The 72,089-nt window shown below is 44.0% G+C and overlaps 1 protein-coding gene across 1 annotated transcript; it reads left to right on the top strand.

The window, feature by feature from the left end:
* The first annotated feature begins 17,436 nt into the window (after positions 1-17,436).
* Positions 17,437-71,633, top strand: LOC115006177 (bromodomain-containing protein 4-like). The gene is given in 22 exon segments (XM_029428269.1): positions 17,437-17,640; positions 18,242-18,334; positions 20,536-20,673; positions 20,758-20,890; positions 21,456-21,793; positions 25,024-25,404; positions 25,568-25,696; positions 26,474-26,695; positions 26,872-27,119; positions 27,800-27,897; positions 31,583-31,840; positions 32,516-32,614; positions 33,031-33,178; positions 33,180-33,406; positions 45,383-45,970; positions 50,160-50,257; positions 50,343-50,463; positions 60,230-60,351; positions 64,000-64,190; positions 64,297-64,485; positions 64,487-64,532; positions 70,177-71,633. Coding segments are annotated over 22 exon segments (4,065 nt in total). The 5' UTR covers positions 17,437-17,511; the 3' UTR covers positions 70,246-71,633.
* The last annotated feature ends 456 nt before the right edge of the window (positions 71,634-72,089 follow it).

The following is a 72,089-nucleotide window of genomic DNA, read 5'->3' as shown; positions in this document are numbered from 1 at the left end:
AACTCCGCGCTGTCAGTGTGCTGGTTAGCGCCAGGTCGGTATCATGCTAACGAGCTAGCTGCTAGGCTGTTTGTTTGTAGCCCCGTAGGCCGTATTCGTGACATAAGTTACGTCCTCTCGGCAGCGTAGTTTACGCTCGATGGCGCAGGAGCTCATGTAATGTGCGACGCACGTCACGTCGGCTCGTATTCTGAAAGGCCGTTTACGTGCGGAGCTGTCAGTGGACATGGCGGCACACAGACATGGAAGGTTAGCAATGCGAAGGTGCACAACCGACTTATTGTTCCCTAAACACGTGTGCGACTTGACTGGTAGTCATAATAAGTGATGGCTCTCCCCAGAGAAGGTTACCGGCACCAAATAGTAGCAAAATGGCTGATAAATGTAGTAGAATAATGTATTTACTGGTTCAAAGTGCGTTTGGTCTTTTATTAATATCATCTGCTACACTTCTACATTGTATGAACAGCATCTTGTATCAAAGCACCAGTTAAAGTACTCAAAGTAGTGATTGTACTGTAAAATATTGGATTAATATTCCTGCTGCATGTATGTTAGGGTTGTAACTGTTTGAGGTTATAATTACTGTCCAGTTATAAACCTGATAACAAATAGCATGTGTCTATAATATGTTGCATAACTGATGTTAGTTCACGTGCTAAATTAACTTCTAAATGAAAAGTAACATCAGCTGAGAGCTTTTAAAATAATATCACACACACACACACACTCATTTATGTTAGTTTTTTTAAAAAATGGTAGAAAATGAAATGTACATGATAATCTACCAAGATAGATGCACGATATGGATTTTTCTTCAGCCGACATGATAACCGATAATGATCTGCTTCTCATGACCGATTTTATTTTTATTTTGTATTTTAAAAGATGTATCGAGCAAAGATGGAAGGTTTAATATTCCAACCGAATCTGAAGCAAAACAATCATTTATTTTTTTCTACGATCGTGTTTGTCTTCTATCGATGTTTAGAGATGCTATAATTTCATTATTGGAACAATACACAACATTATGATTTTCCCATTATAAATACCCTTTTAAAACGTACATCCATAATTAATGTGTGTGTTACATGTTCCTGTTAGATTAATGTGTGTGTTACATGTTCCTGTTAGATTAATGTGTGTGTTACATGTTCCTGTTACATTAATGTGTGTGTTACATGTTCCTGCTACATTAATGTGTGTGTTACATGTTCCTGTTGCATTAATGTCTGTGTTACATGTTCCTGCTACATTAATGTGTGTGTTACATGTTCCTGTTGCATTAATGTGTGTGTTACATGTTCCTGTTGCATTAATGTGTGTGTTACATGTTCCTGCTGCATTAATGTGTGTGTTACATGTTCCTGTTACATTAATTGTGTGTGTTACATGTTCCTGTTACATTAATGTGTGTGTTACATGTTCCTGTTACATTAATGTGTGTGTTACATGTTCCTGTTGCATTAACGTGTGTGTTACATGTTCCTGTTACATTAATGTGTGTGTTACATGTTCCTGTTGCATTAATGTGTGTGTTACATGTTCCTGTTACATTAATGTGTGTGTTACATGTTTACATTAATGTGTGTGTTACATGTTCCTGTTGCATTAATGTGTGTGTTACATGTTCCTGCTGCATTAATGTGTGTGTTACATGTTCCTGTTACATTAATGTGTGTGTTACATGTTCCTGCTGCATTAATGTGTGTGTTACATGTTCCTGTTACATTAATGTGTGTGTTACATGTTCCTGCTACATTAATGTGTGTGTTACATGTTCCTGTTACATTAATGTGTGTGTTAATGTGTGTGTTACATGTTCCTGCTACATTAATGTGTGTGTTACATGTTCCTGTTACATTAATGTGTGTGTTACATGTTCCTGTTACATTAATGTGTGTGTTACATGTTCCTGCTACATTAATGTGTGTGTTACATGTTCCTGTTACATTAATGTGTGTGTTACATGTTCCTGTTACATTAATGTGTGTGTTACATGTTCCTGTTACATTAATGTGTGTTACATGTTCCTGTTACATTAATGTGTGTGTTACATGTTCCTGTTACATTAATGTGTGTGTTACATGTTCCTGCTACATTAATGTGTGTGTTACATGTTCCTGTTACATTAATGTGTGTGTTACATGTTCCTGCTACATTAATGTGTGTGTTACATGTTCCTGTTAGATTAATGTGTGTGTTACATGTTCCTGTTACATTAATGTGTGTGTTACATGTTCCTGCTACATTAATGTGTGTGTTACATGTTCCTGTTGCATTAATGTCTGTGTTACATGTTCCTGCTACATTAATGTGTGTGTTACATGTTCCTGTTGCATTAATGTGTGTGTTACATGTTCCTGTTGCATTAATGTGTGTGTTACATGTTCCTGCTGCATTAATGTGTGTGTTACATGTTCCTGTTACATTAATTGTGTGTGTTACATGTTCCTGTTACATTAATGTGTGTGTTACATGTTCCTGTTACATTAATGTGTGTGTTACATGTTCCTGTTACATTAATGTGTGTGTTACATGTTCCTGTTGCATTAACGTGTGTGTTACATGTTCCTGTTACATTAATGTGTGTGTTACATGTTCCTGTTGCATTAATGTGTGTGTTACATGTTCCTGTTACATTAATGTGTGTGTTACATGTTTACATTAATGTGTGTGTTACATGTTCCTGTTGCATTAATGTGTGTGTTACATGTTCCTGTTACATTAATGTGTGTGTTACATGTTCCTGTTACATTAATGTGTGTGTTACATGTTCCTGCTGCATTAATGTGTGTGTTACATGTTCCTGTTACATTAATGTGTGTGTTACATGTTCCTGCTACATTAATGTGTGTGTTACATGTTCCTGTTACATTAATGTGTGTGTTAATGTGTGTGTTACATGTTCCTGCTACATTAATGTGTGTGTTACATGTTCCTGTTACATTAATGTGTGTGTTACATGTTCCTGTTACATTAATGTGTGTGTTACATGTTCCTGCTACATTAATGTGTGTGTTACATGTTCCTGTTACATTAATGTGTGTGTTACATGTTCCTGTTACATTAATGTGTGTGTTACATGTTCCTGTTACATTAATGTGTGTTACATGTTCCTGTTACATTAATGTGTGTGTTACATGTTCCTGCTACATTAATGTGTGTGTTACATGTTCCTGTTACATTAATGTGTGTGTTACATGTTCCTGCTACATTAATGTGTGTGTTACATGTTCCTGTTACATTAATGTGTGTGTTACATGTTCCTGTTACATTAATGTGTGTGTTACATGTTCCTGTTACATTAATGTGTGTGTTACATGTTCCTGTTACATTAATGTGTGTGTTACATGTTCCTGTTACATTAATGTGTGTTACATGTTCCTGTTACATTCATGTGTGTGTTACATGTTCCTGTTACATTCATGTGTGTGTTACATGTTCCTGTTACATTCATGTGTGTGTTACATGTTCCTGCTACATTCATGTGTGTGTTACATGTTCCTGCTACATTCATGTGTGTGTTACATGTTCCTGTTACATTAATGTGTGTTACATGTTCCTGTTACATTAATGTGTGTTACATGTTCCTGCTACATTAATGTGTGTGTTACATGTTCCTGTTACATTAATGTGTGTTACATGTTCCTGTTACATTAATGTGTGTGTTACATGTTCCTGTTACATTAATGTGTGTGTGTTACATGTTCCTGTTACATTAATGTGTGTTACATGTTCCTGTTACATTAATGTGTGTTACATGTTCCTGTTACATTAATGTGTGTGTTACATGTTCCTGATTAAATGCTCAGGTAAATTAGCATCTCAGAACATCACAATATTGGTTTAGGGGTTAAGAGGGTTTTTTGCTCACCGAAGATGCTTCTTCTTCATGCTCGTGTTATAGATTGATGTGTGGAAGCTTGTGGACAACAAGCGTGTAGAAGAGACGAACCTCTGACATGATGCAAAGTATAGAATAATGAAAAGCTGCAGCACATTATGTTCTCATTAATGCTCAAACTAATCGTGAAAAATGTCTTGATCTGAAGGTCTTCACTTTAATATGATATTAATCTCCATGAAACAGCATCTCAAGACATTTCTGCAGGATTAATGGATTATTTAAATATTTTTACTTATCGTAACATCTCCAGTATTTAACATGCACACGTTTTATGTCTTAATCATTCTTAACATCAAGATTTAGGTGTTTGGTGGAAGGAAGTCGTCTTGACTAAAAACAATCTGTCGTCTTTGTTTGCTGATGGACAGATTGTCTCAAAGAAAAACTGGAAAAAAGGAGTTTTGAGCACCGAGACGTAAACGATCAGAAGGCTTCTGGATATTGTGATGGTTCACAGTATTCATCCATAAAACCTAAATCTATAAAATAGCAACTCATTATTTCCATGCACGTGATGAAAGATGACTCGTATGAATAATGAAAGGAGTCACTGGGAATCTGAGGAACGTTCTTACAAACCGCTCTGTGTTGTGTAATTCCTCTGGGAATAAAGAACATACCAATATATTCTATATACGTCGTCCACGCTGTGCGCATGTGGTCCCGTTGGTCCTCACGTTCGAAGAACAGAATCCTGGAGACATCGACTGTCAGCAGAATCAAAAGACGCGTTTTTTAAGAGGCGATGATGTCGCTGCATGGGCGTAAAAACTTAGACAGGAAGTGAATATTAGCTCATGACCTTCATTAACGCATCAACGCTGGGTCCAGAGTGTCTGATCCCCCGGTGCCCCCCCTTGAGTATTTCTTTATATACATTTGTACGGATACCCCCCCATGACTCACTTTACTGCTTCCTTCTACTGAAATTTTCTCACACAGAACTTTTAGCAGAATGTTTGATTAGTCACAATCAAACATTCAAAAGGAAATGTTAAACTGCTAAGTTAAAGTATTTAGAACAACATAGAAATTGTAATTCTGTTATTACACGGAATACTCGATTCTGATCTGTTCTAAACCGTTGCTATGGACACAGTTCAGATCATCGACCACAGCGAGCCGGAGCAATAATGTATATAATCTATAGTAGGTAGTCGTGTAAGAGGCAAGAATTTATATTATGTAATATAATATTCACGTTGGGGTTCATCTCTCAATAATGAACCGCTCGCTGTACGTTAGCTGGTAGCTGTTAGCTGGTAGCCGGTAGATGTTAGCTGGTAGCCGGTAGATGTTAGCTGGTAGCCGGTAGATGCTAGCTGCTAGCCTGTAGATGTTAGCTGGTAGATGTTAGCTGGTAGCCGGTAGATGTTAGCTGTTAGCCGGTAGATGTTAGATGTTAACTGGTAGCTGTTAGCTGTTAGCCGGTAGATGTTAGCTGGTAGATGTTAGCCGGTAGCGTTTAGCCGGTAGATGTTAGCCGGAAGATGTTAGTTGTTAGCTGGTGGATGTTAGCTGGTAGATGTTAGCTGGTGGATGTTAGCTGATGGATGTTAGCTGGTGGATGTTAGCTGGTAGATGTTAGATATTAGCTGGTAGATGTTAGCTGGTGGATGCTAGATGTTAGCTGGTAGATGTTAGCTGGTGGATGTTAGCTGATGGATGTTAGCTGGTGGATGTTAGCTGGTAGATGTTAGATATTAGCTGGTAGATGTTAGCTGGTGGATGCTAGATGTTAGCTGGTAGATGTTAGCTGGTGGATGTTAGCTGGTAGATGTTAGCTGGTGGATGTTAGCTGGTGGCTGTTAGCTGGTGGATGTTAGCCGTGGCCATTAGCCGGTAGATGTTAGCTGGTGGCCGTTAGCTGGTGGATGTTAGCCGGTAGATGTTAGCTGGTGGATGTTAGCCTGTAGATGTTAGCTGGTGGCTGTTAGCCGGTAGATGTTAGCTGGTGACCGTTGATGAATCTATCTTAAGGATCAGTTAGAACACAGAAGAAACTGCCGAATGTGGAATATTTACTTCAGACCATTTATTATTGTAACTACTGGCTGTTGGTAACTCACTTTTATTATGCTGCTACTTATTTCTATCATGTTTGTTTTCTTATTTTCTTACATATGTTATGTAGTTGCGTCTTACCTCTGCTCTGTCCCTTTGCTGTTAATGTCTCCGCTGTGGGACGAATAAGGATTCGTGATTAACTGTTGCCAGTAAATCCTTTGGAAACATTGTCCAGGAGGAATGGTGCAGCCTGTAATGACCTTGTTAGAATAGGTGCAGATGACACAACGGGACGTTATGAAGGAATGCACCTGTTGATGATGCAAACAACCTGTTCATTAGTAATCATCGAGCCTCTTCTCTCCCTCAGGTGTGACACTCGGCTTTCTCTGTGTGTCGTGGTTGCCTTGCCCCCCCCCCCCCCCCCACAGCCCGTCACTGGCAAGCCTCGTGTTACGTCAGGAAGTCGCCGCCTCATCAGCTGAGATATGATCACACAACTGGATTAGATCACGGCTGCACAGCAACAAACATGTGAGTCGTGTGTGTGTGTGTGTGTGTGTGTGTGTGTGTGTGTGTGTGTGTGTGTGTGTGTGTGTGTGTGTGTGTGTGTGTGTGTGTGTGTGTGTGTGTGAGAGAGAATGATTGAAGTTTTGATTGACACTGACAACCGGCAGTACAGGGTCAAATGAATTTATATAGCCCAATATCACAAATGACAGATTTGTCTCAGTGTGCTTTACAGACTGTACATACGACACCCTCTGTCTTTAAACCCTCTGTCTTTAGACCCTCTGTCTTTAAACCCTCTGTCTTTACACCCTCTGTCCTTAGATCCTCTGTCATTAGACCCTCTTTCTTTACACCCTCTGTCTTTAGATCCTCTGTACTTACACCCTCTGTCTTTACACCCTCTCTCATTAGACCCTCTGTCCTTAGACCCTCTGTCCTTAGACCCTCTGTCTTTAGACACTCTGTCTTTAGACCCTCTGTCCTTACACCCTCTGTCTTTAGCTCTCTATCCTTAGACCCTCTGTCTTTAGACCCTCTGTCCTTACACCCTCTCTCATTAGACCATCTGTCTTTAGACCCTCTGTCTTTAGACCCTCTGTCATCAGACCCTCTGTCCTTACACCCTCTCTCATTAAAACCTCTGTCTTTACACCCTCTGTCTTTAGACCCTCTGTCCTTACACCCTCTCTCATTACACCCTCTGTCTTTAGACCCTCTGTCCTTACACCCTCTGTCTTTAGACCCTCTGTCCTTACACCCTCTGGCCTTAGACCCTCTGTCATTCCTTACACTCTCTGCCATTAGACCCTCTGTCTTTAGATCCTCTGTCATTAGACCCTCTGTCTTTAGACCCTCTGTCCTTAGACCCTCTGTCATCAGACCCTCTGTCTTTACACCCTCTGTCTTTAGACCCTCTGTCATTCCTTACACCCTCTGCCATTAGACCCTCTGGCCTTACACCCTCTGTCATTAGACCCTCTGTCATTAGACCCTCTGTCCTTAGACCCTCTGTCATTCCTTATACCCTCTGTCTTTAGATCCTCTGTCCTTACACCCTCTGTCTTTAGACTCTCTGTCCTTACACCCTCTCTCATTAGACCCTCTGGCCTTACACCCTCTGTCATTAGACCCTCTGTCATTAGACCCTCTGTCCTTAGACCCTCTGTCATTCCTTATACCCTCTGTCTTTAGATCCTCTGTCCTTACACCCTCTGTCTTTACACCCTCTCTCATTAGACCCTCTTTCTTTAGACCCTCTGTGCTTAGACCATCTGTCTTTAGACCCTCTGTCCTTACACCCTCTGTCATTAGATCCTCTGTCATTAGACCCTCTTTCTTTACACCCTCTGTCTTTAGATCCTCTGTACTTACACCCTCTGTCTTTACACCCTCTCTCATTAGACCCTCTGTCCTTAGACCCTCTGTCCTTAGACCCTCTGTCTTTAGACACTCTGTCTTTAGACCCTCTGTCCTTACACCCTCTGTCTTTAGCTCTCTATCCTTAGACCCTCTGTCTTTAGACCCTCTGTCCTTACACCCTCTCTCATTAGACCATCTGTCTTTAGACCCTCTGTCTTTAGACCCTCTGTCATCAGACCCTCTGTCCTTACACCCTCTCTCATTAAAACCTCTGTCTTTACACCCTCTGTCTTTAGACCCTCTGTCCTTACACCCTCTCTCATTACACCCTCTGTCTTTAGACCCTCTGTCCTTACACCCTCTGTCTTTAGACCCTCTGTCCTTACACCCTCTGGCCTTAGACCCTCTGTCATTCCTTACACTCTCTGCCATTAGACCCTCTGTCTTTAGATCCTCTGTCATTAGACCCTCTGTCTTTAGACCCTCTGTCCTTAGACCCTCTGTCATCAGACCCTCTGTCTTTACACCCTCTGTCTTTAGACCCTCTGTCATTCCTTACACCCTCTGCCATTAGACCCTCTGGCCTTACACCCTCTGTCATTAGACCCTCTGTCATTAGACCCTCTGTCCTTAGACCCTCTGTCATTCCTTATACCCTCTGTCTTTAGATCCTCTGTCCTTACACCCTCTGTCTTTAGACTCTCTGTCCTTACACCCTCTCTCATTAGACCCTCTGGCCTTACACCCTCTGTCATTAGACCCTCTGTCATTAGACCCTCTGTCCTTAGACCCTCTGTCATTCCTTATACCCTCTGTCTTTAGATCCTCTGTCCTTACACCCTCTGTCTTTACACCCTCTCTCATTAGACCCTCTTTCTTTAGACCCTCTGTGCTTAGACCATCTGTCTTTAGACCCTCTGTCCTTACACCCTCTGTCATTAGACCCTCTGTCTTTAGCTCTATCCTTACACCCTCTGTCATTACACCCTCTGTCATTAGACCGTCTGTCTTTAGACCCTCTGTCATTAGACCTTTTGTCTAAAGATCCTCTGTCCTTACAGCCTCTCTCATTAGACCCTCTGTCTTTAGACCCTCTTTCCTTACACCCTCTCTCATTAGACCCTCTGTCCTTAGACCCTCTGTCTTTAGACCCTCTGGCCTTACACCCTCTGTCATTAGACCCTCTGTCTTTACACCCTCTCTCATTAGACCCTCTTTCTTTAGACCCTCTGTCCTTAGACCCTCTGTCTTTAGACCCTCTGTCAATACACCCTCTGTCATTAGACCCTATGTCCTTACACCCTCTGTCTTTAGACCCTATGTCCTTACACCCTCTGTCTTTAGACCCTCTGTCCTTACATCCTCTGTCCTTACACCCTCTGTCTTTAGACCCTCTGTTCTTACACCCTCTGTCATTAGACCCTCCTTCTTTACACCCTCTCTCATTAGACCCTCTTTCTTTAAACCCTCTGCCCTTAGACCCTCTTTCTTTAAACCCTCTGCCCTTAGACCCTCTGTCTTTAGACCCTCTGTCCTTACAACCTCTGTCATTAGACCCTATGTCCTTACACCCTCTGTCTTTAGACCCTATGTCCTTACACCCTCTGTCTTTAGACCCTATGTCCTTACACCCTCTGTCTTTAGACCCTCTGTCCTTACATCCTCTGTCCTTACATCCTCTGTCTTTAGACCCTCTGTTCTTACACCCTCTGTCATTAGACCCTCCTTCTTTCGTCCCTCTCACTTTAGACCCTCTGTCTTTAGACCCTATCTCATTACACCCTCTCTCATTAGACCATCTGTCTTTACACCCTCTGTCTTTAGACCCTCTGTCCTTACACCCTCTGTCATTAGACCCTCTGTCTTTAGACCCTCTGTCCTTACACCCTCTGTCATTAGACCTTCTGTTTTTACACCCTCTGTCTTTAGACCCTCTGTCCTTAGACCCTCTGTCTTTAGACCCTCTTGCCTTACACCCTCTGTCATTAGACCCTCTGTCATTAGACCCTCCGTCATTAGACCCTCCGTCCTTAGACCCTCTGTCATTCCTTACACCCTCTGTCATTAGACCCTCTGTCTTTAGATCCTCTGTCATTAGACTCTCTTTCTTTACACCCTCTGTCTTTAGATCCTCTGTCCTTACACCCTCTGTCTTTACACCCTCTCTCATTAGACCCTCTTTCATTAGACCCTCTGTCTTTAGACCCTCTGTCCTTACACCCTCTCTCATTACACCCTCTATCATTAGACCCTCTGTCCTTACACCCTCTGTCCTTACACCCTCTGTCTTTAGACCCTCTGTCTTTAGACCTTCTGTCCTTAGACCCTCTGTCTTTAGACCTTCTGTCCTTACATCCTCTGTCTTTAGACCCTCTGTCCTTACACCCTCTGTCTTTAGACCCTCTGTCCTTACACCCTCTCTCATTAGACCCTCTGTCTTCACACCCTCTGTCTTCACACACTCTGTCTTCAGACCCTCTGTCCATAGACCCTCTGTCCTTACACCCTCTCTCATTAGACCCTCTGTCCTCACACCCTCTCTCATTAGACCTTCTCTCTTTAGACCCTCTGTCCTTACACCCTCTGTCATTAGACCCTCCTTATTTAGACCCTCTGTCTTTAGACCCTCTGTCCTTACACCCTCTCTCATTACACTCTCTGTCCTTACACCCTCTGGCTTTAGACACTCTGTCCTTAGACCCTCTGTCTTTAGACCCTCTGTCCTTACACCCTCTCTCATTAGACCCTCTGTCTTTAGACCCTCTGTCCTTACACCCTCTGTCATTAGACCTGTCTTTACACCCTCTGTCTTTAGACCCTCTGTCCTTACACCCTCTCTCATTAGACCCTCTGTCCTTAGACCCTCTGTCCTTAGACCCTCTGTCCTTACACCCTCTGTCCTTACACCCTCTGTCTTTAGACCCTCTGTCTTTAGACCTTCTGTCCTTAGACCCTCTGTCTTTAGACCTTCTGTCCTTACATCCTCTGTCTTTAGACCCTCTGTCCTTACACCCTCTGTCTTTAGACCCTCTGTCCTTACACCCTCTCTCATTAGACCCTCTGTCTTCACACCCTCTGTCTTCACACCCTCTGTCTTCAGACCCTCTGTCCATAGACCCTCTGTCCTTACACCCTCTCTCATTAGACCCTCTGTCCTCACACCCTCTCTCATTAGACCTTCTCTCTTTAGACCCTCTGTCCTTACACCCTCTGTCATTAGACCCTCCTTATTTAGACCCTCTGTCTTTAGACCCTCTGTCCTTACACCCTCTCTCATTACACCCTCTGTCCTTACACCCTCTGGCTTTAGACACTCTGTCCTTACACCCTCTGTCATTAGACCCTCTGTCTTCAGATCCTCTGTCCTTACAGCCTCTGTCATTAGACCCTCTGTCTTTAGCTCTATCCTTATACCCTCTGTCATTACACCCTCTGTCTTTAGACCCTCTGTCCTTACACCCTCTGTCATTAGACCTGTCTTTACACCCTCTGTCTTTAGACCCTCTGTCCTTACACCCTCTCTCATTAGACCCTCTGTCCTTAGACCCTCTGTCTTTAGACCTTCTGTCCTTACACCCTCTGTCTTTAGACCCTCTGTCCTTACACCCTCTCTCATTAGACCCTCTGTCTTCACACCCTCTGTCTTCACACCCTCTGTCTTCACACCCTCTCTCATTAGACCTTTTCTCTTTAGACCCTCTGTCCTTACACCCTCTGTCATTAGACCCTCCTTATTTAGGCCCTCTGTCTTTAGACCCTCTGTCTTCACACCCTCTGTCTTCACACCCTCTCTCATTAGACCTTCTCTCTTTAGACCCTCTGTCCTTACACCCTCTGTCATTAGACCCTCCTTATTTAGACCCTCTGTCTTTAGACCCTCTGTCCTTAGACCCTCTCTCATTACACCCTCTGTCCTTACACCCTCTGGCTTTAGACACTCTGTCCTTAGACCCTCTGTCCTTACACCCTCTGTCATTAGACCCTCTGTCTTTAGCTCTATCCTTATATCCTCTGTCATTACACCCTCTGTCATTAGACCCTCTGTCATTAGACCCTCTGTCTTCAGATCCTCTGTCCTTACAGCCTCTGTCATTAGACCCTCTGTCTTTAGCTCTATCCTTATACCCTCTGTCATTACACCCTCTGTCTTTAGACCCTCTGTCCTTACACCCTCTGTCATTAGACCTGTCTTTACACCCTCTGTCTTCACACCCTCTGTCTTCAGACCCTCTGTCCATAGACCCTCTGTCCTTACACCCTCTCTCATTAGACCCTCTGTCCTCACACCCTCTCTCATTAGACCTTCTCTCTTTAGACCCTCTGTCCTTACACCCTCTGTCATTAGACCCTCCTTATTTAGACCCTCTGTCTTTAGACCCTCTGTCCTTACACCCTCTCTCATTACACCCTCTGTCCTTACACCCTCTGGCTTTAGACACTCTGTCCTTAGACCCTCTGTCCTTACACCCTCTGTCATTAGACCCTCTGTCTTTAGCTCTATCCTTATACCCTCTGTCATTACACCCTCTGTCATTAGACCCTCTGTCATTAGACCCTCTGTCTTCAGATCCTCTGTCCTTACAGCCTCTGTCATTAGACCCTCTCTCTTTAGCTCTATCTTTATACCCTCTGTCATTACACCCTCTGTCTTTAGACCCTCTGTCCTTACACCCTCTGTCATTAGACCTGTCTTTACACCCTCTGTCTTTAGACTCTCTGTCCTTACACCCTCTCTCATTAGACCCTCTGTCCTTAGACCCTCTGTCCTTAGACCCTCTGTCCTTACACCCTCTGTCCTTACACCCTCTGTCTTTAGACCTTCTGTCCTTAGACCCTCTGTCTTTAGACCTTCTGTCCTTACATCCTCTGTCTTTAGACCCTCTGTCCTTACACCCTCTGTCTTTAGACCCTCTGTCCTTACACCCTCTCTCATTAGACCCTCTGTCTTCACACCCTCTGTCTTCACACCCTCTGTCTTCAGACCCTCTGTCCATAGACCCCCTGTCCTTACACCCTCTCTCATTAGACCCTCTGTCCTCACACCCTCTCTCATTAGACCTTCTCTCTTTAGACCCTCTGTCCTTACACCCTCTGTCATTAGACCCTCCTTATTTAGACCCTCTGTCTTTAGACCCTCTGTCCTTACACCCTCTCTCATTACACCCTCTGTCCTTACACCCTCTGGCTTTAGACACTCTGTCCTTAGACCCTCTCTCATTACACCCTCTGTCCTTACACCCTCTGGCTTTAGACACTCTGTCCTTAGACCCTCTGTCCTTACACCCTCTGTCATTAGACCCTCTGTCTTCAGATCCTCTGTCCTTACAGCCTCTGTCATTAGACCCTCTGTCTTTAGCTCTATCCTTATACCCTCTGTCATTACACCCTCTGTCTTTAGACCCTCTGTCCTTACACCCTCTGTCATTAGACCTGTCTTTACACCCTCTGTCTTTAGACCCTCTGTCCTTACACCCTCTCTCATTAGACCCTCTGTCCTTAGACCCTCTGTCCTTACACCCTCTGTCCTTACACCCTCTGTCTTTAGACCCTCTGTCTTTAGACCTTCTGTCATTAGACCCTCTGTCTTTAGACCTTCTGTCCTTATACCCTCTGTCTTTAGACCCTCTGTCCTTACACCCTCTCTCATTAGACCCTCTGTCTTCACACCCTCTGTCTTCACACCCTCTGTCTTCACACCCTCTGTCTTCAGACCCTCTGTCCATAGACCCTCTGTCCTTACACCCTCTCTCATTAGACCCTCTGTCCTCACACCCTCTCTCATTAGACCTTCTCTCTTTAGACCCTCTGTCCTTACACCCTCTGTCATTAGACCCTCCTTATTTAGACCCTCTGTCTTTAGACCCTCTGTCCTTAGACCCTCTCTCATTACACCCTCTGTCCTTACACCCTCTGGCTTTAGACACTCTGTCCTTAGACCCTCTGTCCTTACACCCTCTGTCATTAGACCCTCTGTCTTTAGCTCTATCCTTATACCCTCTGTCATTACACCCTCTGTCATTAGACCCTCTGTCATTAGACCCTCTGTCTTCAGATCCTCTGTCCTTACAGCCTCTGTCATTAGACCCTCTGTCTTTAGCTCTATCCTTATACCCTCTGTCATTACACCCTCTGTCTTTAGACCCTCTGTCCTTACACCCTCTGTCATTAGACCTGTCTTTACACCCTCTGTCTTTAGACCCTCTGTCCTTACACCCTTTCTCATTAGACCCTCTGTCCTTAGACCCTCTGTCCTTAGACCCTCTGGCCTTACACCCTCTGTCATTAGATCCTCTGTCATTAGACCCTCTTTCTTTACACCCTCTCTCATTAGACCCTCTGTCATTAGACCCTCTGTCATTCCTTACACCCTCTGTCATTAGACCCTCTGTCTTTAGATCCTCTGTCATTAGACCTTCTTTCTTTACACCCTCTGTCTTTAGATCCTCTGTCCTTACACCCTCTGTCTTTACACCCTCTCTCATTAGACCCTCTTTCTTTAGACCCTCTGTGCTTAGACCCTCTGTCTTTAGAACCTCTGTCCTTACACCCTCTGTCATTAGACCCTCTGTCTTTAGCTCTATCCTTACACCCTCTGTCATTACACCCTCTGTCATTAGACCGTCTGTCTTTAGACCCTCTGTCATTAGACCTTTTGTCTAAAGATCCTCTGTCCTTACAGCCTCTCTCATTAGACCCTCTGTCTTTAGACCCTCTTTCCTTACACCCTCTGTCATTAGACCTATCTTTACACCCTCTGTCTTTAGACCCTCTGTCCTTACACCCTCTCTCATTAGACCCTCTGTCCTTAGACCCTCTGTCTTTAGACCCTCTGGCCTTACACCCTCTGTCTTTACACCCTCTCTCATTAGACCCTCTTTTTTTTTAGACCCTCTGTCCTTAGACCCTCTGTCTTTAGACCCTCTGTCAATACACCCTCTGTCATTAGACCCTATGTCCTTACACCCTCTGTCTTTAGACCCTATGTCCTTACACCCTCTGTCTTTAGACCCTCTGTCCTTACATCCTCTGTTCTTACACCCTCTGTCATTAGACCCTCTGTCTTTAGCTCTATTCCTACACCCTCTGTCATTAGACCGTCTGTCTTTACACCCTCTGTCCTTACACCCTCTGTATTTAGACTCTCTGTCCTTACACCCTATGTCCTTACACCTTCTGTCCTTAGACCCTCTGTCCTTAGACCCTTTGTCTTTTGACCCTCTGTCCTTACACCCTCTGTCTTTAGACCCTCTGTCTTTAGACTCTCTGTCATTAAACCCTCTGTCTTTAGACCCTCTGTCATTAGACCCTCCTTCTTTTGACTCTCTGTCTTTACATCCTCTGTCTTTAGACCCTCTGTCTTTAGACCCTCTGTCCTTAGACCCTCTGTCTTTAGACCCTCTATCCTTACACCCTCTGTCTTTAGACCCTCTGTCCTTATACCCTCTGTCTTTAGACCCTCTGTCCTTAGACCCTCTGTCTTTAGACCCTCTGTCCTTACACCCTCTGTCATTAGACCCTCCTCCTTTAGACATTCTGTCTTTATAGCCTCTGTCTTTAGACCCTCTGTCATTAGACCCTCCTTCTTTAGACCCTCTGTCTTTACATCCTCTATCTTTAGACCCTCTGGCCTTACACCCTCTGCCATTAGACCCTCTGTCTTTAGACCCTCTGTCCTTAGACCCTCTGTCCTTAGACCCTCTGTCTTTAGACCCTCTGTCCTTAGACCCTCTGTCTTTAGACCCTCTGTCCTTAGACCCTCTGTCCTTAGACCCTCTGTCCTTAGACCCTCTGTCTTTAGACCCTCTGTCCTTAGACCCTCTGTCCTTAGACCTTCGCATCGCATGAAAAACTTCCTAAAAGAAACCAACAATTAAAGGGGAAAAAATGTTTGAAATCTCAGGGAGGAGGGATCCCTCTCCAGGACGGACAGACTGTGATAGATGTTGTGTGTACAGAATAAACAACGTAGTACAAATACAACATCCATGTGACAGAAATGATGTTGTGTGTTGTGATGATGAAATGAGTTGTTTTTTGTGTGTGCCTTGTGTGATTTAAGATCAAATCAAGGACAACATATTTTCTTTTGCTCTTTCAAATTTAAATAAAGGGAGCTCTGCTTCCACTTCCATTTTGTGCTACATTCCTGCTAATGTACAAATATTTGTATGAAAATAAGACTGTAAATAAAGTTTTTCTTCACCTGAACTCTGCTGTTTATGACTCGTATGCTCTGGACTGCAGAGCAAAATTCAGGAACATTAACCTGTGTTTCCCTCCTTCCTCAGGCTGCATCAGTTAGCTCAGCGTCTTCAGCGCAGATCCTTTTTAAGACTAGGGAGAGAATGTCGACTACGCTGTTTATTTAAACTCTGAAATGTATTCTATATATTCAATATATTATGTATATTAAATATATTATATATGGAATATATTATATATATTCTCTACATTATATATATTCTATCTATTCTATATATTATGTATATTCTATATATTATGTATATTCTATATATTCAATACGTTCTATCCATTATGTATTATATATATTTTATATATTCTATACATTATATATATATAATATATAATATATATTCTATACATTATATATAATATATATTCTATACATTATATATATAATATATTATATATATTCAATACATTCTATACATTATGTATTATATATATTCTATACATTATATGTATAATATATTAAATATATTATATATATTATATATATTCTATACATTATATATATAATATATATTATATATATTCTATACATTATATATATAATATATTATATATATTCAATACATTATATGTATAATATATTAAATATATTATATATATTATATATATTCTATACATTATATATATTCTATATATTATATATATTCTATACATTATATATATAATATATATTATATATATTATATACATTATATATATAATATATATTCTATACATTATATATATTATATATTATATATATTCAATACATTCTATACATTATGTATTATATATATTCTATACATTATATGTATAATATATTAAATATATTCTATATATTCTATATATTCTATACATTATATATATAATATATTATATATATTCAATACATTATATACATTATGTATTATATATATTCTATACATTATATGTATAATATATTAAATATATTCTATACATTATATATTTTCTATATATTCTATACATTATATAATATATTTTATATATTCTATACATTATATATTCAATATATTCTATACATTATATAATATATTTTATATATTCTATACATTATATATTCAATATATTCTATACATTATATCATATATTTTATATATTCTATACATTATATATTCTATATATTCTATACATTATGTATTATATTTGATATATTCTATACATTATGTATTATATTTGATATATTCTATACATTATATATTCAATATATTCCAAATATTCTATACATTATATATTCTATACATTATAAATATTCTATATGTTATGTTGCTATCGGAGGAGTTTCTTGTGAAGCCTCCCTCACGTTGAGTCTCAGGATCTCTGTGATGACAGCAGTGGTGATGATGCTTGTGTTGCTGTTCCCTCCAGAGAGTCGAGTGAGGAGTGTAATGGCCTGAGGGGGCCCCCCCCCGGCCCCTGCCAGGTCCTATCTGCTCAAACTGTCTGCTCAGTCCCTGCAACCCACCTCCGCCATGGGAGACGGTCTGGAGGCTGGCAGCAGCCAGAACCCTCCCTCTGCCCCGCCGCCTCTCTCCTTCAACCCCCCAGCCCCGGAAATATGGAACCCCTCCAGACCCAAACGACAGACCAACCAGCTGCAGGTACGAACATTAAACTGTCTGGTGTTTAGAGCTGCAGGTTTCCTTTGTATCAGATGCAGATGAAGCTGCAACATTATTATTATTATTATTATTATTATTATTATTATTATTATTATTATTATTATTATTATTAATCTGTCAGTCGAATCAGACTCCAGTTTCAGACTCTGATCCAACAGTTCCAATAACTGCAACGTTTAAAGTCCATAAGTCAACATTTATAATGAACAATAATTAATCTGCTTCACAACAGATTTGTTCATTAAACTTTGCTGTAAATATTTTGCTGCACACACAGTGATGCTTCTGTAGCAGCATAAATCACATTTATACAATAACAGAAAATGTAATTTGACTTAAATCTGATCATGTTCTGTATCTGCATCCGTCGTCACTTTCAACCAACGGCTGAGAAAGATGTCAAAGAAATCTGCAGTTTTAATCATTTCAAGTTGATTTAATAAAAGAAGACTTAAAAAATAAAATTCAAGTTGAAGCTTGATTGAAAACTTTGGGAGCAGCTGAGTGTTAAAGAAGGTTCGGGTTACGCAGCACTTCTGAACATTTCTATTGATATTTCTATGATTTTGCTCTTTTTCAGTTCCTGCTTAAAGAGGTGTTGAAGACTTTGTGGAAACATAACTTTGCGTGGCCCTTCCAGGCTCCTGTAGATGCCATCAAACTCGGTTTACCTGTGAGTTGTGTGTGTGTGCCTGTAAACACTCTGATAGCATGTATATACACATATCTATATATTCATTGATTCTCCAGAAAAAGCTGCATTTGTTAAAAAACGTTTTGGAGAATCACACCAGACATCAGAGTAAATTATTACACGCATGCAAACATAAGCCTGAGATGTGAAAAAATAAAACCAAAGAATAACCATGTGAAGAGCTACAGAATGTTTTCACAACACTTTCTCCTCCTGACAGACAGGATGTGAAACACTGCACTTATAATTCACTTTATATGCTCGCCACTCTGCGTGCTCCTTCGACAGGATACTTTAATATTGTCTGTCAACAAATCCCAAAATAAATGTGTCTTCTCACAATACTTTCCCGTTTGTCCAGCATGTGTGTTGCTCTCAGCCCAAAACTAAAACATTGTTCAATGTTTATTTCAGTTTCTGTGTCTAAGTGACAGTTTGGTCCAGTGTTGAGAGAGAGTGCTGCAGTGTGATCCTGCATCAGTGTTGAGAGAGAGCGCTGCAGTGTGATCCTGCATCAGTGTTGAGAGAGAGCGCTGCAGTGTGATCCTGCATCAGTGTTGAGAGAGAGCGCTGCAGTGTGATCCTGCATCAGTGTTGAGAGAGAGCGCTGCAGTGTGATCCTGCATCAGTGTTGAGAGAGAGCGCTGCAGTGGGATCCTGCATCAGTGTTGAGAGAGAGCGCTGCAGTGGGATCCTGCATCAGTGTTGAGAGAGAGCGCTGCAGTATGATCCTGCATCAGTGTTGAGAGAGAGCGCTGCAGTATGATCCTGCATCAGTGTTGAGAGAGAGAGAGAGAGTGCTGCAGTGTGATCCTGCATCAGTGTGATCCTGCATCAGTGTTGAGAGAGAGCGCTGCAGTGTGATCCTGCATCAGTGTTGAGAGAGAGCGCTGCGGTGTGATCCTGTGTCAGTGTTGAGAGAGAGCGCTGCAGTGTGATCCTGCATCAGTGCGATCCTGCATTAGTGTTGAGAGAGAGCGCTGCAGTGTGATCCTGCATCAGTGTTGAGAGAGAGCGCTGCGGTGTGATCCTGTGTCAGTGTTGAGAGAGAGCGCTGCAGTGTGATCCTGCATCAGTGCGATCCTGCATCAGTGTTGAGAGAGAGCGCTGCAGTGTGATCCTGCATCAGTGTGATCCTGCATCAGTGTTGAGAGAGAGCGCAGCATTGTGATCCTGCGTCAGTGTGATCCTGCATCACTGTGATCCTGCATCAGTGTTGAGAGAGAGCGCTGCATTGTGATCCTGCATCAGTGTGATCCTGCATCAGTGTTGAGAGAGAGCGCTGCAGTGTGATCCTGCGTCACTGTGATCCTGCATCAGTGTTGAGAGAGAGCGTTGCATTGTGATCCTGCATCAGTGTGATCCTGCATCAGTGTTGAGAGAGAGCGCTGCAGTGTGATCCTGCATCAGTGTGATCCTGCATCAGTGTTGAGAGAGAGCGCTGCAGTGTGATCCTGCGTCAGTGTTGAGAGAGAGTGCTGCAGTGTGATCCTGCATCAGTGTTGAGAGAGAGCGCTGCATTGTGATCCTGCGTCAGTGTTGAGAGAGAGCGCTGCATTGTGATCCTGCGTCAGTGTGATCCTGCATCAGTGTGATCCAACATCAGTGTTGAGAGAGAGCGCTGCAGTGTGATTCTGCATCAGTGTCTGTGCTTTGACTGTATTAGAAGTTCTGACAACTCGATGGAACTCCAGAGAACCTCGACCCGCTCTGTGTGGTGCTGATGTGACTTGTTGTTGAAGACAGCGGTGGAAACGTGAGAGAGAGTTGGAGAGAGGAGCCGCTGTGTTTGTTGTGTTGGAGAACAGAAAGTCTCTCACAAACTTCACCTGAACATTCAGCTTTACACTCGCTGGATGTGACGTCACATCAGCACCACACAGAGCGGGTCGAGGTTCTCTGCAGCTCCATCAAACTGTCAGAACTTCTAATAACGGTCAGAAACACTGATGCAGGATCACACTGCAGCGCTCTCTCTCAACACTGACGCAGGATCACACTGCAGCGCTCTCTCTCAACACTGAAGTTACCCTTCAAAGTGCTGACGCTCCTCTAATGTGCTACATGCTTCATATGAATCGTGTTTTGAGACATTTTGTCTCTCTGTTCTCACGTTCTTCTCTTCTTTACTTAAGACTTAGTAATCTGAGACTTTCTCTCTGCTCTGCTTCTTCCTGAAGGACTACTACAAGATCATCAAGATCCCGATGGACATGGGCACAATAAAGAAACGTCTGGAGAACAACTACTACTGGAACGCCCAGGACTGCATCCAAGACTTCAACACGATGTTCACAAACTGCTACATCTACAACAAGGTCAGCCGCCGGCCGCAGGACGTTCAGGTGCTCGTGGATCTGCACGAAGAGCTTCTAAACATGTGCGTGTGTTTGTGTGTTTAGCCTGGGGACGATATTGTCCTAATGGCGGAGGCCTTGGAAAAAGTCTTTCTGCACAAGATCACGGAGATGCCGCAGGAGGAGTCGGAGATGGCTGTGGTCACCAAGGGACGCCGCGGGGGCAGACGGGAGCCAGGTATGACCGTGATGGACTTATTCACACACATGTTTATCAAAGACTCGGCGAGTTACCTCGAGCTACACAAAGCAACAACACGATTCAGCAACATGTACGTCTCTGTTCTGAAGGCTTCTTCAGTCTTATGTGTGTGAAAGGAAAGTAAGTTTATATAATGTCACGCAGGCTTCACTTAAGTCGAAGACACAGGATCAGTTGTTGTTCTGACACGTCCGGCTGTGAGCGAACCAGCCGAGCTGGTGTGTGCAGTTCTTGTGTTTCCTGAACTGGTTTCAGCTCCTCGTCATCTGCAGTGAGGAACATGTGTTGAATAAAACCTAAAGCGCTGTCGGCTCGTTGTTCCTTTGTGAACATTCATAACACCCAGAAACAGGTTTATAGTGGGGCGACATTTGTGGAGTCTGTCGGGCGATGCATATCTCCACATTCTCTTCTAACCCCAACCCCATGATTATGGTCGCTTTTATTTTGAAGGCTGTTCTTGGTCTCTTTTATTTTGGAATCCCAGCCCTGGCTTGAAGTTGTCCTGGATACAAACTGTTGTTTTTATTGTTTCTTGCAGGTCTGATCACAAAGTCCGACTCGGGCCAGGACTCCTCGTCGCCCTCCACCTCCCCCCACACACGGGGCTTCTCACCCCCCTCCACCACCCCGCAGACTCGTACAGTGCCCATCCTTCAGGGCCCCCCCGCCCTGTCCCTAGCCCAACCTCTGGCCCAGCCTCAGCCCCCCCGCGTGCCTCCTACACCCACCTCCCACGCGCCTCACCTGGGACCCCCGTTTCCCCTCTCAACACCTGAAGTCCTGTCCCAGTGCATGACCTCTGTTCCCCCCTCAGCTCCGACGCACCCTGGCCTCCATCCCGCCCCGATGCTGCAGAGCGCCCCCTCCCTCATCAAGGTATGGAAATGTTAGCAGTCGATTAAAAACATGAACTCTTTATTGATCAAATCAAATCAAATGTATTTATACAGCCCAATATCACAAATTATACATTTGTCTCAGTGTTTACAGACTGTACAGGATACGACACCCTCTGTCCTCAGACCCTCTGTCCTCAGACCCTCTGTCCTTAGACCCTCTGTCCTTAGACCCTCTGTCCTCAGACCCTCTGTCCTTAGACCCTCTGTCCTTAGACCCTCTGTCCTCAGACCCTCTGTCTTTAGACCCTCTGTTCTCAGACCCTCTGTCCTTAGACCCTCTGTCCTTAGACCCTCTGTCCTCAGACCCTCTGTCCTCAGACCCTCTGTCCTTAGACCCTCTGTCCTCAGACCCTCTGTCCTTAGACCCTCTGTCCTTAGACCCTCTGTCCTTAGACCCTCTGTCCTCAGACCCTCTGTCCTTAGACCCTCTGTCCTCAGACCCTCTGTCTTTAGACCCTCTGTCCTCAGACCCTCTGTCCTTAGACCCTCTGTCCTTAGACCCTCTGTCCTCAGACCCTCTGTCCTCAGACCCTCTGTCCTTAGACCCTCTGTCCTCAGACCCTCTGTCCTTAGACCCTCTGTCCTTAGACCCTCTGTCCTTAGACCCTCTGTCCTTAGACACTCTGTCCTCAGACTCTCTGTCCTTAGACCCTCTGTCCTCAGACCCTCTGTCCTCAGACCCTCTGTCTTTAGACCCTCTGTCCTCAGACCCTCTGTCCTCAGACCCTCTGTCCTTAGACCCTCTGTCCTCAGACCCTCTGTCCTCAGACCCTCTGTCCTTAGACCCTCTGTCCTTAGACCCTCTGTCCTCAGACCCTCTGTCCTCAGACCCTCTGTCCTTAGACCCTCTGTCCTTAGACCCTCTGTCCTTAGACACTCTGTCCTCAGACTCTCTGTCCTTAGACCCTCTGTCCTCAGACCCTCTGTCCTCAGACCCTCTGTCTTTAGACCCTCTGTCCTCAGACCCTCTGTCCTCAGACCCTCTGTCCTTAGACCCTCTGTCCTTAGACACTCTGTCCTCAGACTCTCTGTCCTTAGACCCTCTGTCCTCAGACCCTCTGTCCTCAGACCCTCTGTCCTTAGACCCTCTGTCCTTAGACCCTCTGTCCTCAGACCCTCTGTCCTTAGACCCTCTGTCCTTAGACCCTCTGTCCTCAGACCCTCTGTCTTTAGACCCTCTGTCCTCAGACCCTCTGTCCTTAGACCCTCTGTCCTTAGACCCTCTGTCCTCAGACCCTCTGTCCTCAGACCCTCTGTCCTTAGACCCTCTGTCCTCAGACCCTCTGTCCTTAGACCCTCTGTCCTTAGACCCTCTGTCCTTAGACCCTTTGTCCTTAGACACTCTGTCCTCAGACTCTCTGTCCTTAGACCCTCTGTCCTCAGACCCTCTGTCCTCAGACCCTCTGTCTTTAGACCCTCTGTCCTCAGACCCTCTGTCCTCAGACCCTCTGTCCTTAGACCCTCTGTCCTCAGACCCTCTGTCCTCAGACCCTCTGTCCTTAGACCCTCTGTCCTTAGACCCTCTGTCCTCAGACCCTCTGTCCTTAGACCCTCTGTCCTTAGACCCTCTGTCCTTAGACACTCTGTCCTCAGACTCTCTGTCCTTAGACCCTCTGTCCTCAGACCCTCTGTCCTCAGACCCTCTGTCTTTAGACCCTCTGTCCTCAGACCCTCTGTCCTCAGACCCTCTGTCCTTAGACCCTCTGTCCTTAGACACTCTGTCCTCAGACTCTCTGTCCTTAGACCCTCTGTCCTCAGACCCTCTGTCCTCAGACCCTCTGTCCTTAGACCCTCTGTCCTTAGACCCTCTGTCCTCAGACCCTCTGTCCTTAGACCCTCTGTCCTTAGACCCTCTGTCCTCAGACCCTCTGTCTTTAGACCCTCTGTCCTCAGACCCTCTGTCCTCAGACCCTCTGTCCTTAGACCCTCTGTCCTCAGACCCTCTGTCCTTAGACCCTCTGTCCTCAGACCCTCTGTCCTTAGACCCTCTGTCCTCAGACCCTCTGTCCTTAGACCCTCTGTCCTTAGACCCTCTGTCCTCAGACCCTCTGTCTTTAGACCCTCTGTCCTCAGACCCTCTGGTCTCTCAGGACCCTCTGTCCTTAGACCCTCTGTCCTCAGACCCTCTGTCCTTAGACCCTCTGTCCTCAGACCCTCTGTCCTTAGACCCTCTGTCCTCAGACCCTCTGTCCTTAGACCCTCTGTCCTTAGACCCTCTGTCCTCAGACCCTCTGTCCTTAGACCCTCTGTCCTTAGACCCTCTGTCCTTAGACCCTCTGTCCTCAGACCCTCTGTCCTTAGACCCTCTGTCCTTAGACCCTCTGTCCTCAGACCCTCTGTCCTTTAGACCCTCTGTCCTTAGACCCTCTGTCCTTAGACCCTCTGTCCTCAGACCCTCTGTCCTTAGACCCTCTGTCCTTAGACCCTCTGTCCTCAGACCCTCTGTCTTTAGACCCTCTGTCCTCAGACCCTCTGTCCTTAGACCCTCTGTCCTTAGACCCTCTGTCCTCAGACCCTCTGTCCTCAGACCCTCTGTCCTCAGACCCTCTGTCCTTAGACCCTCTGTCCTCAGACCCTCTGTCCTTCAGACCCTCTGTCCTTAGACCCTCTGTCCTTAGACCCTCTGTCCTTAGACCCTCTGTCCTTAGACACTCTGTCCTCAGACTCTCTGTCCTTAGACCCTCGCATCGCACAAGGAAAGACTTCCTAAAAGAAACCCCATAATTAAAGGGGAAAATGTTAGAAACCTCAGGGAGAGACTGAGGAGGGATCCCTCTCCCAGGACGGACAGACGTGCAATAGATGTCGTGTGTACAGTGTATTGAGGCTGATTAAATTAAACATCAGAAGACGCATCGCAGACGTTATATTTGTGTAACCTTCCTTTAACTGTGATTATATTATATATTCATATAAAACAAAGTGTTTCACATGATTTACTTTGTTTCACTGAACTTCACGCTTCAGTTTTGTAATATAAAGTGATTTTGTTGAAATGTGTTTCCTGAACACACGACCCTCTGAAAGACGAACATTTGTCTTTTATAAATGATTTATTTATTAATTTAAAGAAGACATAACTTTCAAACCCTCAAAGATTCATAAAGTTAGAGTCTTTATAATCATCTGCACAAAGCTACACGGGAGTTAAAATACTGTGACATTAAACATGAATGTGTAATAAATGCTCCTCTGACGCTCCCACAGCAGAGGAAGAGCCAGAAGAGGAAAGCAGACACCACCACGCCCACCGCCAACGACCAGCTCAGTGAATCTTCTCCCGTCTCTGCGGAGACTCGTCTGCGGCGAGAGAGCGGTCGGCCTTCGAAGACGCCCAAAAAAGAGACGTCTCAGCCGGACTCTCAGCATCACCCGGGGGGCGGTTTGGAGACGGCGGGGGGGGCGGTGACGCAGACGCAGACTCGGCAGGAGCAGCTGCGTTCCTGCTCGCGCGTCCTTAAAGAGTTGTTGTCCAAGAAGCACAACGGCTACGCCTGGCCCTTCTACAAGCCCGTCGACGCCAAAGCACTCGGCCTGCACGACTACCACGACATCATCAAGCACCCCATGGACCTCAGCAACATCAAGGTGTGTGTGTGTGTGTGTGTGTGTGTGTGTGTGTGTGTGTGTGTGTGTGTGTGTGTGTGTGTGTGTGTGTGTGTGTGTGTGTGTGTGTGTGTGTGTGTGTGTGTGTGTGAGTGAGTGAGTGAGTGAATGATTAAAGTTTTGATCTTCTGTTTGTCTCCTGCAGAAGAAGCTTGACAACCGGCAGTACAGAGACGCTCAGGAGTTTGCAGCAGACGTCCGGATGATGTTCTCCAACTGTTACAAGTACAACCCCCCCGACCATGATGTGGTTGGCATGGCGCGCAAATTACAGGTAATTAACAGGAATGTTGTATATACACTGTTATTTATATAAATATATATTTACATAAATAAATATTTATTTATATATATATTTTTTATTTATAAATATATATTTATATATATATATAAATATATTTATATATATTTATATATATATATATATATATATATATATATATATATAAATCTATATTTATTTATATATATTATATAATATTTGGATGAAACCTTCAGTTCAGTGGAACATGGAGCCACATGAATCTGTTTCTTTATTGTGAACGTAAAGACACAAAACCTCCTGAGGGCTGAATATGTATTTTATAAAACACGGAGAACACTGTTCTCTTTCCCACAATGCAACAGGTCACATCTATAACACTAAACAGCACTGAGTTTATTATCTACAAAGAAATCCTTGATTTGCATTAAACACAGGAAGTTATATATAAAATAATATTTCTGACGTTTCTTTGTAAAATCACAAAATAATTGGTAACGTCTATTTTCTTAAAGATAATTCACTCCGTCATTAAGGTCACGCAGAAATGTACTTCAATTTCCTTCCGAGTGACATTTAAAAAGTATTAATTTGATGCCGTTGCATGACTCAGCACAATTCTATTTAAGGAAAATATAAACGGCATTCTGAAATCGAGCCTTACGGCTGATGTAGAGACACACACACGTGGACGTCGGTGATGTGGTTTCAGATCCAGGTGTTTATTAAGCGCTTCCAGCTGCTGTTGTTCATGGTGCAGGTAAAGTTACCGTTTCTCCATCCCAACAGGACGTGTTTGAGATGCGTTTTGCCAAAATGCCAGATGAGCCAGAGGAGCCCGCCCCTGTTCCCACCCCGTCGTCGGCCCTCCACCCCACCCCCTCCGCTCGACAAGCCCCGCCTCCTCTCGCCGTCTCGGAAGACGACGGCTCCAGTTCCTCCGAGTCGGAGTCCTCGGGAGCAGACTCGGAGCACGAAAGGCAACACCGATTGGCTGAGTTACAGGAACAGGTTAGAGGATGGAAAATGAAGGGGGAGGGAGGCTTATGAGACACGCCAGGTGGGTGGGCCACGCAGAACAGCTTTACCGAACGTGGGTGAATGCTGAGACACGGAGCAGCGAATGTGCAGGATGCTGTGTGTTTCCGTCTCTTAAGAGCGCCGCTGTGTGTGTTTGTGTCCTGCAGCTGAAGGCTGTGCACGAGCAGCTGGCAGCGCTCGCCCAGCCCCCCGTCTGCAAGCCCAAGAAGAAGGAGAAGGAGAAGGAGAAGGAGAGGGAGAGGAAGGAGAAAGAGAAGGAGAAGAAGAAGCACAAGAGGAAGATGGGAGCGGAGGAACCTGTGGAGGCCCCTCCCTCAGTGATGCTGCAGACGTCTAAGAAGAACAAGAGCAGCAAGGAGCCGATCGTTGTGAAGAAGGACAGGAAGAAGCCCGGGTAGGTGTTGCAGGGACGTCACGGCAGGTCACAATAAATCAATTACAGAGCCGGGGGTGGGGGGGTATATTCAGAGAAGACCCAGATAACTGAGATTAAAAACACCACAAGTTTATGAGACAGAATTTGAATGTTGAACATTATAAAGTATATATATATATATATATATATATATATATATATATATATATATATATTATATATATAATATATTATATATATATTATATATATTATATATATATATATATATATATATATATATATATATATATATATATATATATATATATATATATATATATATATATATATAATATATAATATATATTATATATATATAATATATATTATATATATATATATTATATATATATATATATATATATATATATATTATATATATATATATTATATATATATATATATATTATATATATATATATATAATATATATATATATATATATAAAATATATATTATATATATATATATATATAATATATATTATATATATATCTATATATATTATATATTATATATAATATATTATATATATATTATATATATATATATATTACTACGTAGTTGTTTTAGTTTTCCCTGCATGGCCCTAACTGTTGTAATCCACAGAGATGAAGTTAATTAACTGGATTATTCTAATCGTTTGATCACAGTAAGAAAGAAGGAGTTTAAAAACAGTCGCCCAGTCGTGGCTTCCCAACCGGGGCCGACCCCCCTCGTGCCCTCAGCCTCTCTCGAAGCAGAAGATGAACTGGGTATGTATCTGAGTGTGTGTGTGTGTGTGAGAGTGTGTGTGTATAATATATATATATAGATATATATTATATAATATAGATATTATATATTATATATATATATAATATATATTATATATTATATATCTATAATATATATATATATTATAGATATATAATATATATATATATATTGTATATCTATAATATATATATATATAATATATATTATATAATATAATATATATATAATATATATTATATATATATATATTATATATCTATAATATATATATATATATATAATTATAGATATATAATATATATATATATATATAATATATATTATATAATATAATATATATATAATATATATTATATTATATATATATATTATATATATTAATATATTATATATATTAATACAAAGTTACCTGTTAACCTTCATATTCGCAAATTACATGAAAACCATTCCTCTCTTTAAAAACAAAATAATAAAAAAATAAACCTTGCTACACGACTTATACACTATCCATACTAGTTACAAGGAGATATGACCACTGCTGTCATACCATGTTCACTTGGAAAGGTGTGTTTTACCATATAAGACATCATTTCATACCAAACATTGCCTTTCAAACTTATGGGGTAGCAGGAAGTCGTCATCTTCTTTAGGATTTTCAACATTGAAAAAGTTATGCTTTTATTGTTCAGTGTCCGTAGTTTACTCTTTAAATAGCTTCCCCATACAGTCCTTGTATGGGGTGCATGATGTCATGTCTCCTTTTTTCCATATCGTCATATATATTATTATATAATATATATATATATTATAATATATATTATATTATAATATATTATATGTTATATATAATATATATTATTATTATAATATATATATATATAATATATATATTATAATATAATATATATTATATATATAATATATATTATATGTTATATATAATATATATTATATAATATATAATATATTACATTAATATATATATTATATATATATATTATATATAATATTATATATATATATATGTATATGCCACGGAGCCCGGTCGGACACAGCCCGAAGAAGCTACGTGGTGCCTCCCATCCCAGACCCGGGCAGCAGAGGCTGGCTCTGGGGACGTGGAACGTCACCTCTCTGTGGGGGAAGGAGCCGGAACTAGTGCGGGAGGTGGATCGCTACCAGTTGGATCTGGTGGGGCTTACCTCCACGCACAGTCTTGGCTCTGGAACCGTACTCCTGGATAGGGGTTGGACTCTATTCTTCTCCGGAGTTGTCGGGCCGGGGTGGGGATACTCACTAGCCCCCGGCTGAGCGCCGCTACGTTGGAGTTTACCCCGGTAGACGAGAGGGTCGCCTCCCTACGCCTTCGGGTTATGGGGGGGAAAACTCTGACTGTTGTTTGTGCCTATGCCCCAAACCGCAGTTCTGAGTATTCGGCCTTCTTGGAGACCCTGAATGGAGCCCTGCAGGGGGCTCCAGTAGGGGACTCCTTAGTCTTGGAGACTTCAACGCACACGTGGGAAACGATGGAGACACCTGGAGAGGCGTGATTGGGAGGAAGGGCCTCCCTGATCTAAACCCGAACGGTCGTTTGTTGTTGGACTTCTGTGCTAGTCATGGAATGGCCATAACAAACACCATGTTCGAACATAAGGATGCTCATAAGTGCACGTGGTACCAGAGCACCCTAGGCCAAAGGTCAATGATCGATTTTGTAATCGTATCATCTGATCTGAGGCCGCATGTTTTGGACACTCGGGTGAAGAGAGGGGCGGAGCTGTCGACTGATCACCATCTGGTGGTGAGTTGGATCAAGGGGTGGGGGAAGACTCTGGACAGACCTGGTAAACCCAAACGGGTAGTGCGGGTGAACTGGGAACGTCTGGAGGAAGCCCCTGTCCTGGGGATCTTTAACTCACACCTCCGGCGGAGCTTTTCAGCCATCCCTGTGGAGGTTGGGGGCATTGAACCTGAGTGGGCGATGTTCAAAACCTCTATTGCTGAAGCTGCGGTGATGAGCTGTGGTCTCAAGGTCTTAGGTGCCTCAAGGGGCGGTAACCCTCGAACACCGTGGTGGACCCCGGTGGTCAGGGAAGCCGTCCGACTAAAGAAGGAGTCCTTCCGGGTTATGTTATCCGGGAGGATGAGTGATGAGTTCTGTCCAGAAATGCTGAAGGCTTCGGGTGTTAAGGGGCTGTCTTGGTTGACACGCCTCGTCAACATTGCGTGGAAGTCTGGGACAGTGCCTAGGGGTTGGCAGACCGGGGTGGTGGTTCCCCTATTTAAAAAGGGGGACCAGAGAGTGTGTGCCAACTACAGGGGTATCACACTTCTCAGCCTCCCTGGTAAAGTCTACTCCAAGGTACTGGAAAGGAGGGTTCAGCCGGTAGTCGAACCTCTGATTGAAGAGGAACAATGCGGATTCCGTCCTGGTCGTGGAACAACAGACCAACTCTTTACTCTTGCAAGGATCCTGGAGGGGGCCTGGGAGTACGCCCATCCGGTCTACATGTGTTTTGTGGATCTGGAGAAGGCGTATGACCGGGTCCCCCGGGTGATACTATGGGAGGTGCTGCGGGAGTATGGGGTGAGGGGGTCACTTTTGAGGGCCATCCAATCCCTGTACGCCCAAAGCGAGAGTTGTGTCTGGATACTCGGCAGTAAGTCGGACTCGTTTCCCGTGAATGTTGGCCTCCGCCAGGGCTGCGCTTTATCACCAATCCTGTTCGTGATTTTCATGGATAGGATATCGAGGCGTAGTCGTGGAGGAGAGGGGTTGCAGTTCGGTGATCTGAGGATCTCATCGCTGCTCTTTGCAGATGATGTGGTCCTTATGGCCTCATCGGTCTGTGACCTTCAACAGTCACTGGATCGGTTCGCAGCCGAGTGTGCAGCGGTTGGGATGAGGATCAGCACCTCTAAATCTGAGGCCATAGCTCTCAGCAGGAAACCGGTGGATTGTCTACTCCGGGTAGGGAATGAGCCATTACCCCAAGTGAAGGAGTTTAAGTATCTCGGGGTCTTGTTCGCGAGTGAGGGGACGATGGAGCGCGAGATTGGCCGGAGAATCGGAGCAGCGGGGGCGGTATTACAGTCACTTTACCGCACCGTTGTGACGAAAAGAGAGCTGAGCCAGAAGGCGAAGCTCTCAATTTACCGGTCGATCTTCGTTCCTACCCTCACCTATCGTCATGAAGGCTGGGTCATGACCAAAAGAACGAGATCACGGGTACAAGCGGCCGAAATGGGTTTTCTCAGACGGGTGGCTGGTGTCTCCCTTAGAGATAGGGTGAGAAGCTCAGCCATCAGGAGAGACTCGGAGTAGAGCCGCTGCTCCTTTACGTTGAAAGGAGCCAGTTGAGTTGGTTCATCTAGTAAGGATGCCACCTGGGCGCCTCCCTAGGGAGGTGTTCCAGGCACGTCCAGCTGGGAGGAGACCCCGGGGAAGACCCAGGACTCGGTGGAGAGATTATATCTCCTCACTGGCCTGGGAACGCCTCAGGATCCCCCAGTCAGAGCTGGAGGATGTGGCCCGGAGAAGGGAAGATTGGGGTTCCTTACTGGAGCTGCTGCCCCTGCGACCCGATCCCGGATAAGCGGTAGACGATGGATGGATGGATATATATATATATTATATATATAAAAAGCATCAACCTGCTCTAACGCTGCATCCCTCCCCAGATGTATTTGGGGGCGTGTCCTCCGACAGGTGCAGGCCGATGTCATACGAGGAGAAGCGCCAGCTGAGCCTGGACATCAACAAGTTGCCTGGCGACAAGCTGGGCCGCGTCGTGCACATCATCCAAACACGCGAACCTTCGCTGAAGAACTCCAACCCGGACGAGATCGAGATCGACTTCGAGACGCTGAAGCCCTCCACGCTGAGAGAGCTGGAGAAATACGTTTCCAGCTGCCTCAAGAAGAAGAAAAAGGCGTCAGGTAGATCTCTTCTAGAGCAGTGGAGACTCACCTGAGTCACTCGCACACCGAGGTGTGTCACGCATAATTAGATTCTGGGAAACTGTTGGAGGTGAAACCTCTTCAGTTTAAAGACTCGTGGATCCTGTTTTACAGCTTCTAACACAGATCACTGAAGATGTGAGATTAAAGTCAAACATCTATGAGAACAAATGTAAAGATTTACCAGGTAAATAACTCGGAATAACATACATTTAGCAAGTAAACACTCAACATTTCTCTGCGATTAAAGTTTTATGAGATAACTAGATAAACATCCCTCACAGATCATCTTGAAAGGAAACTCTGAGATTAAAGGGTTAAATCTACGAGCAAAAACTCAAATATTGACGAGAAAAAGGTCATAAATGTCTAAAAAAATAACACATATCCTGAGATTGGAGTGGTAAACGTATGAGATACTCCGTTAAACCCTCACAGATATCTTTAAAAGGAAACTGTGACTCATCAGAATTTGCATTTCAAGCACAAATAATATTACATTTTCACTGATCGTCTGCGAATCGGCCGGACGTTTCTCTGACGCTCCTCCAGAGAGCGAATAAGTTCACTGTGTGTTTGACGTGAGACTTATTCTCACTGGGTGGTCTTTTCCTCCCGCTCGCTAAATGTCGTGTTGTTTCCTTCGTGTTGCAGCAGAGAAGCCTCTGGAAACCACGAACGTGACAAAGATGAAGATGGGATCCTCGTCTTCAGGCAGCAGTGACTCCTCCGACAGTGAAGACTCTGAGATTGGTAAATACGCACACAAAATGCTGCCCACAGCTCTTATTTTGAAAAACAGCAGCTGAATCTCCACAGCAGTGATGGCGGTGGTGGATGAGAGCCTGTGGACTGAGCTTTTCCACATGTTGACATGTTAAAGTGTAAACGACACAAATCTGCAGCAGAGCTCGCTAACGTTAGCTGTTAGCTGATAGCAGCCGGTATCACAGGTGCTATTCACTTGTGTTAAGGTGCGTTCAGGCTCCATTCAGTAAAAATGTGTATTTGGCGAAGGTAAAATATAACGCGTTGCGTTCAAATGTAATCTGTAGTTTCTGGTGAGAAACTTGAATAAATCCAGATGTTTGAAGATGTTTTTAATATAAAAAAGATTTAAAATGAATTCTGAGTGAAGTGTTTGTGTTCCATGTGCTTGTGTCTTCCAGGGCTGGTTCCCAAGCTGCAGAGGAAGATCTCCACTAGCAAAGAGCCCAAGAGGCTGCACCCTCTGTCCCTCAGTACAGCTCCTCAGCCGCCGCCACCACCGCCACCGCCGCCACCGCCACCGCCTCAAGTGGTCCAGTCCAAGCCCCCCCCCTGTGCAGTCTCTGGAAGCCTCGCAGATCATGGCCTCAGGGTTTGATCCTCTGGCTCAATTCATGAACCCTCACCTGACGCAGCCAAAACCCGAGCCCCCCCCCAACATTACTACTGCCGGGGCCCCCGCCGCGTCCGCCCTCCTCAACGCAAACACACCCAGTGGCCCAATGTCCAGTGAGACGCACCTGTTCCTGCACCAACACCCCACCACACCTTCACCAGGTACGCTTGCGTCTGTGGGAAGTTACTTTTAGAAATGACGCAATACTGAAGTGACGTCTCAGATACAGAATGATATTCAGGTTTTATCACATACAATTTAAGATTTTCCTTCAGATAGAATCGTCATCTGATGAGAAGAAGCAAATGTTTGATAAGAAATGTTAAGTTTGTGTCGAGTAATCCACTTATTGTATCAGCACAATGTTTGTATGAACTCTAAAGCATTTATTTATTTAATTAAGTTTTAGAACCTCTAACGACTGTTTCTAATTAAATAGCTTTTTATAAATGTTTCTTAATATAAGGATGTGACACACACAACACTGTTTACTGGTGATAACAGGAAATAGAACACTGGGGTCGTTTCCTGCGTATGGTAGTGAAAGTAGTCGCTGCTCCGTTGCTGATCTTTGTGTTGAGCTGCAGCGTCAGACGAACATGTAACATGTGACGTCCACTAAAGACTTCTCATGTAAAGCTGCAGCGTCAGACTAACATGTAACATGTGACGTCCACTAAAGACGTCTCATGTGAAGCTGCAGCGTCAGACGAACATGTAACATGTGACGTCCACTAAAGACTTCTCATGTAAAGCTGCAGTGTCAGACTAACATGTAACATGTGACGTCCACTAAAGACGTCTCATGTAAAGCTGCAGCGTCAGGCTAACATGTGACATGTGACGTCCACTAAAGACGTCTCATGTGAAGCTGCAGCGTCAGACTAACATGTACCATGTGACGTCCACTAAAGACTTCTCATGTAAAGCTGCAGCGTCAGACTAACATGTGACATGTGACGTCCACTAAAGACTTCTCATGTGAAGCTGCAGCGTCAGGCTAACATGTAACATGTGACGTCCACTAAAGACTTCTCATGTAAAGCTGCAGCGTCAGACTAACATGTGACATGTGACGTCCACTAAAGACGTCTCATGTGAAGCTGCAGCGTCAGACTAACATGTGACATGTGACGTCCACTAAAGACGTCTCATGTGAAGCTGCAGCATCAGACTAACATGTAACATGTGACGTCCACCTTAGACTTCTCATGTGAAGCTGCAGCGTCAGACTAACATGTGACATGTGACGTCCACTAAAGACGTCTCATGTGAAGCTGCAGCGTCAGACTAACATGTGACATGTGACGTCCACTAAAGACGTCTCATGTAAAGCTGCAGCGTCAGACTAACATGTGACATGTGACGTCCACTAAAGACGTCTCATGTAAAGCTGCAGCGTCAGACTAACATGTGACATGTGACGTCCACTAAAGACTTCTCATGTGAAGCTGCAGCGTCAGGCTAACATGTGACATGTGACGTCCACTAAAGACGTCTCATGTGAAGCTGCAGCGTCAGACGAACATGTAACATGTGACGTCCACTAAAGACTTCTCATGTAAAGCTGCAGTGTCAGACTAACATGTAACATGTGACGTCCACTAAAGACGTCTCATGTAAAGCTGCAGCGTCAGGCTAACATGTGACATGTGACGTCCACTAAAGACGTCTCATGTGAAGCTGCAGCGTCAGACTAACATGTACCATGTGACGTCCACTAAAGACTTCTCATGTAAAGCTGCAGCGTCAGACTAACATGTGACATGTGACGTCCACTAAAGACTTCTCATGTGAAGCTGCAGCGTCAGGCTAACATGTAACATGTGACGTCCACTAAAGACTTCTCATGTAAAGCTGCAGCGTCAGACTAACATGTGACATGTGACGTCCACTAAAGACGTCTCATGTGAAGCTGCAGCGTCAGACTAACATGTGACATGTGACGTCCACTAAAGACGTCTCATGTGAAGCTGCAGCATCAGACTAACATGTAACATGTGACGTCCACCTTAGACTTCTCATGTGAAGCTGCAGCGTCAGACTAACATGTGACATGTGACGTCCACTAAAGACGTCTCATGTGAAGCTGCAGCGTCAGACTAACATGTGACATGTGACGTCCACTAAAGACGTCTCATGTAAAGCTGCAGCGTCAGACTAACATGTGACATGTGACGTCCACTAAAGACGTCTCATGTAAAGCTGCAGCGTCAGACTAACATGTGACATGTGACGTCCACTAAAGACTTCTCATGTGAAGCTGCAGCGTCAGGCTAACATGTGACATGTGACGTCCACTAAAGACTTCTCATGTGAAGCTGCAGCGTCAGACTAACATGTGACATGTGACGTCCACCTTAGACTTCTCATGTGAAGCTGCAGCGTCAGGCTAACATGTGACATGTGACGTCCACTAAAGACGTCTCATGTAAAGCTGCAGCGTCAGACTAACATGTGACATGTGACGTCCACTAAAGACTTCTCATGTGAAGCTGCAGCGTCAGACGAACATGTGACATGTGACGTCCACTAAAGACGTCTCATGTAAAGCTGCAGCGTCAGACTAACATGTGACATGTGACGTCCACTAAAGACGTCTCATGTAAAGCTGCAGCGTCAGACTAACATGTGACATGTGACGTCCACTAAAGACGTCTCATGTAAAGCTGCAGCGTCAGGCTAACATGTGACGTGTGACGTCCACCTTAGACTTCTCATGTGAAGCTGCAGCGTCAGGCTAACATGTGACATGTGACGTCCACTAAAGACTTCTGATGTGAAGCTGCAGCGTCAGGCTAACATGTAACATGTGACGTCCACTAAAGACTTCTGATGTGAAGCTGCAGCGTCAGACTAACATGTGACATGTGACGTCCACTAAAGACTTCTGATGTGAAGCTGCAGCGTCAGACTAACATGTGACATGTGACGTCCACCTTAGACTTCTCATGTGAAGCTGCAGCGTCAGACGAACATGTGACATGTGACGTCCACTAAAGACTTCTGATGTGAAGCTGCAGCGTCAGGCTAACATGTAACATGTGACGTCCACTAAAGACTTCTGATGTGAAGCTGCAGCGTCAGGCTAACATGTAACATGTGACGTCCACTAAAGACGTCTCATGTAAAGCTGCAGCGTCAGACTAACATGTGACATGTGACGTCCACTAAAGACTTCTCATGTAAAGCTGCAGCGTCAGGCTAACATGTAACATGTGACGTCCACTAAAGACGTCTCATGTGAAACTGCAGCGTCAGGCTAACATGTAACATGTGACGTCCACTAAAGACGTCTCATGTGAAGCTGCAGCGTCAGACTAACATGTGACGTCCACTAAAGACTTCTGATGTGAAGCTGCAGCGTCAGACTAACATGTAACATGTGACGTCCACTAAAGACTTCTCATGTAAAGCTGCAGCGTCAGACTAACATGTGACATGTGACGTCCACTAAAGACTTCTCATGTAAAGCTGCAGCGTCAGACTAACATGTGACATGTGACGTCCACTAAAGACGTCTCATGTGAAGCTGCAGCGTCAGACTAACATGTACCATGTGACGTCCACTAAAGACGTCTCATGTAAAGCTGCAGCGTCAGACTAACATGTAACATGTGACGTCCACTAAAGACTTCTCATGTAAAGCTGCAGCGTCAGACTAACATGTAACATGTGACGTCCACTAAAGACGTCTCATGTGAAGCTGCAGCGTCAGACTAACATGTAACATGTGACGTCCACTAAAGACGTCTCATGTGAAGCTGCAGCGTCAGACTAACATGTAACATGTGACGTCCACTAAAGACGTCTCATGTGAAGCTGCAGCGTCAGACTAACATGTACCATGTGACGTCCACTAAAGACGTCTCATGTAAAGCTGCAGCGTCAGACTAACATGTGACATGTGACGTCCACTAAAGACGTCTCATGTGAAGCTGCAGCGTCAGACTAACATGTGACATGTGACGTCCACTAAAGACTTCTCATGTAAAGCTGCAGCGTCAGGCTAACATGTAACATGTGACGTCCACTAAAGACGTCTCATGTGAAGCTGCAGCGTCAGGCTAACATGTAACATGTGACGTCCACTAAAGACGTCTCATGTAAAGCTGCAGCGTCAGGCTAACATGTAACATGTGACGTCCACTAAAGACGTCTCATGTAAAGCTGCAGCGTCAGACTAACATGTGACATGTGACGTCCACTAAAGACTTCTCATGTAAAGCTGCAGCGTCAGACTAACATGTGACATGTGACGTCCACTAAAGACGTCTCATGTAAAGCTGCAGCGTCAGGCTAACATGTAACATGTGACGTCCACCTTAGACTTCTCATGTGAAGCTGCAGCATCAGACTAACTTGTAACATGTGACGTCCACTAAAGACTTCTCATGTGAAGCTGCAGCGTCAGACTAACATGTGACATGTGACGTCCACTAAAGACTTCTGATGTGAAGCTGCAGCGTCAGACTAACATGTGACATGTGACGTCCACTAAAGACTTCTGATGTGAAGCTGCAGCGTCAGACTAACATGTGACATGTGACGTCCACTAAAGACGTCTCATGTGAAGCTGCAGCGTCAGACTGACATGTGACATGTGACGTCCACTAAAGACGTCTCATGTGAAGCTGCAGCGTCAGACTAACATGTACCATGTGACGTCCACTAAAGACGTCTCATGTAAAGCTGCAGCATCAGACTAACATGTGACATGTGACGTCCACTAAAGACTTCTCATGTGAAGCTGCAGCGTCAGGCTAACATGTAACATGTGACGTCCACTAAAGACTTCTCATGTAAAGCTGCAGCGTCAGACTAACATGTGACATGTGACGTCCACTAAAGACGTCTCATGTAAAGCTGCAGCGTCAGACTAACATGTGACATGTGACGTCCACTAAAGACGTCTCATGTAAAGCTGCAGCGTCAGGCTAACATGTGACATGTGACGTCCACTAAAGACTTCTGATGTGAAGCTGCAGCGTCAGGCTAACATGTAACATGTGACGTCCACTAAAGACTTCTGATGTGAAGCTGCAGCGTCAGACTAACATGTGACATGTGACGTCCACTAAAGACTTCTGATGTGAAGCTGCAGCGTCAGACTAACATGTGACATGTGACGTCCACCTTAGACTTCTCATGTGAAGCTGCAGCGTCAGACTAACATGTAACATGTGATGTCCACTAAAGACGTCTCATGTGAAGCTGCAGCGTCAGACTAACATGTGACATGTGACGTCCACTAAAGACTTCTCATGTAAAGCTGCAGCGTCAGGCTAACATGTGACATGTGACGTCCACTAAAGACTTCTCATGTAAAGCTGCAGCGTCAGGCTAACATGTACCATGTGACGTCCACTAAAGACGTCTCATGTAAAGCTGCAGCGTCAGACTAACATGTGACATGTGACGTCCACTAAAGACTTCTCATGTAAAGCTGCAGCGTCAGGCTAACATGTAACATGTGACGTCCACTAAAGACGTCTCATGTGAAGCTGCAGCGTCAGGCTAACATGTAACATGTGACGTCCACTAAAGACGTCTCATGTAAAGCTGCAGCGTCAGGCTAACATGTAACATGTGACGTCCACTAAAGACGTCTCATGTAAAGCTGCAGCGTCAGACTAACATGTGACATGTGACGTCCACTAAAGACTTCTCATGTAAAGCTGCAGCGTCAGACTAACATGTGACATGTGACGTCCACTAAAGACGTCTCATGTAAAGCTGCAGCGTCAGGCTAACATGTAACATGTGACGTCCACCTTAGACTTCTCATGTGAAGCTGCAGCATCAGACTAACTTGTAACATGTGACGTCCACCTTAGACTTCTCATGTGAAGCTGCAGCGTCAGACTAACATGTGACATGTGACGTCCACTAAAGACTTCTGATGTGAAGCTGCAGCGTCAGACTAACATGTGACATGTGACGTCCACTAAAGACTTCTGATGTGAAGCTGCAGCGTCAGACTAACATGTGACATGTGACGTCCACTAAAGACGTCTCATGTGAAGCTGCAGCGTCAGACTGACATGTGACATGTGACGTCCACTAAAGACGTCTCATGTGAAGCTGCAGCGTCAGACTAACATGTACCATGTGACGTCCACTAAAGACGTCTCATGTAAAGCTGCAGCGTCAGACTAACATGTGACATGTGACGTCCACTAAAGACGTCTCATGTGAAGCTGCAGCGTCAGACTAACATGTGACATGTGACGTCCACTAAAGACGTCTCATGTAAAGCTGCAGCGTCAGACTAACATGTGACATGTGACGTCCACTAAAGACGTCTCATGTAAAGCTGCAGCGTCAGGCTAACATGTGACATGTGACGTCCACTAAAGACTTCTGATGTGAAGCTGCAGCGTCAGGCTAACATGTAACATGTGACGTCCACTAAAGACTTCTGATGTGAAGCTGCAGCGTCAGACTAACATGTGACATGTGACGTCCACTAAAGACTTCTGATGTGAAGCTGCAGCGTCAGACTAACATGTGACATGTGACGTCCACCTTAGACTTCTCATGTGAAGCTGCAGCGTCAGACGAACATGTGACATGTGACGTCCACTAAAGACGTCTCATGTGAAGCTGCAGCGTCAGACTAACATGTGACATGTGACGTCCACTAAAGACTTCTGATGTGAAGCTGCAGCGTCAGGCTAACATGTAACATGTGACGTCCACTAAAGACGTCTCATGTGAAGCTGCAGCGTCAGACTAACATGTGACATGTGACGTCCACTAAAGACGTCTCATGTGAAGCTGCAGCGTCAGACGAACATGTGACATGTGACGTCCACTAAAGACGTCTCATGTGAAGCTGCAGCGTCAGGCTAACATGTGACATGTGACGTCCACTAAAGACTTCTGATGTGAAGCTGCAGCGTCAGACGAACATGTGACATGTGACGTCCACTAAAGACGTCTCATGTGAAGCTGCAGCGTCAGACTAACATGTGACATGTGACGTCCACTAAAGACTTCTGATGTGAAGCTGCAGCGTCAGGCTAACATGTAACATGTGACGTCCACTAAAGACTTCTGATGTGAAGCTGCAGCGTCAGACTAACATGTAACATGTGACGTCCACTAAAGACTTCTCATGTAAAGCTGCAGCGTCAGACTAACATGTGACATGTGACGTCCACTAAAGACTTCTCATGTAAAGCTGCAGCGTCAGGCTAACATGTGACATGTGACGTCCACTAAAGACTTCTGATGTGAAGCTGCAGCGTCAGACGAACATGTGACATGTGACGTCCACTAAAGACGTCTCATGTAAAGCTGCAGCGTCAGGCTAACATGTAACATGTGACGTCCACCTTAGACTTCTCATGTGAAGCTGCAGCGTCAGACGAACATGTGACATGTAACGTCCACTAAAGACTTCTCATGTGAAGCTGCAGCGTCAGGCTAACATGTGACATGTGACGTCCACCTTAGACTTCTCATGTGAAGCTGCAGCGTCAGACGAACATGTGACATGTAACGTCCACTAAAGACTTCTCATGTGAAGCTGCAGCGTCAGGCTAACATGTAACATGTGACGTCCACTAAAGACTTCTGATGTGAAGCTGCAGCGTCAGGCTAACATGTAACATGTGACGTCCACTAAAGACGTCTCATGTGAAGCTGCAGCGTCAGACGAACATGTGACATGTAACGTCCACTAAAGACTTCTCATGTGAAGCTGCAGCGTCAGACTAACATGTAACATGTGACGTCCACTAAAGACGTCTCATGTGAAACTGCAGCGTCAGACTAACATGTAACATGTGACGTCCACTAAAGACGTCTCATGTGAAGCTGCAGCGTCAGACTAACATGTACCATGTGACGTCCACTAAAGACGTCTCATGTAAAGCTGCAGCGTCAGACTAACATGTGACATGTGACGTCCACTAAAGACTTCTGATGTGAAGCTGCAGCGTCAGACGAACATGTGACATGTGACGTCCACTAAAGACGTCTCATGTAAAGCTGCAGCGTCAGGCTAACATGTAACATGTGACGTCCACCTTAGACTTCTCATGTGAAGCTGCAGCGTCAGACGAACATGTGACATGTAACGTCCACTAAAGACTTCTCATGTGAAGCTGCAGCGTCAGGCTAACATGTGACATGTGACGTCCACCTTAGACTTCTCATGTGAAGCTGCAGCGTCAGACGAACATGTGACATGTAACGTCCACTAAAGACTTCTCATGTGAAGCTGCAGCGTCAGGCTAACATGTAACATGTGACGTCCACTAAAGACTTCTGATGTGAAGCTGCAGCGTCAGGCTAACATGTAACATGTGACGTCCACTAAAGACGTCTCATGTGAAGCTGCAGCGTCAGACGAACATGTGACATGTAACGTCCACTAAAGACTTCTCATGTGAAGCTGCAGCGTCAGACTAACATGTAACATGTGACGTCCACTAAAGACGTCTCATGTGAAACTGCAGCGTCAGACTAACATGTAACATGTGACGTCCACTAAAGACGTCTCATGTGAAGCTGCAGCGTCAGACTAACATGTACCATGTGACGTCCACTAAAGACGTCTCATGTAAAGCTGCAGCGTCAGACTAACATGTGACATGTGACGTCCACTAAAGACTTCTCATGTGAAGCTGCAGCATCAGACTAACATGTAACATGTGACGTCCACCTTAGACTTCTCATGTGAAGCTGCAGCGTCAGGCTAACATGTGACATGTGACGTCCACTAAAGACTTCTGATGTGAAGCTGCAGCGTCAGACTAACATGTGACATGTGACGTCCACTAAAGACTTCTGATGTGAAGCTGCAGCGTCAGACTAACATGTGACATGTGACGTCCACTAAAGACTTCTGATGTGAAGCTGCAGCGTCAGACTAACATGTAACATGTGACGTCCACTAAAGACTTCTCATGTAAAGCTGCAGCGTCAGACTAACATGTAACATGTGACGTCCACTAAAGACTTCTCATGTAAAGCTGCAGCGTCAGGCTAACATGTAACATGTGACGTCCACTAAAGACTTCTGATGTGAAGCTGCAGCGTCAGACTAACATGTAACATGTGACGTCCACTAAAGACTTCTGATGTGAAGCTGCAGCGTCAGGCTAACATGTAACATGTGACGTCCACTAAAGACTTCTCATGTAAAGCTGCAGCGTCAGGCTAACATGTGACATGTGACGTCCACTAAAGACTTCTGATGTGAAGCTGCAGCGTCAGACGAACATGTGACATGTGACGTCCACTAAAGACGTCTCATGTAAAGCTGCAGCGTCAGGCTAACATGTGACATGTGACGTCCACCTTAGACTTCTCATGTGAAGCTGCAGCGTCAGACGAACATGTGACATGTAACGTCCACTAAAGACTTCTCATGTGAAGCTGCAGCGTCAGGCTAACATGTAACATGTGACGTCCACTAAAGACTTCTGATGTGAAGCTGCAGCGTCAGACTAACATGTGACATGTGACGTCCACTAAAGACGTCTCATGTGAAGCTGCAGCGTCAGACTAACATGTGACATGTGACGTCCACTAAAGACGTCTCATGTAAAGCTGCAGCGTCAGACTAACATGTGACATGTGACGTCCACTAAAGACGTCTCATGTAAAGCTGCAGCGTCAGGCTAACATGTGACATGTGACGTCCACTAAAGACTTCTGATGTGAAGCTGCAGCGTCAGGCTAACATGTAACATGTGACGTCCACTAAAGACTTCTGATGTGAAGCTGCAGCGTCAGACTAACATGTGACATGTGACGTCCACTAAAGACTTCTGATGTGAAGCTGCAGCGTCAGACTAACATGTGACATGTGACGTCCACCTTAGACTTCTCATGTGAAGCTGCAGCGTCAGACGAACATGTGACATGTGACGTCCACTAAAGACGTCTCATGTGAAGCTGCAGCGTCAGACTAACATGTGACATGTGACGTCCACTAAAGACTTCTGATGTGAAGCTGCAGCGTCAGGCTAACATGTAACATGTGACGTCCACTAAAGACTTCTGATGTGAAGCTGCAGCGTCAGGCTAACATGTAACATGTGACGTCCACTAAAGACGTCTCATGTAAAGCTGCAGCGTCAGACTAACATGTGACATGTGACGTCCACTAAAGACTTCTCATGTAAAGCTGCAGCGTCAGGCTAACATGTGACATGTGACGTCCACTAAAGACTTCTGATGTGAAGCTGCAGCGTCAGACGAACATGTGACATGTGACGTCCACTAAAGACGTCTCATGTAAAGCTGCAGCGTCAGGCTAACATGTGACATGTGACGTCCACCTTAGACTTCTCATGTGAAGCTGCAGCGTCAGACGAACATGTGACATGTAACGTCCACTAAAGACTTCTCATGTGAAGCTGCAGCGTCAGGCTAACATGTAACATGTGACGTCCACTAAAGACTTCTGATGTGAAGCTGCAGCGTCAGGCTAACATGTAACATGTGACGTCCACTAAAGACGTCTCATGTGAAGCTGCAGCGTCAGACGAACATGTGACATGTAACGTCCACTAAAGACTTCTCATGTGAAGCTGCAGCGTCAGGCTAACATGTAACATGTGACGTCCACTAAAGACGTCTCATGTGAAACTGCAGCGTCAGGCTAACATGTAACATGTGACGTCCACTAAAGACGTCTCATGTGAAGCTGCAGCATCAGGCTAACATGTAACATGTGACGTCCACTAAAGACGTCTCATGTGAAGCTGCAGCGTCAGACTAACATGTACCATGTGACGTCCACTAAAGACGTCTCATGTAAAGCTGCAGCGTCAGACTAACATGTGACATGTGACGTCCACTAAAGACTTCTCATGTGAAGCTGCAGCGTCAGGCTAACATGTGACATGTGACGTCCACTAAAGACGTCTCATGTAAAGCTGCAGCGTCAGGCTAACATGTAACATGTGACGTGCACCTTAGACTTCTCATGTGAAGCTGCAGCATCAGACTAACATGTAACATGTGACGTCCACCTTAGACTTCTCATGTGAAGCTGCAGCGTCAGGCTAACATGTGACATGTGACGTCCACTAAAGACTTCTGATGTGAAGCTGCAGCGTCAGACTAACATGTGACATGTGACGTCCACTAAAGACTTCTGATGTGAAGCTGCAGCGTCAGACTAACATGTGACATGTGACGTCCACTAAAGACTTCTGATGTGAAACTGCAGCGTCAGACTAACATGTAACATGTAACGTCCACTAAAGACTTCTCATGTAAAGCTGCAGCGTCAGACTAACATGTGACGTCCACTAAAGACTTCTGATGTGAAGCTGCAGCGTCAGACTAACATGTAACATGTGACGTCCACTAAAGACTTCTCATGTAAAGCTGCAGCGTCAGACTAACATGTAACATGTGACGTCCACTAAAGACTTCTCATGTAAAGCTGCAGCGTCAGGCTAACATGTAACATGTGACGTCCACTAAAGACTTCTGATGTGAAGCTGCAGCGTCAGACTAACATGTAACATGTGACGTCCACTAAAGACTTCTGATGTGAAGCTGCAGCGTCAGACTAACATGTAACATGTGACGTCCACTAAAGACTTCTCATGTAAAGCTGCAGCGTCAGGCTAACATGTGACATGTGACGTCCACTAAAGACTTCTGATGTGAAGCTGCAGCGTCAGACGAACATGTGACATGTGACGTCCACTAAAGACGTCTCATGTAAAGCTGCAGCGTCAGGCTAACATGTGACATGTGACGTCCACCTTAGACTTCTCATGTGAAGCTGCAGCGTCAGACGAACATGTGACATGTAACGTCCACTAAAGACTTCTCATGTGAAGCTGCAGCGTCAGACTAACATGTAACATGTGACGTCCACTAAAGACTTCTGATGTGAAGCTGCAGCGTCAGGCTAACATGTAACATGTGACGTCCACTAAAGACGTCTCATGTGAAGCTGCAGCGTCAGACGAACATGTGACATGTAACGTCCACTAAAGACTTCTCATGTGAAGCTGCAGCGTCAGACTAACATGTAACATGTGACGTCCACTAAAGACTTCTCATGTGAAGCTGCAGCGTCAGACGAACATGTGACATGTGACGATCACAGATTTGTCTCCAAAGGATGAACTTCATGTTTTCTTCTGTGTTTGCAGCCATCCACAACGCTCTGCCCCAGCAGCCATCACGCCCGAGCAACCGAGCAGCGCCACTTCCTCCAAAACCCCCCCAGCCTCCCCCGTCCACGCTGCCCTCCCTGCCTTCATCCTCCTCGCCGCAGCTTCAGCCGTCGCTCCCGCTCCCCCAGCCCGTCCCTCGCCCCCGCGTCCCTTCGCCCCCGTCGCACGGCATCCTGGGAACCCTCTCTTCACAACCTCCCCAAGCCCTGCTGGAGGACGACGATGAGCCGACGCCCACCAACGCTCAAACACCCCCCCTCAGTCAAGTCCACACCTTCCTGCAGTCGCTGCAGGCTCGACCCGCCGCGCAGCCGCTACAAACGCCCTCGCCTGCGCAGGGCGCCTCTCAGCTTATGCGCGGGCAGGCTGTGACGACACCCCCTCCCGCCCTGACACAGAGACACATCTCGGGCCACGCGCACATGCGCCCGGCGATCCCTCAGACACATATGCCGACATCCCAGCAGCAGAAGGGGGTCGCCCTGCAGCAGAAGGTGCAACAGATGCAGCAACATCTACAGCAGAAGCAGCCGTCGCCGCGCAGCAAAGCTGAGCCTTTCTCAGGTAACACGTCACGTACTTTATACACTGTAAATATATATACTATATATAAATATATATGATTATATACTGTATATAAATATATATATAATTATATACAGTATATAAATATATATGTATATTTATAAACTGTATATAATTCTATATATATTTATATACTGTATATAATTATATAATATATATAGATATTATATATTATATATAATATATATTATATATTATGTAATTATATATAATATATATAATATATTATATATATATATATATTATATATATAGATATATATATATATATATATATATATATTATCTTATATATATTATATATATTACTATATAATAATATTATATATATATATATATATATATATATATATAAATTATTCTATATATCTATATATTATCCATATATTATATATACTATATATTATATATACTATACCTAATCTATATTTCATACTAACTATATACTAGTCTAAATATATTAATATACTATTCTAACTAATATTTAATATATACTATATATACTCTTCTCATACATATAATATTATATATTTCATATCTCCTATCTATCCTTTCTACTTATCTACTCTTATCCTAACTATATCCTCTTCTTCTCTCTCTATTCTCTATACTCCTCTCTTCTCTCTCCTCTCTCTCTCTTCTCTCTAATCTCTTCTCTTCTCTATATCTCTCTTCTGTATAATATTATAGCCCATCCATCCATCCATCGTCTACCGCTTATCCGGGATCGGTCGTAGGGGCAGCAGCCTCCAGTAAGGAACCCCAATCTTCCCTTCTCCGGGCCACATCCTCCAGCTCCGACTGGGGGATCCTGAGGCGTTCCCAGGCCAGTGAGGAGATATAATCTCTCCACCGAGTCCTGGGTCTTCCCCGGGGTCTCCTCCCAGCTGGACGTGCCTGGAACACCTCCCTAGAGAGGCGCCCAGGTGGCATCCTTACTAGATGCCCGAACCACCTCAACTGGCTCCTTTCAACGTAAAGGAGCAGCGGCTCTACTCCGAGTCTCTCACGGATGGCTGAGCTTCTCACCCTATCTCTAAGGGAGACGCCACCCGTCTGAGGAAACCTATTTCGGCCGCTTGTACCCGTGATCTCGTTCTTTTGGTCATGACCCAGCCTTCATGACGATAGGTGAGGGTAGGAACGAAGATCGACCGGTAAATTGAGAGCTTCGCCTTCTGGCTCAGCTCTCTTTTCGTCACAACGGTGCGGTAAAGTGACTGTAATACCGCCCCCGCTGCTCCGATTCTCTGGCCAATCTCTCGCTCCATTGTCCCCTCACTCGCGAACAAGACCCCGAGGTACTTGAACTCCTTCACTTGGGGTAATGGCTCATTCCCTACCCGGAGTAGGCAATCCACCGGTTTCCTGCTGAGAGCCATGGCCTCAGATTTGGAGGTGCTGATCCTCATCCCAACCGCTGCAACAGGATTGGTGATAAAGCGCAACCCTGTCGGAGGCCAACATTCACGGGAAACGAGTCCGACTTACTGCCGAGTATCCGGACACAACTCTCGCTTTGGGCGTACAGAGATTGGATGGCCCTCAAAAGTGACCCCCTCACCCCATACTCCCGCAGCACCTCCCACAGTATCACCCGGGGGACCCGGTCATACGCCTTCTCCAGATCCACAAAACACATGTAGACCGGATGGGCATACTCCCAGGCCCCCTCCAGGATCCTTGCAAGAGTAAAGAGTTGGTCTGTTGTTCCACGACCAGGACGGAATCCGCATTGTTCCTCTTCAATCAGAGGTTCGACTACCGGCCGAACCCTCCTTTCCAGTACCTTGGAGTAGACTTTACCAGGGAGGCTGAGAAGTGTGATACCCCTGTAGTTGGCACACACTCTCTGGTCCCCCTTTTTAAATAGGGGAACCACCACCCCGGTCTGCCAACCCCTAGGCACTGTCCCAGACTTCCACGCAATGTTGACGAGGCGTGTCAACCAAGACAGCCCCTCAACACCCAAAGCCTTCAGCATTTCTGGACGGATCTCATCAACCCCTGCGGCTTTGCCACTGTGGAGTTGTTTGACTACCTCAGTGACTTCCATCAGGGAAATTGACGATGATCCCCCATCAGCTTCCAGCTCTGCCTCAACCATAGAGGGCGTGTTAGTCGGATTCAGGAGTTCCTCAAAGTGCTCCTTCCAGTGGCCTTCTCAGTTGAAGTCAGCAGGGTCCCACCCTTGCTGTACACAGCTTGGATGGTTCCTCGCTTCCCCCTCCTGAGGTGCCGGATGGTTTTCCAGAAGCAGCTTGGTGCCGACCGAAAGTCCTTCTCCAAAGCTTCTCCGAACTTCTCCCACACCCGCTGCTTTGCTTCTGACACGGCAGAAGCTGCCGCCCTTCTAGTCCTTCAATACCCTGCAACTGTTTCCGGAGTCCTCCCGGATAACATAACCCGGAAGGACTCCTTCTTCAGTCGGACGGCTTCCCTGACCACCGGGGTCCACCACGGTGTTCGAGGGTTACCGCCCCTTGAGGCACCTAAGACCTTGAGACCACAGCTCATCACCGCAGCTTCAGCAATAGAGGTTTTGAACATCGCCCACTCAGGTTCAATGCCCCCAACCTCCACAGGGATAGCTGAAAAGCTCCGCCGGAGGTGTGAGTTAAAGATCCCCAGGACAGGGGCTTCCTCCAGACGTTCCCAGTTCACCCGCACTACCCGTTTGGGTTTACCAGGTCTGTCCAGAGTCTTCCCCCACCCCTTGATCCAACTCACCACCAGATGGTGATCAGTCGACAGCTCCGCCCCTCTCTTCACCCGAGTGTCCAAAACATGCGGCCTCAGATCAGATGATACGATTACGAAATCGATCATTGACCTTTGGCCTAGGGTGCTCTGGTACCACGTGCACTTATGAGCATCCTTATGTTCGAACATGGTGTTTGTTATGGCCATTCCATGGCTAGCACAGAAGTCCAACAACAAACAACCGTTCGGGTTTAGATCAGGGAGGCCCTTCCTCCCAATCACGCCTCTCCAGGTGTCTCCATCGTTTCCCACGTGTGCGTTGAAGTCTCCCAGCAAGACTACGGAGTCCCTTACTGGAGCCCCCTGCAGGGCTCCATTCAGGGTCTCCAAGAAGGCCGAATACTCAGAACTGCGGTTTGGGGCATAGGCACAAAAAACAGTCAGAGTTTTCCCCCCCATAACCCGAAGGCGTAGGGAGGCGACCCTCTCGTCCACCGGGATAAACTCCAACGTAGCGGCGCTCAGCCTGGGGCTAGTGAGTATCCCCATCCCGGCCCGACGCCTTACACCTTGGGCAACTCCGGAGAAGAATAGAGTCCAACCCCTATCCAGGAGTACGGTTCCAGAGCCAAGACTGTGCGTGGAGGTAAGCCCCACCAGATCCAACTGGTAGCGCTCCACCTCCCGCACTAGTTCCGGCTCCTTCCCCCACAGAGAGGTGACGTTCCACGTCCCCAGAGCCAGCCTCTGCTGCCAGGGTCTGGTCCGTCGAGGTCCCTGACCATCACTGCCACCCGTGTGACAGCGCACCCGACCCCAGCGGTTTTTCCCATGAGTGGTGGGCCCACAGGATGGATGGATGGGAGGCACCACGTAGCTTCTTCGGGCTGTGCCCGACCGGGCTCCATGGCAAATCCGGCCACCAGGCGCTCGTTGTCGGGCCCTCCCTCTGGGCCTGGCTCCAGACGGGGGCCCCGGGCTTCCTCCGGGCAGGGTCTCTCCTTTCCTTTCCCTTTCTTTCATGAAGTCGTTTTTGAACCATTCTTAGTCTGGCCCCTCGCCTGAGACCAATTTGCCTTGGGAGACCCTACCAGGAGCACTAGGCTCCAGACAACACAGCTCTCAGGTTCATAGGGACACACAAACCTCTCCACCACGATAAGGTGATGGTTCCCAGAGAGGATATATTTATATTATATATATATATATATATATTATATATTATATATTATAAATAATATATATAATATATAATATATATATATATTATATATAATATATATATATTATATATAATATATATATATTATATATTTATAGACTGTATATAAATATATGCTGTGAATTAGAATCTTAGCAGAACCTCGATGTTTGTGTGATAGCTGTTTCACACATTGTCTCTGCGTCTACATCTTGTAGGCACATTTAGTCACATTTTAAATGGAGGGATGTCTGTTCTCCTCCAGGTTGCCTGCATGAGAGCCCGTCTCCCCTGATGCATTCTCCTCAGATGCCTCAGTTCCACGCGATGGGACAGCCGTCACCTTCTCACGCCAGGAAACACGTGAGTGAGAAGTTTACTGAACCCGCCAAATAATGATGAAAGACATTTGAATGTTTTTGACTCTTTGCATGTGACTGTCCTGCAGGAGCAGAGGTCCAACCAGCTGCCGCTCAAAGAAGAGAAACCCTCCCAGTCTCCGGTGCTGCCCCCCCCGCCCTTCAGCCCCGCCCTGCGTCAGGACTCACACAAACACGACAGCAAACACAGTGAGTGCAAGAGTGTATATATATATATATATATATGTCTAGATATATATCTCTATATATGTCTAGATATATATCTAGATATATATATATATCTAGATATATATCTAGATATATATATATCTAGATATATATCTAGATATATATATAGATATATATATATCTAGATATATATCTAGATATATATATAGATATATATATCGATATATATATAGATATATAGATATATATATATATCTAGATATATATCTAGATATATATATATATATATATATATATATATATAGATATATAGATATATATATATATCTAGATATATATATATCTAGATATATATATATCTAGATATATATAGATATATATATATATATATATATATATATATATATATATATATCTAGATATATATAGATATATATATATCTAGATATATATCTAGATATATATATATCTAGATATATATATAGATATATATATCGATATATATATAGATATATAGATATATATATATATATATATATATATATCTATATAGATATCTATATATAGATATATAGATATATATATCTATATATATATATCTATATAGATATCTATATATAGATATCTATATATATATATATATAGATATATAGAATTATAGATATATAGATATATATCTATATATCTATATAGATATCTATATATAGATATCTATATATATATATATAGATATATAGATATATATATATATATATCTATATAGATATCTATATATAGATATCTATATATATAGATATATAGATATATATATATAGATATATATAGATATATATCTATATATCTATAGATATATATATATATATATATCTATATATTAGTCAAAGTCAGAAGTGATTTAAGATTTTGCTTTTCTGCAGAAAACTACAGACGGATCTGACACAACGTTTAAAACGACTCTGAAGTCTGTCACAAAGGCGTTCTACACTTCTGATAAGTTAGAACTGCTTACTGTATGTCTCCCTCAGGATCAGACCTGAAACCAGTGGACGCTCCTCGTCTCCCAGAATCCCCAGCTCCGCCCTGCTCCCAGCAAGACATCAAAATCAAGCAAGAGCCCAAACTCCCATCGCTCCGAAGAAGACTCAGGTGTGTCAGAGTGTGTGTCAGTGTGTGTGTCAGTATGTGTCAGTGTTTGTGTCAGTGTGTGTCAGTGTTTGTGTCAGTGTGTGTCAGTGTTTGTGTCAGTGTGTGTCAGAGTTTGTGTCAGTGTGTGTGTCAGAGTTTGTGTCAGTGTGTCTGTCAGTGTGTGTCAGAGTTTGTGTCAGTGTGTGTGTCAGTGTGTGTCAGAGTGTGTGTCAGTGTGTGTCAGAGTTTGTGTCAGTGTGTGTGTCAGTGTGTGTCAGAGTGTGTGTCAGTGTGTGTCAGTGTGTGTGTCAGAGTTTGTGTCAGTGTGTGTGTCAGAGTGTGTGTCAGAGTGTGTGTCAGTGTGTGTCAGTGTTTGTGTCAGTGTGTGTCAGAGTTTTGTGTCAGTGTGTGTGTCAGTGTGTGTGTCAGAGTGTGTGTCAGAGTGTGTGTCAGAGTGTGTGTCAGAGTGTGTGTCAGTGTGTGTCAGTGTTTGTGTCAGTGTGTGTCAGAGTTTGTGTCAGTGTGTGTGTCAGTGTTGTGTCAGAGTGTGTGTCAGAATGTGTGTCAGTGGTGTGTCAGTGTTTGTGTCAGTGTGTGTGTCAGAGTGTGTGTCAGAGTGTGTGTCAGTGTGTGTCAGGTGTTTGTGTCAGTGTTTGTGTCAGTGTGTGTGTCAGTGTGTGTCAGAGTGTGTGTCAGTGTGTGTTAGTGTGTGTGTCAGTGTGTCTGTCAGAGTTGTGTCAGTGTGTGTGTCAGAGTGTGTGTCAGTTGTGTGTCAGTGTTTGTGTCAGAGTGTGTGTCAGTGTGTGTCAGTGTGTTTGTGTCAGTGTGTGTCAGAGTTTGTGTCAGTGTGTGTGTCAGAGTGTGTGTCAGAGTGTGTGTCAGTGTGTGTCAGTGTTTGTGTCAGTGTGTGTGTCAGTGTGTTTGTGTCAGTGTGTGTGTCAGTGTGTGTGTCAGTGTTTGTGTCAGTGTGTGTGTCAGTGTGTTTGTGTCAGTGTGTGTCAGAGTTTGTGTCAGTGTGTGTGTCAGAGTGTGTGTCAGAGTGTGTGTCAGTGTGTGTCAGTGTTTGTGTCAGTGTGTGTCAGAGTTTGTGTCAGAGTGTGTGTCAGAGTGTGTGTCAGAGTGTGTGTCAGTGTTTGTGTCAGTGTGTGTGTCAGTGTGTTTGTGTCAGTGTGTGTGTCAGTGTGTTTGTGTCAGTGTGTGTCAGAGTTTGTGTCAGTGTGTGTGTCAGTGTGTGTGTCAGAGTGTGTGTCAGAGTGTGTGTCAGAGTGTGTGTCAGAGTGTGTGTCAGTGTGTGTCAGTGTTTGTGTCAGTGTGTGTCAGAGTTTGTGTCAGTGTGTGTGTCAGTGTGTGTGTCAGAGTGTGTGTCAGAGTGTGTGTCAGAGTGTGTGTCAGTGTTTGTGTCAGTGTGTGTGTCAGTGTGTTTGTGTCAGTGTGTGTCAGAGTTTGTGTCAGTGTTTGTGTCAGTGTGTGTCAGAGTTTGTGTCAGTGTGTGTGTCAGTGTGTGTCAGAGTTTGTGTCAGTGTGTGTGTCAGTGTGTGTCAGAGTGTGTGTCAGTGTGTGTCAGAGTTTGTGTCAGTGTGTGTGTCAGTGTGTGTCAGAGTGTGTGTCAGTGTGTGTCAGTGTGTGTGTCAGAGTGTGTGTCAGTGTGTGTGTCAGAGTCATCGACAGCTCCCGCCCCTCCTCTCACCCGAGTGCCAAAAACATGCGGTCCTCAGATCAGATGATACGATACGAAATCGATCATTGACCTTTGCCTAGGGTTCTCTGTACACGTGCACTTATGAAGCATCCTCTTGTTGAACATGGTTTTTTGTATGCATTCCCTGGCTAGCACAGAAGTCCAAAACAAACAAACCGTTCGGGTTTAATCAGGGAGCCCTTCCTCCCAATCCGCCTCTCCAGGTGTCTCCATACGTTTCCCACGTGTGCGTTGAAGTCTCCCAGAAGGACTCGGAGTCGCCTTACTGGAGCCCCTGCAGGGCTCCATCCAGGGTCTCCAAGAAGGCCGATACTCAGAACTGCGGTTTGGGCCATAGGCCAAAAACACAGTCAGAGTTTTCCCCCCCCATAACCGAAGGCGTAGGGAGGGCGACCCTCTCGTCCACCCCGGATAAAAATCCAACGTAGCGGCGCTCAGCTGGGGCTAGTTAGTATCCCCAACTCCCGGCACGGGACGCCTTCACACCTTGGGCAACTCGGTAGAAGAATAGGAGTCCAAATCCCTATCCAGGAGACGGGTCCAGAGCCAAGGGACTGTGCGTGGAGGTAAGCACCACCAGATCCAACTGGTAGCGCTCCACCTCCCGCACTAGTTCGGTCCTTCCCCCACAGAGAGGTGACGTTCCAGCGTCCCCAGTAGCCGCCTCGCTGCCAGGGTTCTGGTCCGTCGAGGTCCCGCCACCATCAACTGCACACCCTGTGACAGCGCCACCCGACCCCAAGCGGTTTTTTCCATGAGTGGTGGGCCCCAATGGATGGATGGGAGCACCACGTAGCTTCTTCGGGCTGTGCCACCGACCGGGGCTCATGGCAATCCGGCCACCAGGCGCTGTGTCGGGCACCTCCCTGGGCCTGGCTCCAGACGGGGGCCTCGGGCTTCACTTCCTCGGCATGGTCTCTCTCTCCTTCCTTTCCCTTTTTTCATGAAGTCGTTTTTGAACCTTTAGTTGGCCCCTCGCCTGAGACCATTTGCCTTGGGAGACCATACCAGGAGCACGTAGGCTCAGACAACCATCTCTCAGGTTCTAGTGGACACAAAACCGTCTCCACCCGATACGGTGTAGGTTCCAAGAGAGGATATATTTTAGATTAATATATATATATATATATTATTATATAGTTAATATATATAAATCATATATATAATAATAATATATATATATATTTATATTATAATATATCATATATTATATATAATATATATTATATTATATATTTATAGATGTGAATATAAATATATGCTGTGAATTAGAATCTTAGCAGAACCTCGTGTTTGTGTGATAGCTGTTTCACACATTGTCTCTGCGCTACATCTTGTAGGCTCACATTTATCACATTTTAAAATGGAGGGATGTCGTTCTCCTCCAGGTTGCCTGCAATGAGAGCCGTCTACCCCTCCCTGAATGCATTCTCCTCAGATCCTCATTCCCGACCGGATTGGACAGCCGTCACCTTTCTCACGCCAGGAAACACGTGAGTGAGAAGCTTTACTGATTAACCCGCCAAAATAATGAGAAAGCATTTGAATGTTTTTGACTCGTTGCATTGACTGCCTGCAGGAGCAGAGGTCCAACAGCGGCCGTCTCAAAGAGAGAAAAAACCCTCCCAGTCTCCGGTGCTGCCCCCCCGCACTTCAGCCCCGCCCTGCGTCAGGACCACAAAACACGACAGGCAAACACAGTGGAGTGGCAAGAGTTTATATATATATTAATATATATATATTATATATAATATATCTATATTATATATAATATATATTATATATAATATATTTATATATATTCTATTTATAATATCTTCTTTATATGTATTATATATACTAATATTATATATTATCTTATATATATTATATATTCTAAATATATTATATATATATATATCTCTCTCCTAATATATCTTTATCTCATATCTCTCTTATATCTCTATCTTCTCTATCTCCCTATCTATATCTTAATCTCTTTCTCCCTATCTCTTTCTCTATCTTCTCTCTTCCTATTTCTCCCTCTATCTCTTCTCTATCCTCTTCCTTTCTCTGTCTCCTCTCTCCCTCTCTCCTCTTCTCTTCTATATCTTATTCTCTCTCTCTTCTTCTCTATATCTCTTCTTCTCCTATCTATCTATTCTTATCATCTCTCTTCTGTATAATATATATATCCATCCATCCATCATCGTTCTACCGCTTATCCGGGATCGGGTTTCGGTGGGCAGCAGCTCCAGTAAGGAACCCCAATCTTCCCTTCTCCGGGCCACATCCTCCAGCTCCGACTGGGGGATCCTGAGGCGTTCCAGGCCAGTGAGGAGATATAATCTCTCCACCGAGTCCTGGGTCTTCCCCGGGGTCTCCTCCCAGCTGGACGTGGCCTGGAACACCTCCCTAGAGAGGCGCCCAGGTGGCATCCTTACTAGATGCCCGAACCACCTCAACTGGCTCCTTTCAACGTAAAGGAAGCAGCGGCTCTACTCCGAGTCTCTCACGGATGGCTGAGCTTCTCACCCTATCTCTAAGGGAGACGCCACCCGTCTGAGGAAACCCTATTTCGGCCGCTTGTACCCGTGATCTCGTTCTTTTGGTCATGACCCAGCTTCATGACGATAGGTGAGGGTAGGAACGAAGATCGACCGGTAAATTGAGAGCTTCGCCTTCTGGCTCAGCTCTCTTTTCGTCACAACGGTGCGGTTAAAGTGACTGTAATACCGCCCCCGCTGCTCCGATTCTCTGGCCAATCTCTCGCTCCATTGTCCCTCACTCGCGAACAAGACCCCGAGGTACTTGAACTCCTTCACTTGGGGGTAATGGCTCATTCCCTACCCGGAGTAGGCAATCCACCGGTTTCCTGCTGAGAGCCATGGCCTCAGATTTGGAGGTGCTGATCCTCATCCCAACCGCTGCAACAGATTGGTGATAAAGCGCAACCCTGTCGGAGGCCAACATTCACGGGAAACGAGTCCGACTTACTGCCGAGTATCCGGACACAACTCTCGCTTTGGGCGTACAGAGATTGGATGGCCCTCAAAAGTGACCCCCTCACCCCATACTCCCGCAGCACCTCCCACAGTATCACCCGGGGGACCCGGTCATACGCCTTCTCCAGATCCACAAAACACATGTAGACCGGATGGGCGTACTCCCAGGCCCCCTCCAGGATCCTTGCAAGAGTAAAGAGTTGGTCTGTTGTTCCACGACCAGGACGGAATCCGCATTGTTCCTTTTCAATCAGAGGTTCGACTACCAGCCGAACCCTCCTTTCCAGTACCTTGGAGTAGACTTTACCAGGGAGGCTGAGAAGTGTGATACCCCTGTAGTTGGCACACACTCTCTGGTCCCCCTTTTTAAATAGGGGAACCACCACCCCGGTCTGCCAACCCCTAGGCACTGTCCCAGACTTCCACGCAATGTTGACGAGGCGTGTCAACCAAGACAGCCCCTCAACACCCAAAGCCTTCAGCATTTCTGGACGGATCTCATCAACCCCTGCGGCTTTGCCACTGTGGAGTTGTTTGACTACCTCAGTGACTTCCATCAGGGAAATTGACGATGATCCCCCATCAGCTTCCAGCTCTGCCTCAACCATAGAGGGCGTGTTAGTCGGATTCAGGAGTTCCTCAAAGTGCTCCTTCCAGTGGCCGATAACCTTCTCAGTTGAAGTCAGCAGGGTCCCACCCTTGCTGTACACAGCTTGGATGGTTCCTCGCTTCCCTCCTCCTGAGGTGCCGGATGGTTTTCCAGAAGCACCTTGGTGCCGACCGAAAGTCCTTCTCCATAGCTTCTCCGAACTTCTCCCACACCCGCTGCTTTGCCTCTGACACGGCAGAAGCTGCCGCCCTTCTAGTCCTTCGATACCCTGCAACTGTTTCCGGAGTCCTCCCGGATAACATAACCCGGAAGGACTCCTTCTTCAGTCGGACGGCTTCCCTGACCACCGGGGTCCACCACGGTGTTCGAGGGTTACCGCCCCTTGAGGCACCTAAGACCTTGAGACCACAGCTCATCACCGCAGCTTCAGCAATAGAGGTTTTGAACATCGCCCACTCAGGTTCAATGCCCCCAACCTCCACAGGGATGGCTGAAAAGCTCCGCCGGAGGTGTGAGTTAAAGATCCCCAGGACAGGGGCTTCCTCCAGACGTTCCCAGTTCACCCGCACTACCCGTTTGGGTTTACCAGGTCTGTCCAGAGTCTTCCCCCACCCCTTGATCCAACTCACCACCAGATGGTGATCAGTCGACAGCTCCGCCCCTCTCTTCACCCGAGTGTCCAAAACATGCGGCCTCAGATCAGATGATACGATTACGAAATCGATCATTGACCTTTGGCCTAGGGTGCTCTGGTACCACGTGCACTTATGAGCATCCTTATGTTCGAACATGGTGTTTGTTATGGCCATTCCATGACTAGCACAGAAGTCCAACAACAAACGACCGTTCGGGTTTAGATCAGGGAGGCCCTTCCTCCCAATCACGCCTCTCCAGGTGTCTCCATCGTTTCCCACGTGTGCGTTGAAGTCTCCCAGCAAGACTACGGAGTCCCCTACTGGAGCCCCCTGCAGGGCTCCATTCAGGGTCTCCAAGAAGGCCGAATACTCAGAACTGCGGTTTGGGGCATAGGCACAAACAACAGTCAGAGTTTTCCCCCCCATAACCCGAAGGCGTAGGGAGGCGACCCTCTCGTCCACCGGGATAAACTCCAACGTAGCGGCGCTCAGCCGGGGGCTAGTGAGTATCCCCCACCCCGGCCCGACGCCTCACACCTTGGGCAACTCCGGAGAAGAATAGAGTCCAACCCCTATCCAGGAGTACGGTTCCAGAGCCAAGACTGTGCGTGGAGGTAAGCCCCACCAGATCCAACTGGTAGCGATCCACCTCCCGCACTAGTTCCGGCTCCTTCCCCCACAGAGAGGTGACGTTCCACGTCCCCAGAGCCAGCCTCTGCTGCCCGGGTCTGGTCCGTCGAGGTCCCTGACCATCACTGCCACCCGTGTGACAGCGCACCCGACCCCAGCGGTTTTTCCCATGAGTGGTGGGCCCACAGGATGGATGGATGGGAGGCACCACGTAGCTTCTTCGGGCTGTGCCCGACCGGGCTCCAGTGGCAAACCCGGCCACCAGGCGCTCGCTGTCGGGCCCCTCCCTCTGGGCCTGGCTCCAGACGGGGGCCCCGGGCTTCCTCCGGGCAGGGTCTCTCCTTTCCTTTCCCTTTCTTTCATGAAGTCGTTTTTGAACCATTCTTAGTCTGGCCCCTCGCCTGAGACCAATTTGCCTTGGGAGACCCTACCAGGAGCACTAGGCTCCAGACAACACAGCTCTCAGGTTCATAGGGACACACAAACCTCTCCACCACGATAAGGTGATGGTTCCCAGAGAGGATATATTTATATTATATATATATATATATATATTATATATTATATATTATAAATAATATATATAATATATAATATATATATATTATATATAATATATATATATTATATATAATATATATATATTATATATTTATAGACTGTATATAAATATATGCTGTGAATTAGAATCTTAGCAGAACCTCGATGTTTGTGTGATAGCTGTTTCACACATTGTCTCTGCGTCTACATCTTGTAGGCACATTTAGTCACATTTTAAATGGAGGGATGTCTGTTCTCCTCCAGGTTGCCTGCATGAGAGCCCGTCTCCCCTGATGCATTCTCCTCAGATGCCTCAGTTCCACGCGATGGGACAGCCGTCACCTTCTCACGCCAGGAAACACGTGAGTGAGAAGTTTACTGAACCCGCCAAATAATGATGAAAGACATTTGAATGTTTTTGACTCTTTGCATGTGACTGTCCTGCAGGAGCAGAGGTCCAACCAGCTGCCGCTCAAAGAAGAGAAACCCTCCCAGTCTCCGGTGCTGCCCCCCCGCCCTTCAGCCCCGCCCTGCGTCAGGACTCACACAAACACGACAGCAAACACAGTGAGTGCAAGAGTGTATATATATATATATATATGTCTAGATATATATCTCTATATATGTCTAGATATATCTAGATATATATATATCTAGATATATATCTAGATATATATATATCTAGATATATATCTAGATATATATATAGATATATATATAGATATATATCTAGATATATATATAGATATATATATCGATATATATATAGATATATAGATATATATATATCTAGATATATCTAGATATATATATATATATATATATATATATATATAGATATATAGATATATATATATCTAGATATATATATCTAGATATATATATATCTAGATATATATATAGATATATATATATATATATATATATATATATATATCTAGATATATATCTAGATATATATATAGATATATATATATCTAGATATATATCTAGATATATATATATCTAGATATATATAGATATATATATCGATATATATATAGATATATAGATATATATATATATATATATATATATATATCTATATAGATATCTATATATAGATATATAGATATATATATCTATATATATATATCTATATAGATATCTATATATAGATATCTATATATATATATATATTAGATATATAGAATTATAGATATATAGATATATATCTATATATCTATATAGATATCTATATATAGATATCTATATATATATATATAGATATATAGATATATATATATATATATCTATATAGATATCTATATATAGATATCTATATATATATAGATATATAGATATATATATATAGATATATATAGATATATATCTATATATCTATAGATATATATATATATATATATCTATATATTAGTCAAAGTCAGAAGTGATTTAAGATTTTGCTTTTCTGCAGAAAACTACAGACGGATCTGACACAACGTTTAAAACGACTCTGAAGTCTGTCACAAAGGCGTTCTACACTTCTGATAAGTTAGAACTGCTTACTGTATGTCTCCCTCAGGATCAGACCTGAAACCAGTGGACGCTCCTCGTCTCCCAGAATCCCCAGCTCCGCCCTGCTCCCAGCAAGACATCAAAATCAAGCAAGAGCCCAAAACTCCCATCGCTCCGAAGAAGACTCAGGTGTGTCAGAGTGTGTGTCAGTGTGTGTGTCAGTATGTGTCAGTGTTTGTGTCAGTGTGTGTCAGTGTTTGTGTCAGTGTGTGTCAGTGTTTGTGTCAGTGTGTGTCAGAGTTTGTGTCAGTGTGTGTGTCAGAGTTTGTGTCAGTGTGTCTGTCAGTGTGTGTCAGAGTTTGTGTCAGTGTGTGTGTCAGTGTGTGTCAGAGTGTGTGTCAGTGTGTGTCAGAGTTTGTGTCAGTGTGTGTGTCAGTGTGTGTCAGAGTGTGTGTCAGTGTGTGTCAGTGTGTGTGTCAGAGTTTGTGTCAGTGTGTGTGTCAGAGTGTGTGTCAGAGTGTGTGTCAGTGTGTGTCAGTGTTTGTGTCAGTGTGTGTCAGAGTTTGTGTCAGTGTGTGTGTCAGTGTGTGTGTCAGAGTGTGTGTCAGAGTGTGTGTCAGAGTGTGTGTCAGAGTGTGTGTCAGTGTGTGTCAGTGTTTGTGTCAGTGTGTGTCAGAGTTTGTGTCAGTGTGTGTGTCAGTGTTTGTGTCAGAGTGTGTGTCAGAATGTGTGTCAGTGTGTGTCAGTGTTTGTGTCAGTGTGTGTGTCAGAGTGTGTGTCAGAGTGTGTGTCAGTGTGTGTCAGTGTTTGTGTCAGTGTTTGTGTCAGTGTGTGTGTCAGTGTGTGTCAGAGTGTGTGTCAGTGTGTGTTAGTGTGTGTGTCAGTGTGTCTGTCAGAGTTTGTGTCAGTGTGTGTGTCAGAGTGTGTGTCAGTGTGTGTCAGTGTTTGTGTCAGAGTGTGTGTCAGTGTGTGTCAGTGTGTTTGTGTCAGTGTGTGTCAGAGTTTGTGTCAGTGTGTGTGTCAGAGTGTGTGTCAGAGTGTGTGTCAGTGTGTGTCAGTGTTTGTGTCAGTGTGTGTGTCAGTGTGTTTGTGTCAGTGTGTGTGTCAGTGTGTGTGTCAGTGTTTGTGTCAGTGTGTGTGTCAGTGTGTTTGTGTCAGTGTGTGTCAGAGTTTGTGTCAGTGTGTGTGTCAGAGTGTGTGTCAGAGTGTGTGTCAGTGTGTGTCAGTGTTTGTGTCAGTGTGTGTCAGAGTTTGTGTCAGAGTGTGTGTCAGAGTGTGTGTCAGAGTGTGTGTCAGTGTTTGTGTCAGTGTGTGTGTCAGTGTGTTTGTGTCAGTGTGTGTGTCAGTGTGTTTGTGTCAGTGTGTGTCAGAGTTTGTGTCAGTGTGTGTGTCAGTGTGTGTGTCAGAGTGTGTGTCAGAGTGTGTGTCAGAGTGTGTGTCAGAGTGTGTGTCAGTGTGTGTCAGTGTTTGTGTCAGTGTGTGTCAGAGTTTGTGTCAGTGTGTGTGTCAGTGTGTGTGTCAGAGTGTGTGTCAGAGTGTGTGTCAGAGTGTGTGTCAGTGTTTGTGTCAGTGTGTGTGTCAGTGTGTTTGTGTCAGTGTGTGTCAGAGTTTGTGTCAGTGTTTGTGTCAGTGTGTGTCAGAGTTTGTGTCAGTGTGTCTGTCAGTGTGTGTCAGAGTTTGTGTCAGTGTGTGTGTCAGTGTGTGTCAGAGTGTGTGTCAGTGTGTGTCAGAGTTTGTGTCAGTGTGTGTGTCAGTGTGTGTCAGAGTGTGTGTCAGTGTGTGTCAGTGTGTGTGTCAGAGTTTGTGTCAGTGTGTGTGTCAGAGTGTGTGTCAGAGTGTGTGTCAGTGTGTGTCAGTGTTTGTGTCAGTGTGTGTCAGAGTTTGTGTCAGTGTGTGTGTCAGTGTGTGTGTCAGAGTGTGTGTCAGAGTGTGTGTCAGAGTGTGTGTCAGAGTGTGTGTCAGTGTGTGTCAGTGTTTGTGTCAGTGTGTGTCAGAGTTTGTGTCAGTGTGTGTGTCAGTGTTTGTGTCAGAGTGTGTGTCAGAATGTGTGTCAGTGTGTGTCAGTGTTTGTGTCAGTGTGTGTGTCAGAGTGTGTGTCAGAGTGTGTGTCAGTGTGTGTCAGTGTTTGTGTCAGTGTTTGTGTCAGTGTGTGTGTCAGTGTGTGTCAGAGTGTGTGTCAGTGTGTGTCAGTGTGTGTGTCAGTGTGTGTCAGAGTGTGTGTCAGTGTGTGTTAGTGTGTTTGTGTCAGTGTGTCTGTCAGAGTTTGTGTCAGTGTGTGTGTCAGAGTGTGTGTCAGTGTGTGTCAGTGTTTGTGTCAGAGTGTGTGTCAGTGTGTGTCAGTGTGTTTGTGTCAGTGTGTGTCAGAGTTTGTGTCAGTGTGTGTGTCAGAGTGTGTGTCAGAGTGTGTGTCAGTGTGTGTCAGTGTTTGTGTCAGTGTGTGTCAGAGTTTGTGTCAGTGTGTGTGTCAGTGTGTGTGTCAGAGTGTGTGTCAGAGTGTGTGTCAGAGTGTGTGTCAGTGTGTGTCAGTGTTTGTGTCAGTGTGTGTCAGAGTTTGTGTCAGTGTGTGTGTCAGTGTGTGTCAGAGTTTGTGTCAGAGTGTGTGTCAGTGTGTGTGTCAGTGTGTGTGTCAGAGTGTGTGTCAGAGTGTGTGTCAGAGTGTGTGTCAGTGTTTGTGTCAGTGTGTGTGTCAGTGTGTTTGTGTCAGTGTGTGTGTCAGTGTGTTTGTGTCAGTGTGTGTCAGAGTTTGTGTCAGTGTGTGTGTCAGAGTGTGTGTCAGAGTGTGTGTCAGTGTGTGTCAGTGTTTGTGTCAGTGTGTGTCAGAGTTTGTGTCAGTGTGTGTGTCAGTGTGTGTGTCAGAGTGTGTGTCAGAGTGTGTGTCAGAGTGTGTGTCAGTGTTTGTGTCAGTGTGTGTGTCAGTGTGTTTGTTGTCAGTGTGTGTCAGAGTTTGTGTCAGTGTTTGTGTCAGAGTGTGTGTCAGAATGTGTGTCAGTGTGTGTCAGTGTTTGTGTCAGTGTGTGTGTCAGAGTGTGTGTCAGAGTGTGTGTCAGTGTGTGTCAGTGTTTGTGTCAGTGTTTGTGTCAGTGTGTGTGTCAGTGTGTGTCAGAGTGTGTGTCAGTGTGTGTTAGTGTGTGTGTCAGTGTGTGTGTCAGTGTGTGTCAGTGTTTGTGTCAGTGTGTCTGTCAGTGTGTTTGTGTCAGAGTGTGTCAGAGTTTGTGTCAGTGTGTGTGTCAGTGTGTGTGTCAGAGTGTGTGTCAGAGTGTGTGTCAGAGTGTGTGTCAGTGTTTGTGTCAGTGTGTGTGTCAGTGTGTTTGTGTCAGTGTGTGTGTCAGTGTGTTTGTGTCAGTGTGTGTCAGAGTTTGTGTCAGTGTGTGTGTGTCAGAGTGTGTGTCAGAATGTGTGTCAGTGTGTGTCAGTGTTTGTGTCAGTGTGTGTGTCAGAGTGTGTGTCAGTGTGTGTCAGTGTGTGTCAGTGTTTGTGTCAGTGTTTGTGTCAGTGTGTTTGTGTCAGTGTGTGTCAGAGTTTGTGTCAGTGTGTGTGTCAGTGTGTGTCAGAGTGTGTGTCAGTGTGTGTCAGTGTGTGTCAGAGTTTGTGTCAGTGTGTGTGTCAGTGTGTTTGTGTCAGTGTGTGTCAGTGTTTGTGTCAGTGTGTGTCAGAGTTTGTGTCAGTGTGTGTGTCAGTGTGTGTGTCAGAGTGTGTGTCAGAGTGGGTGTCAGTGTGTGTCAGTGTTTGTGTCAGTGTGTGTCAGAGTTTGTGTCAGAGTGTGTGTCAGAGTGTGTCAGTGTGTGTGACGCTCACAGTCCAGCTCTGCTTCCTCTCCCCCTGCTTGTGTTTCCTCAGGAGGTGAAGGTGAAGAACATGGGCTCCTGGGCCAGCCTGGCTCAGAGGTCACAGTCCACGCCGGCGTCCTCCGTGCGCTCCTCCAGCGACAGCTTCGAGCAGTTCAGACGCGCCGCCAGAGAGAAGGAAGAGCGAGAGCGGCAGCTGAAAGCTCAGGCTGAGCAGGCTCGCAGGGAGCAGGAGAAGCTCCGGTATGTGGGGGGGACACTCACACACTCACATGACCCACACGTGCAGAGTGTGTGTGTATCTATATCTCTGTAATCTGCAGCCGTCTCACTTCTATCTGTTGTGCAGTAACCGTGACGAAGATGACACCCCTGAGCAGACTCGGCGAGCACGAGAGGACGCCCGCCGTCGCCCTGAGCAACAGTCCCCTCTGGCTCCCACCCCGCCGGCCTCCACCCCGCCCACTCACTCTCCGCAGGCCCCGCCCACACAGCAGCAGGCCCCGCCCCCTCCCTCCCCAGCCGCTCTCGACCAGAGGGGAGATGGAACGCCGCCGCGAGCAGGAGCGGCGCCGAAGAGAAGCGGTACGCACAAAATTTTTGGTCTTACTCTCACGAGGGACAGTGTCACTTTTTATATTAAAAGTGTGTAGTAAGTAAAGTGTGTAGTAAAGTTTGTAGTAAAGGTGTAGTAAAGTGTGTAGTAAAGTGTGTAGTAAGTAAAGTGTGTAGTAAAGTGTGTAGTAAGTGTTGTAGTAAGTAAAGTGTGTAGTAAAGTGTTGTAGTAAGTAAAGTGTGTTGTAAAGTGTTGTAAGTAAAGTGTTGTAGTAAAGTGTGTAGTAAGTAAGTGTTTGTAGTAAGTAAAGTGTTGTTAGTAAAGTGTGTGTAGTAAGTAAAGTGTGTGAGTAAAGTGTGTAGTAAGTAAAGTGTGTAGTAAAGTGTGTAGTAAAGTGTGTAGTAAGTAAAGTGTGTAGTAAAGTGTGTAGTAAAGTGTGTAGTAAGTAAAGTGTGTAGTAAAGTGTGTAGTAAAGTGTGTAGTAAGTAAAGTGTGTAGTAAAGTGTGTAGTAAGTAAAGTGTGTAGTAAAGTGTGTAGTAAGTAAAGTGTGTAGTAAAGTGTGTAGTAAGTAAAGTGTGTAGTAAAGTGTGTAGTAAGTAAAGTGTAGTAAAGCGTGTAGTAAGTAAAGTGTGTAGTAAAGTGTGTAGTAAGTAAAGTGTGTAGTAAAGTGTGTAGTAAGTAAAGTGTGTAGTAAAGTGTGTAGTAAGTAAAGTGTGTAGTAAAGTGTGTAGCAAGTAAAGTGTGTAGTAAAGTGTGTAGTAAGTAAAGTTTGTTGTAGTAAAGTGTGTAGCAAGTAAAGTGTGTAGTAAAGTGTGTAGTAAGTAAAGTGTGTAGTAAAGTGTGTAGTAAGTAAAGTGTAGTAAAGCGTGTAGTAAGTAAAGTGTGTAGTAAAGTGTTGTAGTAAGTAAAGTGTGTAGTAAAGTGTGTGTGTAGTAAGTATAGTAAGTGTTGTAGTAAAGTGTGTTGTGTAAGTAAAGTGTGTAGTAAAGTGTTGTGTGTAGCAAGTAAAGTGTGTAGTAAAGTGGTAGTAAGTAAAGTGTGTAGTAAAGGTGTAGTAAAGCGGTTTTGTAGTAAGTAAAGTGTGTAGTAAAGTGTTGTAGTAAGTAAAGTGTGTTGTAGTAAAGTGTGTATGTCGTAAGTAAAGTGTTGTAGTAAGTAAAGTGTGTAGTAAAGTGTGTAGTAGTAAAAGTGTGTAGTAAAGTGTAGTAAGTAAAGTGTGTAGTAAAGTGTGTAAAGTGTGTAGTAAAGTGTGTAGTAAAGTGTGTAGTAAGTAAAGTGTGTAGTAAAGTGTGTAGTAAGTAAAGTGTGTAGTAAAGTGTGTAGTAAGTAAAGTGTGTAGTAAAGTGTGTAGTAAGTAAAGTGTGTAGTAACGTGTGTAGTAAGTAAAGTGTGTAGTAAAGTGTGTAGCAAGTAAAGTGTGTAGTAAAGTGTGTAGTAAGTAAAGTGTGTAGTAGTAAAGCGTGTAGTAGTAAAGTGTGTAGTAAGTAAAGTGTGTAGTAAGTAAAGCGGTGTAGTGTGTAGTGTAGTGTGTAGTGTTGTGTAGTAGTAGTAAAGTGTGTAGTAAAGTGTGTAGTAAGTAAAGTGTGTAGTAAAGTGTGTAGTAAGTAAAGTGTGTAGTAAGTAAAGCGTGTAGTAAAGTGTGTAGTAAGTAAAGCGTGTAGTAAAGTGTGTAGTAAGTAAAGTGTGTAGTAAGTAAAGTGTGTAGTAAGTAAAGCGTGTAGTAAAGCGTGTAGTAAGTAAAGCGTGTAGTAAAGTGTGTAGTAAGTAAAGTGTGTAGTAAAGTGTGTAGTAAGTAAAGTGTGTAGTAAAGTGTGTAGTAAGTAAAGTGTGTAGTAAAGTGTGTAGTAAGTAAAGTGTGTAGTAAAGTGTGTAGTTAGTAAAGTGTGTAGTAAGTAAAGCGTGTAGTAGTAAAGCGTTGCTTTTTTTGTAGTAAGTAAAGTGTGTAGTAATGTGTAGTAAAGTGTTTGTAGTAAGTAAAGTGTGTAGTAAGTAAAGTGTGTAGTCAAGTGTGTAGTAAGTAAAGTGTGTAGTAAAGTGTTGTAGTAAGTAAAGTGTGTAGTAAAGTGTGTAGCAAGTAAAGTGTGTAGTAAAGTGTGTAGTAAGTAAAGTGTAGTAAAGCGTGTAGTAAGTAAAGTGTGTAGTAAAGTGTGTAGTAAGTAAAGTGTGTACGTAAGTAAAGTGTGTAGTAAAGCTTGTAGTAAAGTGTGTAGTAAGTAAAGTGTGTAGTAAAGTGTGTAGCAAGTAAAGTGTTGTAGTAAAGTGTTGTAGTAAGTAAAGTGTGTAGTAAAGTGTGTAGTAAAGCGTTGTTTGTAGTGTAGTTGTAGTAAGTAAAGTGTGTAGTAAAGTGTGTAGTAAGTAAAAGTGTGTAGTAAGTGTGTAGTAAAGTGTGTAGTAAGTAAAGTGGTGTAGTAAAGTGTGTAGTAAGTAAAGTGTGTAGTAAAGTGTGTAGTAAGTAAAGTGTGTAGTAAAGTGTGTAGTAAGTAAAGTGTGTAGTAAAGTGTGTAGTAAAGTGTGTAAAGTGTGTAGTAAAGTGTGTAGTAAAGTGTGTAGTAAGTAAAGTGTGTAGTAAAGTGTGTAGTAAGTAAAGTGTGTAGTAAAGTGTGTAGTAAAGTGTGTAAAGTGTGTAGTAAAGCTGTGTAGTAAAGTGTGTAGTAAGTAAAGTGTGTAGTAAAGTGTGTAGTAAGTAAGTGTGTAGTAAAGTGTGTAGTAAGTAAAGTGTGTAGTAAGTAAAGTGTGTAGTAAAGTGTGTAGTAAGTAAAGTGTGTAGTAAGTAAAGTGTGTAGTAAAGTGTGTAGTAAGTAAAGTGTGTAGTAACGGTGTGTAGTAAAGTGTGTAGTAAGTAAAGTGTGTAGTAAAGTGTGTAGTAAGTAAAGTGTGTAGTAAAGTGTGTAGCAAGTAAAGTGTGTAGTAAAGTGTGTAGTAAAGTGTGTAGTAAGTAAAGTGTGTAGTAAGTAAAGCGTGTAGTAAAGTGTGTAGTAAAGTGTGTAGTAAGTAAAGTGTGTAGTAAAGTGTGTAGTAAAGTGTGTAGTAAGTAAAGCGTGTAGTAAGTAAAGCGTGTAGTAAGTAAAGTGTGTAGTAAAGTGTGTAGTAAGTAAAGCGTGTAGTAAAGTGTAGTAAGTAAAGTGTGTAGTAAAGTGTGTAGTAAGTAAAGTGTGTAGTAAAGTGTGTAGTAAGTAAAATGTGTAGTAAGTAAAGCGTGTAGTGTAAATTGTAGTAAGTAAAGCGTGTAGTAAGTAAAGTGTGTAGTAAGTAAAGCATGTAGTAAAGTGTGTAGTAAGTAAAGTGTGTAGTAAGTAAAGTGTGTAGTAAGTAAAGCGTGTAGTAAAGTGTGTAGTAAGTAAAGTGTGTAGTAAGTAAAGTGTGTAGTAAGTAAAGCGTGTAGTAAAGTGTGTAGTAAGTAAAGTGTGTAGTAAGTAAAGTGTGTAGTAAGTAAAGCGTGTAGTAAAGTGTGTAGTAAGTAAAGTGTGTAGTAAAGTGTGTAGTAAAGTGTAGTAAGTAAAGCGTGTAGTAAAGTGTGTAGTAAGTAAAGTGTGTAGTAAAGTGTGTAGTAAGTAAAGTGTGTTGTAAAGTGTGTAGTAAAGTGTGTAGTAAGTAAAGTGTGTTGTAAACTGTGTAGTAAGTGTGTAGTAAGTAAAGTGTGTAGTAAGTAAAGCGTGTCGTAAAGTGTGTAGTAAGTAAAGTGTGTAGTAAGTAAAGCGTGTAGTAAAGTGTGTAGTAAGTAAAGTGTGTAGTAAGTAAAGTGTGTAGTAAAGCGTGTAGTAAGTAAAGTGTGTTGTAAAGTTTGTAGTAAGTAAAGTGTAGTAAGTAAAGTGTGTAGTAAAGTGTGTAGTAAGTAAAGCGTGTAGTAAAGTGTGTAGTAAGTAAAGTGTGTAGTAAAGTGTGTAGTAAGTAAAGTGTGTTGTAAAGTGTGTAGTAAAGTGTGTAGTAAGTAAAGTGTGTAGTAAGTAAAGTGTTGTAAAGTGTGTAGTAAAGTGTGTAGTAAGTAAAGCGTGTAGTAAAGTGTGTAGTAAGTAAAGTGTGTTGTAAAGTGTGTAGTAAGTAAAGTGTGTAGTAAAGTGTGTAGTAAGTAAAGCGTGTAGTTAAAGTGTGTAGTAAGTAAAGTGTGTAGTAAAGTGTGTAGTAAAGTGTGTAGTAAGTAAAGTGTGTTGTAAAGTGTGTAGTAAAGTGTGTAGTAAGTAAAGTGTGTTGTAAAGTGTGTAGTAAAGTGTGTAGTAAGTAAAATGTGTTGTAAAGTGTGTAGTAAGTAAAGCGTGTAGTAAAGTGTGTAGTAAGTAAAGTGTGTAGTAAAGTGTGTAGTAAAGTGTGTAGTAAGTAAAGTGTGTTGTAAAGTGTGTAGTAAAGTGTGTAGTAAGTAAAGTGTGTTGTAAAGTGTGTAGTAAGTAAAGCGTGTAGTAAAGTGTGTAGTAAGTAAAGTGTGTTGTAAAGTGTGTAGTAAAGTGTGTAGTAAGTAAAGTGTGTTGTAAAGTGTGTAGTAAGTAAAGCGTGTAGTAAAGTGTGTAGTAAGTAAAGTGTGTTGTAAAGTGTGTAGTAAAGTGTGTAGTAAAGTGTGTAGTAAGTAAAGTGTGTTGTAAAGTGTGTAGTAAGTAAAGTGTGTAGTAAGTGTGTAGTAAGTAAAGTGTGTAGTAAAGCGTGTAGTAAGTAAAGTGTGTAGTAAAGTGTGTAGTAAGTAAAGTGTGTAGTAAAGTGTGTAGTAAGTAAAGTGTGTAGTAAAGTGTGTAGTAAGTAAAGTGTGTAGTAAAGTGTGTAGTGTAGTAAAGTGTGTAGTAAGTAAAGTGTGTAGTAAAGTGTGTAGTAAGTAAAGTGTGTAGTAAAGTGTGTAGTAAGTAAAGTGTGTAGTAAAGTGTGTAGTAAGTAAAGTGTGTAGTAAAGTGTGTAGTAAGTAAAGTGTGTAGTAAAGTGTGTAGTAAGTAAAGTGTGTAGTAAAGTGTGTAGTAAGTAAAGTGTGTAGTAAAGTGTGTAGTAAGTAAAGTGTGTTGTAAAGTGTGTAGTAAAGTGTGTAGTAAGTAAAGTGTGTTGTAAAGTGTGTAGTAAGTAAAGCGTTGTAGTAAAGTGTGTAGTAAAGTGTGTAGTAAGTGTGTAGTAAAGTGTGTAGTAAGTAAAGTGTGTTGTAAAGTGTGTAGTAAGTAAAGTGTGTAGTAAAGTGTGTAGTAAGTAAAGTGTGTAGTAAAGCGTGTAGTAAGTAAAGTGTGTAGGTAGTAAAGTGTGTAGTAAGTAAAGTGTGTAGTAAAGTGTGTAGTAAGTAAAGTGTGTAGTAAAGTGTGTAGTAAGTAAAGTGTGTAGTAAAGTGTGTAGTAAGTAAAGTGTGTAGTAAGTAAAGTGTGTAGTAAAGTGGTAGTAAGTAAAGTGTGTAGTAAAGTGTGTAGTAAGTAAAGTGTGTAGTAAAGTGTGTAGTAAGTAAAGTGTGTAGTAAAGTGTGTAGTAAAAGTGTGTAGTAAAGTGTGTAGTAAGTAAAGTGTGTAGTAAAGTGTGTAGTAAAGTGTGTAGTAAGTAAAGTGTGTAGTAAAGTGTGTAGTAAAGTGTGTACCCTACACACACAGTCAGAAATGTTTATTTAAACACATCACAGCATAAAATCCTGATTTCTATGATCTTAGCTTCACATCTGGAGCTCAGAGTTTAACTTGTACTATTTTCTCCTCTTCCTCCTCCTCCTCCTCTCTTCTCTCCTGCAGATGGCCGACACCATCGACATAAACTTCCAGAGCGACCTGATGGCCATATTTGAAGAGAATCTGTTCTGAGAGGGAGGAGAGACGGACCTGTAGACACACAGGCAGATACACACACATGCAGATAAACCACAACGCTCTGATCCACACACACACTCCCTCTCTCAGTAGTTGAAACAGCTGGCTTGTGTCATGTGAGTGAGAGCGGGGAAGTGAACTAGAAATGAGCGTCCCTCTCTCTCCTCCAGCCTCGGATACGTTTTGGTGTTTCTGGTTGGATAATGATGAGATGGTCGTCAGGGGAAACGCTCGGCACAGAACTTTAAAAAACTAAACATGGCGGCGAAGAGGAAGAATTAATTTAATAAATGAAAATTACAAACACCTTATTCTGTAAAGTGTGAGCGAGCAGGTGTTCCCTCGGATCTCGTCTCTTTTTTAAATTTGAAGTTGGATTTTACCTGTGGGGGGGGCGGGGGGTTCAGAGGTCACCTGAGTGTTGTTTTCCTCAGGACGCGGTGGGAACGCAACACATCACACACTTTTCTAAGACTTCACTTCCTGCTAATTCTCTCTTCACTAATTGGAGAGGGGGGGGGACCTTTGCCTTAGTGCTGTCTGGCCTGTAAACTCACAATCACCCTACAAATTATACATATTATATATATAAATATATAAATAGATACATGAATATATATTATATACGACGAAATGAAAATGAAAAGGAAGGTGAGGAATCTGAATCCTGGGAGCGACGCTCGGAGGTTTGATTTTGTAGAATTTACTGTAAAGAAGAAACTTTTGTAAAATGATTGAGTTTCGTCTGTTCTCTCGTACCTTTCTTCTCGACTCTATGCCAAATCCAATCTGTTGAGTGCTGAAAGTTCACATTTTTTACATTTAAAATGCATCTTCTTTTCACTTTATATTAAAGGCTATGTTTTTATTGCTATTTAATTTCGTCCTCTTTTTAAATCTGCAGTTACGCAGCAGGTCTAGTTTGAGGAAGCGTGTGCATTACATCATTACATCTTTTTTATTTCATGTTTTTATCCATCTCGTCCTCCGTCTCCCTCCCGTCTGTGTTATAGCTTCCTGTCCGTCTTCCTTTTGCTTTTTATTCTCAAATGTTCAGTAACTGTGTTTGGGATGTCGTGTGCCATTTGTGTTTTCTGGAAGCGGGAGATTTTCCCGGTTTCCGTTAGTTTGGCCCAGAGATCTGTGAGTGTTTTCAAATCTATAATCGCTTTTTTATTTTTAATGTTTCATTCTTTTCTTTTCTCTTTTCATATTTGATTGTTTTGACTTTAGTTTTCTTCTCCTCTTGTTTATTTCCCTGCAGAACAACCTGTTGGTATGTTGGTGAGTGAGGCTTTGAGGTCAATACATTCATCTTGTTCAGATTATGGAGTGCAGCTTCTTTTTTTAAGAAAAGTATTAAAATAATATTTAAAAACAAATCTTTAAAAACCTTGTTTTTTGTGTCTGATTCACACACACAAGCTGCAGCTCCGGTTTCAGCCGCAGGGGGGCGCTGTGAAGAAACAAGTGTCCGCTCAACAGAAGTATGTGGACAGCCGTGAGGGCAGATCAATGTGAATGTGTCCACATACTTTTGTCTATGAATACTTTTAAAAATGTAGTTTTGTAGGTACTGCAAGATACTTATTATTATTATTACTATTATTATTATTATTATTATTATTATTATTATTATTATTATTATTATTATTATTATTATTATTAATAAGGGTAAGAATGTGCATAGTACCTTTTTAGAAGTGTTTCACAGGAATACAATAAGAGAATACAGTATCACAAAAAAAGATGCTTACATATATTATATATATATTATATAATTATATATAATTATATATAATATATATTTATATATATTATATATATTTATAATTAAT

Source organism: Cottoperca gobio, unplaced genomic scaffold (assembly GCF_900634415.1).
Source record: "Cottoperca gobio unplaced genomic scaffold, fCotGob3.1 fCotGob3_64arrow_ctg1, whole genome shotgun sequence".
NCBI classification, from domain to species: domain Eukaryota; kingdom Metazoa; phylum Chordata; class Actinopteri; order Perciformes; family Bovichtidae; genus Cottoperca; species Cottoperca gobio.
Note: the sequence above shows the minus strand (reverse complement) of the source record. Positions and strands in the feature narration are given on the sequence as shown.